Source organism: Artemia franciscana, chromosome 3 (assembly GCF_032884065.1).
Source record: "Artemia franciscana chromosome 3, ASM3288406v1, whole genome shotgun sequence".
Classification (NCBI taxonomy): domain Eukaryota; kingdom Metazoa; phylum Arthropoda; class Branchiopoda; order Anostraca; family Artemiidae; genus Artemia; species Artemia franciscana.
The window spans coordinates 22,713,975-22,786,063 of record NC_088865.1 but is presented as its reverse complement, the minus strand read 5'-3'; the positions used below and the strand labels follow the sequence as shown (position 1 = coordinate 22,786,063).

Below are 72,089 nucleotides of genomic sequence, written 5' to 3'. Positions count from 1 at the left end.
GTCCTGTGACATGACTGGTTTGACATCCCAGGTTAGCCTACACTCTGCATCAGCCTAGTCCAACTCCTTTCTTGAATGTATCTATGGTTTGAGACTGGATGGTGGTTTCAGAGATGCTGTTCCAGTGAGAGATAGCACATAAAGAGAAGAAGTGCTGGCAGTCACATTGATGGCAATGGGGGGGCTTACAGCTTCTTTGTGTGACCTCTTGTAGTACTTGAAAGGGATGAGATGAAAACATGACTTGAGAGGTTGTTTTCTAGCAGTTTGTAAGTAGAATTGCATCTCGTCTCTTCCTTTCATAGACTAGGATGGGGAGTTTGAGGGACATGAGGTATTCCTTGTACAACTTGTCTTGGAAAGCTGGTATGAACTTTGTTGCTTGCCTTTGAATAGTCTCAAGTGCTTTAATGTCCATTTTATAATGGGGAGATGCTAGGGTTATTCCAAATTCCAGGTGTAGATGTACAATAGTTTTGTACAGCTTCTTGGCCACACATGGCTTCCTGATAATAAAGGTTTGTCTTATGAGCCCTAGGGTTCAGTTTGCTTTAGCAACTTGAGCTTGTGTGTGGATGTGGACTTAAGTCTATCATCAACAACAAACCCCAGGTCCTTCTTCTCACTTACAACTTCAAGTATTTCCTCTCCAATATGGAAAGGTTGCTTAGGGTTGTTGTATCCAAGATGCAGAACTTTATATTTTGACAGGTTGAACTGCAAACCCTATTCAGGTTGAACTGCAAACCCTATTCAGATACCATCTAGATAGTTCATCTAAATTTTCTTGCATTGTTGAGTGATTGGGGATAATTTGGACATTTCCTAAGAGCTTGCAATTGTCAGCATATAGCATCAGTGGATTTACCACTGTCAACCACACTCTCCCATTTTACCTTTGACAGTTCCTGCTGTATCAAAACATAACCTGTAGAGGATTTTTTTTTACTTTATTTTCCTTCTTGAAGTTCTCCTGTAGCTCAGTCAAAATACAAATATGGTAACTGCCTTCAATTGCAGGGTGATAGGAAGTAAAAATGATTTGTTCAAGGTCATTTGTCACTACTAAGTCTAGAAGAGAAGTTTGTTGTTGGTGCCTGAATTCTGTTGGTTGGTCAATAATCTGTGTCAGTAGGCTGTTAGTGAGTGATTTAGTAGAGACACAAGGAGACTACTTTCAGGAGGAATCCTATACCTTAACCCCACTCAACATTAGGCATACTAAAATTTCTAAACAAAAAGATTGTTGAATACTCATAGGCATTCATCTTAGATATGAGATTAGATAGAGCTAGGTGTGAAATAAATTGATCATTGGCAGACAGACTATGGTAAGCAATACCTTTTATAAATGATTCAGATCCAACATGGAGTTTAAAACAGACATACTCAACAAAACTACTATCAGAATAAATAAGAGTAAAGGAGGTTTGTTACTGGTGCCTAAATTCTGTTGGTTGGTCAAGAATCTGTGTTAGTAGGTTGTTAGTGAGGGATTTTGTAGTGACCCAGGGAGGCTACTTTCAGGGGGAATTCTATACCTTAAACCCACTTAGCATTAGGCATACTAAAATTTCTAAGCAAAAATATTGTTGAATACTCATAGGCATTCAACTTAGATATCAGATTAGATAGAGCTAAGTGTGAAATAAATTAATCAGGGGCAGACAGACTATGGGAAGCAACACTTTTATAAATGATTCAGATCCAAAATAGAGTTTTAAACAGACATACTCAACCAAACTACTATCAGAATAAATGAGAATAACTCACAGTTTAGTTCTCAGTCTAGTTCTTCAACATATTGGATTGAATTTATTTATAACATGTTATAATACACATGAAAAACAGATTAAAATGTGAATAAGAGAAAAGAGGAAAAAGAAAATGACCTAAAAAAACTACACAGAAAACTTTGCAACACTTCACCTTAATTAAAAACAATTAAAACATACAAAAGCAAAACATTCATTGAATCAAAATAGCACTCCATGGATGCTGACCAATTCTACTATTATAAGCTTCTATGCTTTTTCTGATAGAAGCATTTGGGTCTATGATACCATATCTTTTAATGACCCAGGGGTTGCTTGACCATGGTGGAAGGGCAAGCAGGTATTTGGCATACCAGAAATAAATTTGCCAAAGCTCCTTTGTCTTGGTTATCATAAATGTATGCCAAAAAGGTGCAAGGTATAGGAAATTTGGGAGTGCAGAAGCATTGTAAAGTTTTGCTAGCAGTTTGTGGTTGAGATGAAGTTTCTTTGCTACCAAGCTTCCATATGTAGTTGTTGTTCAATGTTGGAAATGAAGGATCAAGAGCCTTCTAGTTGCTTTAAGAGTGTCACCAATAGGAAGCCCTAAATATTTCATTTGTGATTTTGGGGAAACTGGTGTGTCATTGACTTTCTAGGTTTTATTTATTTCTGTTTATTACCTTAGTAGTATTGCCACTATTACAAAAGTGATTGATCTTAATTTCACCTTCCTTGCCACTCTCACTAGGTACCAGTTTTGTCATGCTTGCTCTCACTGCCTGAACAGGCAGTTTTAAAACTTTTTCTATGAGACCAGTGACACAGTGCAAGCCAAGTTTGAGTTTAATTTGCTGCAAATGACCTTTTGCCCCCTATTCACACTATTTACATTACTTTGTGTCACATCTAGTGCTCTATCTGTCTTGGGACTGAGGTCCCAAGGGTAGCCTGTTTTTTTGCCTTAATGACACCATTTCTTGTTCCTAGATTCTGCTACTTATTATTCTTTCTTTCCAGATTCTGTAACTTACAATTTCTGCCTACCTATTGGCTAGGACAGGAATCAGGTAGGAAAAGATTTCTGGGCCAGGAATCCAATCAAAGGCCAACCATTGAATTTCCTGTTTGATAGTCCTTTCTAAATTTAAGACCATTGCTACCACAGCTGCATCTCAACCCCCCAGCCCTTGATGCTTCTATTTATGGCACTAGGTGGGGCTCTTAGCCAAGCTAGGCTACACAGGCTAGGCTACAAGTTTACTGGTTTTTCTTCAACTTAGCTTTAGGCCAAGGCTAGGCTATTTAGAAAAAACTATTGATCAGAAAAAGGCATAGAATAATAATGGCAAATCCATAAAATCAGCCAACTTTTTGCACAGAGCTATAAGCCAAGCCTTTTTTAATAGGATGGCTTATAACTGGCTCTCTTGGGATGGGGGGCTGGAATGCAATTATTAGGTCTAGCAAAAAACACTGAATGGTAAATATTGTGGTATTCCTAATCTATATTGTTTTTTACCTATCTGACTTCTGTCCTATAAGTAGGCTAGCCCATAGACAAAGGCCTAGGCTATGCTATTTATTGTAAAATAATAAATACATTCAAAATAAAGAACCAATCAATAAATCTGAGCCCCTATAGGATTAAAGTAGGCTATAAAAAGATTAAACATTTATTAAGGCAAAGCTTACCCTTGTAAATAACAGAAAAGTAAATTAATATATGTCAAATAAAGATGATTTGATACCTTTTTCGTCTTTTCTTAGAAATTAGTCATAAGCTCTGGTCATACTGGTCCATTTCCCATCATGACGCTCAAAATGGAACATTTCCACTTACGTTAAAAAGCTAATGTTAGGAAAAATATTAATTGGTACATAGCATGGTCCTTTTTCCATTAGGAGTACTGCATTCAGGACAAATAATAGAACTAATATCCTGAGACTTATTATGTACGGTATGATAAAAAAATAAAGCTATAGTTACACTAGCGCATGGGAGGCAATCATTATCTATAGATCTGAGACCAGGTGGACACAGATGAAGTAATCAGATTCATTTACCTGTTCAAATTGGGCTATCTATATTTTCCTTATTTATTTAGTTGTATCAATATGGTACTAAACACTGGTGAATTTAGAACCGAATGTTGGGGAGGCAATGTGACAAAGGCGCTAATAATTACTGCTTTTGTTTTGTTCCTTCCAAATTTCCGATCGGTCAGTTTAAAAAGTATGAAAAATACGACGCCCAACCACGGAAAATCCAACATTTTTCCGACACCACAATGGTCTAATATCCAACTCCGACAAAAAATCTGACAATATTCTGTTCCATAGGAATCTTTTTCTTTTCACAGGACTGCCCTACAGCGCCTCCTTCCTCAATGGCAACATTTATATCATTACCTTTCCAAAAAAATATACATATATATACCTTATTTACACTCACTTTTGCTCTTTTTCGCCTCGTGTATTTTAAAAAACGCATATAAAATCCTTTTTTTCCTCAAATACAAAACAAACTTTCATCATTTTTTTTTTAGTTTCACTTTCTTAATTACACTGACACACTCCTTAACCGTCGCGTTGGCTTTTACACTTTTGAGTCGTTTTAAGAGGGGGGCATCTTCGTTTAGATGATGGGAGTCGTGTCTGTTTCTGTTCATGCCGAAATTGGCCTGCATAATTGAGGTAATGGGTCACACTTTTTAGCAAGTTTCTATGATCTTCTTTAGCATGTTTCGAAGTTGGAAAGAACCGCTCAACGTTCGAAAATGGCAAGGTGAGGAGGTATTGGACAATGCTGATTATGCTTAGAAAATCTCTGAACACCATTTGGTGTTTTTGTAGTTGCCATGTAACACCAAAAATCACAGATATCTGTTACATTTGGAAGATCGAAAAGCAGTAAATTTTCACTACTCCTCTACTATATTTTCCCGTCCCACAACGGCGAACTATATCTGTATAGAATCTTTCGCAGAAGACCACTTGCACCTATGCCCAAAGCTTTCATAGTGTCAGAGATCTCACACAACGTAAACAGTTCGTCCTCTAACGAGAATCACTGCTTGATTTGCTTCACTGCTTCCACATATAACTTACGAGCTCATTCATAGATGACTTTCACTTCATGTTCACTTGCTTTGTACTCAAATTTGACTGCAAGGTTTGAAGAAACTCGTGATCTGCCATCCCCAAGCACACATCTTCAGCTGGAAGGTATTTACTTGCTTTGCCAGGGTCGAGATTCAGTGGCGATGTTGACCAAATGTAACTATTCTTCATGAAATTCCTGGTCAGATTTTTTGGAAGTATATCCATCACTAATTTTATTTTGTGAGACAAAGGCTTTTCACATTGGAAAAGAAAATTAAAATCTGTAAACAACTCCAGCACATAAAGCTGGGACTCAAGTTGAATCCGAATCAATGGATTTTTTAGAGCTTGCGATGCTCTGTCGTTCGCGTGAGCCGGATCCTCAGCTGCTATTCCCTGGAAGTAGCTTATTAAGCTCATCCCAATTATTCAGTAGTCGCTCAACACACATCCAAAGAGACAGGCAACGTGTCAGATCTGGGGCAGGCACATTCAGGACTGGGCTGTCTATAAACTTCTGGTGCAATTTGAACTCAGAGTGGCATTTGGTACTCATGCTGAAGTATTAATAAATGTGCGACACAGATCTTATAATTGCGTTGGCAATGCTCGCAAGCAAAATAAACAATTAAATAAAATGAATGACTGGTATACTTGGTACATATCACAGATGGGAATTTGTCCTTGATTCTCTTCAAAATCGAGTTATCACCCCCAAATATAATATTGCACGTGTCCGCGCGAAATACAACCCCATTCTATGTAGGTAAATTTTCATCTTGAAGAGCATCACAAATAAGGTTGAAAATGGTTTTCGCTATCCCATCAGAACACCCAATCATATCAAGGAGGTCAATTTGTATTTCAAACTCCTTATTGCAGAACAAAACTATAACAAATTTTCAAAAATTTCGCCTTTCTTAAACTAGTGATAGGGTTTTTTTTAATCACCAAGAGAACGGTCCACCCATTTCGCTAATTTGAAAATCCTTCTCCAATAATAAAAAGAAATTCTAGAACCATTTTTTACAAAAAAATCCGACAAAATTCAGACGTCTGACCCAATTCTTTTTTTTTGCTTAACAAGAGGGCCAAAAATCCAACAATATCGGAAAATACGACATAGTGGAAGCACTGGTAATAATTGACGAAATTGATAATTTTACATAGAAAAGAGTTAATAAAAATGAATGAGGGCTCCGGAAAAATCGTGGATGTATGTGGGGAGGGAGGAGAGCAGAGTCCCTTCTTAAGCCCTTGGATCAGCCCCTGGTACTAAAGTGCTGTAAATATGGTGAGAACAACATCTCGTAGTCTTAAATTTAGGATGGAAACGGCTTAGCCGGGATGGCAGATCAAAATACTCAAGTTCTGCGTTAAAATATAACAATTACCGATAGATCTATTGCTCACAGTAGCACATGAGGAGTTTCTCAATCCAAAATCGAAACAATCGTGGCATTGTCAAGTCAAATCAATGATCGTTTCTGTTCGCCTCTTCTATGTAAGAATAAATTCTGGAATAATTGTAGTTTGCTTAAAATGGTAAAAAATATCATTAAGAAAAATATGGTACGTAAAACACTTTTGTAAAATAGTATATTCTATTTTGTAGATTAAATAAAAAAACTAGTTTTTTAACTGAAAGTAAGGAGCGACATTAAAACTTAAAACGAACAGAAATTACTCCGTATATGAAATGGGTTGTCCCCTCCGCAATCCCTCGCTCTTTACGCTAAAGCTTTTAATTGTTTTAAAAAGCAGAATTGTGCTTACTTTCAGTTAAAAAACTGGTTTTTCATTTAATTTCTGAACGTTTTTGAATTAATGCATGTTTAATTTTGGCTCTCCATACATAAATTATTAAAATGAAATTTGCATATTAATTCCTTTTTTGGCTAAATGGCTTTCTCTTAGTTTTGATCAGATGATTTTGAGAAATAAGGGGTGGGGAAGAAGGCCTAGTTGCCCTGCAATTTTTCGGTTACATAAAAAGGCAACTATAAATTTAATTTTTAACGAATGTTTTTATTAGTAAAAAATATACGTAGCTTAAAAATTAGCTTACGTAACAAACTTTTGTATTCTTAAATTTTTGTTATGTATATGAGGGGGTTTGTACCCTCGTTAGTACCTCAATCTTTACACTAAATCGTAAGTTTTGTCGCAATTCTTTAAGAATAACCCCTGAATCAGAAAGGCTGAAGAATAAATAGTTAAAATTACTAAAATACTATAGCATAAAGAGCGAGGTATTTATCTCCTTCTAAATATCTCGCTCTTTATGCTAAAGTATTTTTAGCACCCCTCATATGCGTAATAATCTCTGTTCGTTTTAAGTTTCAATGCTACTCCTTACTTTCAATTGAAAAAAAAAAATTTCCATGTTTATTTTTTTTATTGTTTTTTATAGTAATTTTAGAAAATCCTGCGCCCTTTTGATTGAATTTCTGTTCCCCATGACATATTTCTCCAAGGAAAGATCCTCCCACATAGTCCCCTTCCCTCGACCCCACGCCCAAAACAAAAAAAATCCCCTGAAAACGTCTCTACATTTCCCAATAACCATTATTATATGTAAACACTGGTCGAAGTTTGTAACTTGCAGCCCCTCCCCCAGGGACTGTGGGGGAGTAAGTCATTCCCAAAGACATAGTCATTATGGTTTTTGACAATGCGGAACAAAATGGCTATCTCAAAATTTTGAACCGTTGACTTTGGAGAAAAAATGAGCGTGGGAGGGGGCCTAGGTGCCCTCCAAATTTTTTGGTCACTTAAAAAGGGCACTAGAACTTTTCATTTACGTTAGAATGAGCCCTCTTGCGAGATTCTAGGACCAATTGGTCGATACGATGACCCCTGGAAAAAAAAAAAAACAAATAACACGCACCCGTGATTTGTCTTCTGGCAAAAAATACGAAATTCCACATTTTTGTAGATAGGAGCTTGAAATTTTTTCCCTAGGGTTCTCTGATAATCACCTGGTAAATCACCTGGTGAGATCAATACATCACCTCACAAATACGTCATTTATTTTGATAGCCTTTTTCATGTCTTCGCAGCTACTAAAATGATATTTTTTTTTATTTTTAGCTTGAGTTCTTAAGAGAATTTTTATCTCTGCATAATATTATGGACATTATGGCTGAAAATGACTATTGAGATGTTTGCAAACTGGTTTGTTATTTTCTACATGCAGCTTTATGCCTTTGTGGCTCTTGAAAACGATTCTAATCAATTATGATTGGGCTTGAGTTTGTGTTTTCAATAAAAGTGTAAGTCTGTCGTACTACTGCCTCTCCCGCAAACTCTCCTAATGTAACTGCCTTTGCTATTAATTTCTTTGTTGCCACTACCGCTAGTACCATACGGCTACTAATACCAATAGTGATACTACTGTGACCAGAACTACTACTGCAATTCCTGTTGCAAAAATAATCTTACCACACAACTGCTTCAACCATGATCACTTCTACACCGACCAAATACTACAATAATAATTCATACCACGACTGCTCCAGCCACGAATACTGCTGCTACTACTGTTTCAACTGTCACTACTGCTACCATACACACTCAGACTTTCATTACTTCTACTACTGCTTCTACTTCTACCATGACCACTCCCATAATAACTACTTCCACACAGAGAGCTCCCACCGTAGCTTCTCCGCACACTCCTCCTTTTACAACAACTAATCCTGCCACAATTCATCCTAACTTGACTTCTCCTTCCATAACGAATCGTTTCAAGATCAGTCCTACCAGGACTGATCCTGCCACAACTGCTTTTGGTCTTGCTATTAGCTTTTAAAATTCAAAAATGAAATAAATCGTGAAAACTCACGAAAATTCGGTCTCTAGTTTCTACCTATGTAATATTAGACTATTCATTTATTCTGAAGGATAAAGTGTCAGTTAAAAATCACTGTAAGTATTTTTTTTTTTACTTTTAGCAATTTTTTAGTTACATATTTTTATTTGGGATAATCCTTTTAAAAAATATACTCGAACTGTACATGAATGCTATACTCTTAAAGCGTGCTAATCGTACTAAAATGTACTGTTACATCTTTGACGATGTAAATCTTCCCCATTACCTAAATTATAGTTCGTTTTAATTGTATAATAGTGTACTAATTTGGTCCGGCATATGCATGAATTCAGTTGGACATTTTCTGGAACTTTGACTCAAAAATCAAATATAGCTGAAAACCCTTCCGGAATTACTTATTTAAGTCTAATCTATTTTTGTTGAATGTGTCAGGAACTCTGTTTTCGAAATTGCTTGAATCAGAACTCAGTAGATTGTTATACCTCCAGAAAAAAAGCATTGTGATGCTGTGGAGATAAATTTATTATGAAGAAAAAATTTGTCTGTATAAATGTTTCTGTTCTATGAGCTGATCACCCATGCACCTTACACAGATATATAATATCATATGTTCTCAAGTCACTTTGCAGAAAAACGCAAAATGAAGATGTACCTTCAGCATAGTCACACCTCGTCATTTTTGGAAGAAATAATTCAATGAACGCTATCATACTTACGAAAAATTTTCTGTCATAATTTATAAATGTCGAATTTGCAAAGGTTTGGAGTGACTCTGCTGAATCCTGCTAAAAATAGTGTATTCAGAAGGTTTGTAAAAAAAATACTGCTGTCTTTAAATATTTATTGGAAGCTGTGTTAGATAACACTTTTGGGTAGGCTACTGCTATTACGAGGTTACTTCTGCTTTTACATTTAAATAAATGAAAAAAAGTATAAGTGTCCAGGTTGTCAAATAGCATAGATAGAATCTTCTGGTAATGATATTAAGTTTTATCTTTCATGTCAACTTCAGAAGCTATAAAATTAAATTTTAAAAATACTGTTTTTGCCAGGATTAAAAATGCTAAAATTGTAGTTTAGTGACTTCTTGCTATTTTAAAAATATATGTGTTGTAAAATATAATATGTTGACTAGAAACCTATATACACTTTGTGACATATTCATATTAATAAAGTAGGTTTGTTTCAACTGAATGACTGGTTCTACAGTCATGTTGACATGATGAAAATATATTATTGGTTGTCAAGTGTTTTAGTATTGCTGTTCTAACAATCTCTTTAAGTAGCTTTCCAACTGCAGAAGTAGTGCTGATTGGTCAGTATTCTTTAGAAGAGTCTTTTAACTCTACCCTACTAACTGTAATTAAGGACATAGGAGCTGTAATATTATATGCAAGGGGGTGTAGAAAGGATGCTTCATCAGGTGAGTAAATACAGAGGTAAACTGCTTATATAGGGCATCAGCAGTGTTGTTTGTTCATCTACCAATCAGTCATTCTCTTTAATTTGTGTGACAGAGTGTGAAATAGGTTTACAAGACAAGGCTTGATTCTAATAGTGTTTTGTGTTTGACTTGCTTTATGCTGCAACTGCATCCTCATAGTGTTCAAATAGCTTCCTGGATAGATCCCTGGCTTGATTTTGTGCCTTAGTATATATTTGTAATCATCCTGCTATCTGTGTTTCTCAAAATACTGTTCAGAACAATTATTATCTTAAATTACTTAGGTAAATCATGTGATGTTGGCTGGTGAGTGATGGCAATGATTCCAATTGGAAGCATCCCATTCTGTTTTCTATGGTTGATTCAGCCATTCATGATCAACTCCAGATTTGAATGTATTGGTGGTAGGGACTGTACCATCTCACCAGTTAAAGAATTCCAGAATGACACAATTCTATTAGAGAAGAAGTGATTTTCTGTATATGTCTAGGCTCTCTTCTTGAACAATTTCAACCAGTCGCCTCTAGTCCTCTGCAGGGTGTCATGTTTGAGGTAAGAAGGAGGTTTGTTGCTGGCTAATACTTTCTTAGTCATAATCATGTCTCCCCTTCATCTTCTACAAACTAGTGAAGGTAACTTAAGTTTCTGTAATTTTGCCAAATAGTCCAGACCTTTGCACCCTTCTATACATTTAGTGGCCTTCTGTTGAATTGATTCAAGGGCAGCTATGTCATCATTATTGATTGGGAGAGAACAGTCATTCCATGTTCTATGGCAGGCCAAACTTGGGCTTTGTACAACTTTAGTATGGTCTGTTGAGCTCTGGACAAGATTGTCTGTTTTATTAATCCTAGTCTTTGTGATGCTTTACCAACAATCATTCCTGTATGGGATGTAAATTTCAACTTGTTATCAATAATCAGCCCAAGATCTCTACCTTCAGTTGCAGCTGAAATGGGTTGGGGTTGTGAATTATTTGAACCTACATTTTACAAATGATTAGGGTGCCACTAAGATGGTGAGTGGACTGCATGAGCTCCCTTACCCTACAAGGTTATGCAAGCTGAAACTTTCAACTCTGGTTTATAGAAGAAGACAGGGTGATGCCATTCTGGTTCATAAACTTATTAATTCAAAGGCAGTTCCTGATCTTCTTCCTCTGGCGTCTCAGGACTCTTGTACAAGGGGACATAACTGAAGTTATCCAGGCATTTCTCCTCAAAGCAGCAACGCACCCATTTTCCTACCAACTGTGTTGCCAACCTCTGGAACAAATTACTGCCAGATACCATTGCTGCTTAAACCACAGACAGCTTTAAGAACCATCTTGACAACAAATGGTCAAAAAAGAATGGAAGTATAACTGGGAAGCACTTGAATCAGCAACATCAAACCACTAGTCAAGTGTATGTATTCAACTATGTGTCATGTGTTATCAACTCTGGAGTTTCTACAAGGAAAAATCCTTAGATTGCTCCAACCTGCAATTTAAGGTGAGTTTTCCCAAAAATGGATAGCTCTGCACATTTTAATATTTAGTTATAGGCATGAAATCTCTGACCATTTAGAGAAAGAGTCAATATCAGCTTGTAAGGTCGTGTTTGCATTTACTGGGCCAATTATTTTAGAATCATCAGCATATAGGCTCTGCTTGTTTAAAAGAAAAGTATATGTAGGGCAACATTAATATAGATATTGAACAACATTTGCCCAAGCAAATTACCTTTTGGAACTCCACTGGTGACTCTTGTAGTTTCTGAAAAGAAAGATTATCCTCTATTACCATGGACCTTTACCACTTGCTTCCTGTTTGTCAAGAAGGCCATTATCCAGCTGGTTCCAACTGAGCTAATTCCAATAGCATACAGCTTTATTTTCAGTCTTTAGTGACATACTTTATCAATTGCCTTGGCAAAGTCAAGAAGCACAACATCTACATTCACTCCTTGATCAATAAGTTCAATTATATATTTGTAGGTATCTGGGAAGTTAGTTTCAGTTGATTTTCCTTGTCTAAAGTCATTCTGTTTTGGGATGAGCAGCTCATTTGAAACTAGGGGCTTAGTTACAGCTGAATCCATAAGAATTTCCAATACCCTCCTACAGCTGATGTTGTACTAATAGGTCTATAGTTCTCAGCCACATCCCTATTGCCCCTTTGAGAATAGGTGTGATATGTGCCAGTCTCTAGATGTCTGGTGTTTATTGGAATAGCTTTGTTAGTGGCACAGCTAAAACTGAATGTGCTTCCTTGAAAAGGGGGATATTCCATCTAGACCTGTTGACTTATTTTGATCCAGCTGTTTAAACTGCTTATAGACTAACCTAGAATCAAGACTAATGGGTGGCATAGGGTTATCAATTTGGTAATTGGGCTCTTCTGGTAGAGTTGTATCATCTGGGGTTTTGAATATTTACTTGAACTGTTCACTTAGCAGATTTTCTATGTTCTTAGGACTGGTAATCATTTGACCTTGATATGCTAATTGGGTTGCTGAGTGTCTACCCGGCTTTTTCTCTGCTGACCATTTTTAAATTTTTTTGGATTCTCTTTTGTCTCTGTTACCAAAAAATCTTTTTATTCTGCAGTCATTTTTTGTCAAATATCTGAGGTGATTTCTAGCTTGTTTGAACTTTTCTAGTTTATCTGGGGATAAAGATTTTTTGTAAATTGTCCATGTTCTCTTTTTTTGTTGATAGCTTTGAATACATCTTGGGAGATAAATGGAAGTGTTCTTGTTTTTTTTTTCACAAATCTCACTGTTTTATGTTTTTCAACTATTTCTAGCAATAGAGTTCTCATTTCACTCCATGCACTTACAATATCTTGTTTTTCAATGAAAGACCAGTCAGAGTTTGTTAATTCATTAGTTGCTTTGAGATAGGCCACAAACACATGTCTTTTAAAATTATGTTTTCTAGGTAGAAGCAAACAATGTGTACTAAGGATGCACACATGATTATTGTGCCCAAGTTGTGGTAAATCTTTTACTGATAAAACATCATCTTTATCATCCACTATAAGCAAATCTAAGAAGCATGGTTCCAGGTTTGCTCAGTATTGTATATTTAAGTTAACCAGCTGACACAAATCATTTTCATATCAACACCTCAGGAGAGAATTATCTCTAAGAAATTCTGTTCTGGAGTTAGGGAAGCCTCCACCATCAAGCTGCTTCATATCTGGTAAATTGAAGTCTCATGTTACTATCATATACTTTGAAAAATTGACTAGTTGGTTTATTAATCTTGTAATACCAAACAAGGATTCATCTCTACTAGGTGAACTGGGGCTGCAGTAAACATATCCCAAATTCTCAGAGTTGCCTGGGACGTAAACTTTTAACCATATTTGTTCAATCCAAGGTTGAAAATTGTAATTCAGTTTGGTTAACTTACAAACAGTCTTTCACAAATATTATAATACCTCTACCTTCATCATCACTAAGGCTGCTGAAAGCCTTGTACCCATTCAGCCCAATCTGATCATCAGTTATGAATGTTTAAGTTTAACTTCACAAAGTAGAATAACGTCTACTGTTTTAGTTACAAAATTACACAATTCTGTCATTTTATTTGGGAGCGAATTACCATTAGTACACAAGACATAGAGACAGCTACCAGGCTCTACAGGACATGCAGTGAACTACATGTTGTCAATACAGAGTTTGTGCTGCAAAACCTTTTGTCATTTGAGCAATCAGTTACATTAAGTTCAGGGCTTACAGGATTAAATGAGTCAAGAGTACTCGACAAACAAGAAGCTGCTGAGAAGTAAGAAGTTGGTGTAGACTTTCTAGAGTAACCTAATGACAATATAGCATTTAAACAATTAACAAAGGTAGAAGGAGGCACAGACATTAGTGAACATTGCAGCAGTCAGGGGGATTGCTCCAACTGTCAAGTTTTTTTTAATGATGGTACCCTTGTGAATTGTCAAATCTGCCTCTCCCTTAGCTTTTCTGCATTTCAGCTCCTCAACCAGAGCTTTGTGCTTTATTTGGTCTTCCTTAGGACTATCACCTTAGAAACTGATTGATCCTTTTGTTTTGAAAGATTCCTGTATTATTTGCTTTCTAAATTCAGTTGATGGCACAGAGAAAAGGAGAGAAGGGGCAGTTACCAGACAGTTAATGGCTATTTGAAAGTCTTTACTTTGGCTGAGGGTACACCAATGTCAACTCCATAAATGCATAATAGATAATTATACAGCAAAACTGCATCACCAGTCAGGGTGAGGATTCCATGTGCAACAATATTAAAATATCTTTCAAGATGCTGGTGCTCTGAACATGCTATCTGACAAACATCAGTTTCATTTAATTGGGCTACATGAAGTTGAGACAATTTAGAAGATACTGTACACACCACTAAGTCCTGAACAGTTGAAATAGAGCACACTGACTGTTGTGAATTGTCAATGTGTGATACCCTATTGGCAATATCATGAACCTGAGCAGAAATGTCACATTTAATGTGAGTTCTCAGCTGAGAAAGTGTTTGGGTCAACTGACTAGTGATGACAATCTCCATCTTGAGATCTTCCCTGAAAGATTTCAAGGAATTACCCATAAATAATAAATAAATAATGTCCCTTACCAGGATCGCCTAGGATCTCTGAGACTTCCAACCCTCACCTATCGAAGATATAGAGGAGATGTGATCATGGCATGCAAAATTTTCAAATCCGGTCACCTGAACCAGATCTTCACCCCCTCTTTGGCTAACAATTCAAGAGGTCACAGTCTTAAGCTTCACCTGCCTGGATGTCGGAGAAGGGAACGACGTGGTTTCTTTTCCATTCGGGTGGTCCCCCTCTGGAATAGCCTATCCGAGTCTACCATCCAAGCTGAGACTCCCCACTCCTTCAAGGCTGGAGTCGACAGGGACTGGGAGAGGGCCGAGTGGAGGCTGGACTGGGAAGCTAAGCCAACATAATTACATCACTCACCACCAGCGAGAACTACAGGAGGATCTACCACCTTATCTCGCTGGCAAATGCGATTTAAGGTAATTTTAAGGTTAAGGATAACAAAAACTAGCTTTGCTATCATAGCTTGCTCACTAAAGGGGACAAGGTTAACTTTGCTGGCTGGACATGATCAGGAACAAGTATTTGATTGCATCATCTTGCTTAATAGTTTATATTCTCCAGGGGACAGGTCCAGACAATCACCACAAACCCACTTCTCACAAATATCACACTCTATGGCAGAGGACCCCTCATCCAATTCTGTAGAACAGGCAGCACACCTATCATGGTCTTTAACTGGGCTTATGTGTTTTTGTTTAACCTTGCTGGACATAGTTTATTCAACTAATATATTATAATATATATTATAATATATATTATGATGAAATTATTCTATTCTTTTTTTTATAACTGGATCATGTAAGACTTTATTCTTTTTGTGAGGAGGTGAACAAGAATGATCAAGTCAAATGCACTATCTCTGACTTGTATATGGTAGGGCTTTATTTATCAATGGCCTTTTAAATTAAAAAGGAAGTATCTAAGGTTTTTTTGGCCTGGAGGGGGTCTTTCCAAAGTTTGAGTGGGTGAAGTCATGTTTCCAGACTCTCATCTGAGTTGATGGCTTTTTCTTTTGTGTGATTTTGTATATTTTGTTTTCTAGGAATGTCATTGCACAGGAATCACTTCGTTTGAATTCAGATGAGGCAACACAAAAAACTGTTAGCAAAGAAGATCTGTCAGAAGCTGAAAAGAGGCTTACAGAGGAGGTGGAAACACTGGCCAAAGAAGCCAATGCTATAAAAGAAAGGACATTGGAGTTGGAGGTAGTTGTCTTTACTCATATGCACTTTTGTGCCTGTCATTTATGTTAAGGCTTGCTTGTCAAAGCTTGTATCCATGGCTTGTTACAAATGTGTTATAATTAATTCTTTTCTTAAGTAACCATATCTAAAAGTTTCTAATATTTTTAATTTTGTTTTTATAAAGGTAGATATTGTTTGGATTAATATTGTGGGAGTTTGCACTAGATGTGATGCTATTTAAAGTAGGTCAAATTCTTTTCCTACCCTTGGTATGGCCACACTCATTTGATAAATTTGGCTTTTTATTTCACAGAAACCGAGTGGCTATACTGTCTAAAGTCTGCCTGGCTATTCAGTTTTATAAAATAAGCATTCAAGCTCAATGTAGTTATAGATACTTAAACTTTTATATGGTTATATTTATGATAATTTTTGCGGATTCTGCATCACATCATTCCCAGGCTTGTTCAGGTGTTTGAATATGCTTACAATATGCAGGTTATCTACTATTTTTGGCTCTGTTTATTGCTGGCGTTAGATTGTTGTGTTTTACCTTCCTGGTGGACAAAATCTAAACAAGCCTTAGGCTGATGTGGGTCAGCTCATGGGAAATTATTACTTGTTTAACCATCTGAATGCATGAATATTTGTAGCTAAGGTGAGTTCTCATGCCATTTTTGTGATGCATAGATGCAAAAAGCCACATCTTTAGAAGAATAAGCTGATATTAGAGGATTTTTCAGAGGAAGGATGATTATGGAAAATTGATGTAGATCTGTTGCCTTGGGGAGGATGTTTCCAAGAGGATGTATTAAAAGCTTTCTAATCAAATTACGTACAACTATGTCTGGAAACGCCATATAATGTTTTTTAAGCCCAAGCTTTGGTTCAGATTTTATTTTTTTTTTTTAGCTTAGTTGAATTATATGGTATATGATTATCTAAAATGTTCAGCTTCCTAATGAATTAATGCTCTAAAATTCTTCTGTCAAAGACTCTTATGTTAACACATGTGACAGTACCAAAATTTGACACATAGCTTCTTTTTTTTTATCTCAAATTTAATTTAAATTAAAATTCTTAACCCTAAGAAGCAAAATTAAAAAAAGAACCCTTGAAGGTAAAATTTAAGCGCAACTTCTAGATTCTAATTGACAATGGCAAGCATGTGCTTATGCCCTATCAAAATATAATGCAAGAAAAACTTGTGTGAACCCCTGTACATGTTCAGAATTATGCTTGAACCTAATTGAGATTAAATAAAAAAACAAGTTTTTTTAAATGAAAGTAAGGGGCGACATTAAAACTTAAAACGAACAGAAATTACTCCGTATATGAAAGGGGCTTTTCCTCCTCGACACCCCGCTCCTTACGCTAAAGTTTTTTATTGTTTTAAAAAGTAGAGCTGCGAGAAAGAATCAAACTTTAGCGCAAGGAGCGGGGTGTCGAGGAGGAAAAGCCCCTTTCATATACGGAGTAATTTCTGTTCGTTTTAAGTTTTAATGTCGCTCCTTACTTTCATTTAAAAAAAACTTGTTTTTTTATTTATTTTCTGAAAGTTTTTGAATTAATGCATGTCTGATTTTGGCTCTCCATACATAAATTATAAAAATGAAATTTGCATATTAATTTTTTTTTTTTTGGCTAAATGGCTTTCTCTTAGTTTTGATCAGACGATTTTGAGAAATAAGGGGTGGGGAAGGAGGTCTAGTTGCCGTCCAATTTTTCGGTTACTTAAAAAGGCAACTAGATCTTTTATTTTTAACGAACGTTTTTATTAGTAAAAAAATACGTAACTTAAGAATTAACTTACGTAACAAACTTTTATATTCTTATATTTTTGATTATATATATGAGGGGGTTGGTCCCCTCGTTAATACCTCGCTCTTCACACTAAATCTTGTTTTATCCCAATTCTTTAAGAATGACCCCTGAATCAGAAAGGCCATAGAATAAATAGTTGAAATTATTTAAAAAAAATTTAGCATAAAGAGCAAAGTATTTATCTCCTCCTAAATACCTCGCTCTTTATGCTAGAGTATTTTTAGAACCCCTCATATGCGTAATAATCTCTGTTCGTTTTAAGTTTTAATGCTTCTCCTTACTTTCAATTGAAAAAACTTTTTCATGTTTAGATTTTCATTGTTTTTTTTTTTATAGTAATGCTAGAAAGTCCTGCGCCCTTTTCATTGAATTTCTCTTCCCCCATGAAATATTCCTCCAATGAAAGATCCTCCCATATAGCCCCCTCCCCTGAACCCCACATCCAAATCAAAAAAATCCCCCTGATAACGTCGGTACACTTCCCAGTAACCATTACTGTATGTAAACATTGGTCAAAGTTTGTAACTTGCAGCCCCTCCCCCAGGGACTGTGGGGGAGTAAGTCATCCCCAAAGACATAGTTATTATTGTTTTCGACTATGCGGAACAAAATGGCTATCTCAAAATTTTGATCCGTTGACTTTGGGGAAAAAATGAGCGTGGGAGGGGGCCTAGGTGCCCTCCAATTTTTAGGTCACTTAAAAAGGGCACTAGAACTTTTCATTTCCGTTAAAATGAGCCCTTTTGCAAGACTCTAGGACCACTTGGTCGATACGATGACCCCTGGGAAAAAAGAAACAAAAAAAAAAAAAAAAAAAACAAATAAACACGCACCCGTGATTTGTCTTCTGGCAAAAAATACAAAATTCCACATTTTTGTAGATTGGACCTTGAAATTTTTTCTATAGGGTTCTCTGATACGCTGAATGCGATGGTGTAATTTTCGTTAAGATCCTATGACTTTTAGAGGGTGTTACCCCCTATTTTCCAAAATAAGGCAAATTTTCTCAGGCTCGTAACTTTTGATGACAAAGACTAAATTTTATGAAACTTATATATTTAAAATCAGCATAAAAATCCGATTCTTTTGATATATCTTTTAGCATCAAAATTCCGTTTTTTAGAGTTTCGTTTACTATTGAGCCTGGTCGCTCCTTACCACAGTTCGTTACCACGAACTGTTTGAAAAGGTAAAATCTTTTCATCAAAAGCAGGACAAATTATTTTTCTTTATTTATAGAAGTTATGAAAAAACCTTTTAAAAAGAAGGTTCAACCAAACAAACAGCCTTAGAGTCATAGTTACAACACAGTTTTATTTTTAATCTTAATGGGTTTTTCAATTCTTATTGCAGGATAAGTATAAGAGAGCCCTAGCTGAAAGTGAAAACATGCGACGGAGATTAACAAAACAAATTGAAGATGCCAAAATATTTGGGATTCAGAGTTTCTGCAAAGATCTTTTGGAGGTAATTTTGCTCTATTTCTATGCTTGGTAAAATGGTTCTATTCAAAAGTGATTTCAATGCAGTAGAATTATAAAAGTTATTATTATTTTTTTTAATAGGGCTTATGTTAGTAGGGTTAAATAGAGCTTAGAAAACTTTAGAGCTTAGAAGAAAGAGGGAGAAAAAAGGTACAAGAACTATTGTAAATAATGCTTGGTATCTTTGCATCAAATGTATTTGATTTTGCCTACCAAGACATTTGATTGAATATTCTGAACTATTATGGAGTACCTGATAAACTAGTCAAAATGATAAACACAATCTATAAAGGCAGTGAATACTGCCAACATTCAGAAATGGAGACATGCATTTAGTTACAACAATTACTTGCCTTGATAGGGATGTGTCCTATCCCTGTTCCTGTCTATCATTGTACTGGATTATATTCTGCGGCAGTCTTCAGACTTTGGAGTGAAAATTATCAACAGATAGATCTCTGATATGGACTTTGCAAATGTGGTGTTCTTTTTGAAGATATGAAACAGCAAATACAGCTGCAACTCGATGCCAAAAGCGAAAAGGCTTGGTAAAGTAGGACTAGGAGTGAATGTCAGCAGGACTCAGAACATAGCTACATCTGACTCCCTGATGTTGTTAAAATGAAAGCACAAAACAGTTGAGTAGATCAAGAAATTTATATATCTCAGGAATTGGGTTGAACATGATAATAAAATAGTCAATGAAATCAAAAAGATAATCGAACAAGTGACATTGGCTTTTAAATATTTGAAACTGGCCTGGCACAACATTAAATACTCTATGCACTTGAATCTTTGCATCCTGAGTAGCAACATGGTGACATTCCTCCTCTATGCTGGTGAATGCTGGAATTCACATGTCCAAGTAGCAAAACCTGTCCTAGCCTTTGAAAAAATGTGCCTTAGAAGAGTCCTGAACATGTTGCAGCAGGGAAAGGTCACCAGTGTAGAATCTCACCAGTAAACTGGTCAGCCATTGATTACCGATATTCTGAAACGTAGAACGTGTACACACTTTGGCCATGTTTTTCGTATCCAAGAGAATCGACTCCCAAATCCATTGTATGAGTGGTGCCCTGTGGGGAGACGCGAAAGAGGTCAACAAAGGTACACCTTACGACAGCTGTATGACCAGGCCTGAAAAGTGCAGAGCTGTCTCTTTAACCACAGTGGGAGAACGTCACAGCTGCTGCTCAGCTGTGAGATAATTGGTAAGGTCTTGTAGACACCATGTGCGTCATATCTGACTCCAAAGGATCAAACGTCTAAGATAAGTCATTAGCAGGAATATGCCTGTTACCATAAATCTTGCCAATGGAGAATTGCAGGAGAGATTGACATTGCAGGAGAGATTGACATATGATGTGTCCTCTTGTTTAGAATATCCCTAGTAATATGTGCACACAGTTCTGATCCTCTGGTGAAGAGGAAGGGAGCAGAGAATTATGCAGGTGACAGGGAAAGGAGGACAAAATACAAAGCAGTGATCATTCAGGCCACTATTTTTCAATTACTGGTATGGCTGAAGTCATGTTTACCATACTGGAAAAAGGGAGGAAGTTAACCCCAATCGGGGTTGCAGCAGTAGCTACAACGTAGTAAAAGACGATAACGTCCAATGCTAAGAAATGTAATAGCCAATAATTCCTAAAAATAGAGTAAGGTAGAAAAAAATTACATTATTAGAACCGCCTTGTCTAAAAACCCTATACAGGGAACTTACCATTCTTTTGCTTGAACAACAAGGGTTCAAGCAAAAGGGTTCTATAACAAGGGTTCTATTCCTCTGGTAGCCTGACACTGGAATATCGTAGAAAGCTGTTTAATGGCTCATTTTAAATGAAATTGCCACAATTAGTTCCTTTTATAATGAAGAAAGAGGAATTTTAAAATAGAACCAATTTTTCCACTAAAAACTGCATTTTCCCACAACACTGTAGTACCTGTTTATATTATATAATTATTACACTCGATATATTATATTACAGTCGATATATATATTATGCACTATTACATTCGATATAGTTCATTATAAATAGGGACTGCCAGATTCTTTGAAGCCTGTCTCTTACTATTCCAAAGAAGAAAAAGCCATAGGCCTTTTCCTGTTTGTAATTATAAATAGGAATTATGTAAGTTTAATCGGTATCATGGCTGTAAAGATGGCTGAAATCTAGTAAAGAATAAAGTATGGCATATGTTAGAATTAGTTAGCTGCCTGATTTTTTGAAGTTTTCATGGTAAAGAACGAACTCTAAATCATATTTGTAGTAGTTGTTGCAACCTTGGAAGAGGAAAAACAAAGCTACCTGAAATGATATTTGCAACTTTTTTTTATAATAAAGAATGAACTCTAACGTATATTAACATTACATTAAAGAATGAGCTGTAGCTCATAGTTTCTGGGCAGCAGTGCTCGCTAGCAGCCTAGTTAGAGACAATCACGTCCCATAGTAAAAAACTAAACTAGGAGTCAGATCAAAAAATTATAGTAAAGAACGAACTCTTGCTTATACTAACATGTTTAGGCAATTTAACTATACTTAATAATTAAGAACGAATTCTAGCCCATAGCAAAATAAATCATCATATGCTTTATTTAGGCTCAAACTCATGACACTATGATTATGAAACCTATGCTCTACCGACTGAGCCACCGAGGCTTTTACATTATGAAAGATTATTCATTTTGAGACAATATTGAAAAAGAGGGTGAAATTCCATAATTATTTTAAAGAACAAACTATAGAAAATAGTTATATAAACAATAGAGATAGTTCATTATAAATGTGAATTATGTAAGTTTCACCTGTGTCATGATTGCAGAGATAGCTGAAACTTTGTTATAAAGGATCAGAACAGCTTCATAGGCAGCGCAATAGCGATGCCTAAGTAAAAAGCAATGTAGGCACAATTTATTACTTATTTATTCTGTCGTTGTTGTTTTTTTTTTTTTTTTTTTTTTTTTTTTTTTTTTTTTTTTTTTTTTTTTTTTTTTTTTTTTTTTTTTTTTTTTTTTTGGTTTGGACCAGGGCACTTCGTATTTAAGGAGGTGTCGTAGAAACTTCGAAAAGGGCTCACCATTGGAAATTTAAAGGGCTAGTGCCCTTTTTAATAGTTGAAAGCGATTGGAGGGCAACTAACCCCCCTTTGACGCCTACCATTTCCCCAAATACAGCCAATCAAAATTTTGAGATAACCATTTTGTTAAACGCAGTTGAAATGTCTAGAAATTATGTATTTAAGGCTGACAAGCCCCCTACAGCCCTCAGGGCAAGGGTTGTAAGTTATACCCTGGGGGTGTATGAGGTTTGTATAAAAAGGGTGACCGTATAAACGTCAGAGGGAGCTCATAGGATTGCTAATCAGAAGTTTTAGTGCTCTTTTTGAGATTCAGTGTGATGAGAGTGTGGATATCCCCCCCCCCCTCCCACACCTCGTATTATCCCGAAATGCATCTGATAAAATTTTGAGATGGCTATTTGTTGTCATGAAAACTTCAAAAAAGGCTCATTCGATTTGAAATTGAAAGGGCTAGTGCCCTTTTTAATAGTCAAAAGTGATCGAAGGACAACCAACCCCCTCCCACGCCCACCATTTTCCCAAACACATCCAATCAAAATTTTGAGATAACTATTTTGTTTATTGTAATTTAAATTATTATGGTCTTTTTCATTGTTTATGGTCTGGAAATTATGTCTTTCAGGATGGCAACCCCCCTGAGCCCTCATGGCAAGGGTTTTAAGTTATGCCCTGGGGACATATAAGGTATATATAGAAAGGGTGATTGTATAAACTTCGAAGAAAGCTTATTAGATTTGTAATCAGAAGTCTTAGTGCCCTTTTCAAGATCTAGAGTAATCAGAGGGTGGATACCCCCCCCCCCTTACGCCTCGTATTTTCCCGAAATGCATCTGATAGAAATTTTGAGATGCTCATTTGTTGTCGTAGAAACTTTGAAAAGAGCTCATTCGATTGGAAATAGAAAGGGCTAGTGCCCTTTTTAATATTTAAAAGTGATTGGAGGGCAACTAATCCCTCCTCCCCTTCAGTTTGACTGGTAATACTCCATGAATTTGACTTTGAACGAGTAACAGCATAATCCGGGTACCTACGTAAAAGTGTGATGAAATGAATTATAATATTCAAGATTAGTAACTTCCCTGTGTTGCACGATTTGCAAGGAAAGGTGAAGTAGGGAAAAAGTAACTGAATGAAGAAGGGAAAATAGAAAAGGATCAACAGCCCATTTAGGCTCGTTTCTTGTGAGATTCTACCTCTAATTTATCAAAACGCCTAATGTCCCTTAAATATAGATCTAATTATAGCAACCTCATTGTATGGAATGTTCCGTGTGAAAGTCAAAATGAAGCTAAAGTCATTTTTGAAAAAAAATTGTGAGGACGGTCTGCCGATGTCTGAAATACCGGTGTTCTCTATTGTGATGGGAAAGAAGGAGAAAAAATTCTTTAAGGTTAATGCTCGGTCATCTGATGCTAAGGTGGATATATTAAAAAGAGGTTTAAAGGCTGGAAGGCAAGTCTGTAGCTAATCACATTAACATTCACGTTAGTGATGATGCACCTATCTGTTTTTGTGTTGCTCGAAAAAAATTATTTGCAATGAAAGATAAATTGACTGCACTGGGTATATCGTCCTGTGTTTCCAGTTCTGTTCCGCCAGTTATTCTTGCCGAAAGATCAAATGGAGTGAAAGCTGTTTATCAATGTGATCAATTAATTCCTGAATTAAGCCAGCTAACGTGTTTAAGACGATGTTCTAGAATGAAATTATAATTATGTTGTTCGTCCATGCAAATGTTTTTTTCTTTTTTTTTCTCCCTTTGCTTATATTTGCTCCCTTTCCCTTTGTATGTTTGTATATGTTGTTTGTTATGAAGATTAATTTATGGTAAAAAGAAAAGTACATAATTTCTCTTTTTTCCCTTTTAGTGTGAATATGTGGTGTGTTTGTGTCTGTGTATTGTTTAGGTATCCCGTAAATAAATTTGGGAATTATGCTAGTTTACGATTCATTACTTTCTTGGCCGATATTGCAGAGGAAAAGTTCAGCTTGTATTTTTTTTTGTATATTTTCTTACTTTATTTTCTTTTAATTCGCTTATTCTTTGTGAATAAGACTCGGTACAAAACGTTTTAAAGACGTTATTTTCATACACTCGGTTTTAAAGACTCGGTACAAAAAAGGTATATAGATTACAAAATCTTGCTTTTAGCAGGACTTATTACTTTTTATCGAAGCCTGTTTATTTATAAATATTTTCAAAATTGTTTATTAATATGTTTTAAAAGTATGTTCGAATTAGGAAGTGATATTCAGGTACATTTTTCGAGACAGTCCAATATAATTCATCGTCCGCTTGTTATTACCCATAGATCTCAATTTTCTATTCGACATGAATAGAATGAATTGTTTACCTACGACTTTGAGAAACATGGATAATTTGTGTGAATTCAGGCGGAAATCAAAGCTATTTTGTCTTAATATTTATGGTTTTGATAGTTGAGTGGACCTCAGGTGGAGCCAAGATGTTGGTTCTGTTTTAGCTGATACTGGTCAAGTGGTTTTAGTTTCTTTACAATTTAGCGCTTTACTGAAGACAAAATACGTTTGGAATGTTTTCGTCTTTTCACTTTCATAAATATAAATTATCGAAACCTTAACGAAGAAATGTCAGTATATGTCAATTTAACTGACAGTCCACGGCCATTTGTTTTTTTTTTTTCGGTAAAACGCAAATTGTATTCTGGTCTTGAGAAGGCATAAGGGTTATCAGCCCTACTCATGTTAATTTTTGCTCGTTTTGAGTTTGACTTGGGTATTTATTGTGATATTATAATATTGAATATTGTACTTCTCATACCGTACTCATATTATTACAGGGTCTGATTTATTTTCATTTTCATTAGATATTATCTTTTGATTAGCCAGCTTAGCTTTTATTTATCTTAGCTTGGGCAGTCTTCTTTTTTCAGTATTAATATATTTCTTTGCAGAAATCAGCGACCTCAAGGGTTTATTATGCTTTCTCTGAATGACGTTTGATTCATGCCTCTGGCATTTTCTCTATTGATAGATTCAATTGTATTTACTAGTTGGTTAATTTCCCCGCTTGGATCTTTAGGAGGCTGAATACTTGGCAGTGTATTTAAGAGGGCAGCCGTATTTTTGTTTTCGTTTGTGTTTTGCAGTAGATTGAAGGGCTCTTTTGGGTGGCTTTTTTTAGACTGCTAGAGCTTGCGGAGAAGCGACTGAAGCTGAGCCGAAATCATTAGATGTTTTCCATTGAAATTTGTTCCTAGTGTTTAAACTTTGCTTGCTACTGATGATTTCCGTCACTTTTAAACATGTATTTATTGAGCTATCATTGCTGAACAGTCGCGTGGAGGCGCCCAGTTGAATTTCCTCCGCCATTATTTCTTTAATTGATGTAATTCCTTTGCTAAACAATGTGATTTACTAAATTCTTTGGTTAATTTAATAGTTTTGCTCTTGGCAAATTAAATTTTCGAATTAATGTTTACTGGCTGCCTTGAAGGTTTTAGTTCGCTTACTTTGCAAGCTTATGATCCTTGTTGTTTTGTTGTTTTTACTCTTGTTGTTTTTACCTGTAATTATACTAAAATTTATTTCTTTTCTTTCTTTTCTAAGGTAGCTGACATTTTGGCAAAAGCGACTGAGGTAGTCCCAGAAAGTGAACTAGTCAGTAATCTTCCTCTAAAAAACCTCTATCAAGGATTAAAAATGACTGAAAAACAACTACAAGCTGTAAGTTGCAAATTCTTGAAAATTTCCAGTATATTTTGATTTTGTATTGGATTCTTCTCTGTGCTTTAAGGAACAGTTATTGATAAGCCATGTCTTGCAAGGCAAGAAAGGCCCAAGTACTAGAATCACCAGACAGAAGCTTTTTTTCTCTTCTTTTTTTTTAATGGCTCTGTTCAATTTCTCTTTCCACTGCTAATGTAAGAAATAAAATAAAAATGATGTAAAATATTATTTAAGAAACCTCTCCATTGAAAAATATATCTTGCCTTGAAAATCAAAATGGCTGTAGCAAGTTTCTCTTTCCACTGCCGACGTCGATTCGCTTTCCATTTTTTTTGCCAAATGTCAAATGTAATTTCAGCTTTTCTGCTGAGTGTGAGAATTGATGTCAACTATCCAAATCACAAAGGGTGTCCTTTAGTTTAATTCCACCTCAATCTTCATTAAAAATAGCTTGCTGTGAAGCTAAATCATTTTTTATGGCTTGAATATGTCTTTAACAAACACATTCAAATTTGAATCCTCAGATTGAAATCTCAAGAATCCTCAGATTTCAAAATTCAATGTCTTTTAAAACTAGAATCTATAAGTTTGAAGTGGTATCTTGGAATAACTAAACATAAATGTGTTATAAATTGTAATTTCCAGTCATTTTGAGCTTCAAGCTCAAGCTCAAATGGTCTCAGACCAATTGCCCCAGAGCATATAATTGGCATTGATTAATTTTTTAATAATTTAATCTATTTTAAGTGTTTGACATTCAATAACTTGGGACACTACTTAAATGATCCATAATAGTAGCTAAATGTAAGCATTCAGGGTTCTAAATAATGATGAACCAATTGAAGTGTAATAGGTCCACATGTGCAAGATTGGACTGGGAGGGGGGAATCTAGACCATATGGCCTTCTTTTGCGATTCCCAATTACCCTGACTTAAAATCTTTGCATGATTCTGACTTCAATAAGGGCATAGTTTTAATAAGATGTGAATCTGTGCATAGGTTTAGATCGAGCATACTTTAAGATACAATTAGAGATGAAGAAGTTGCCATTCCAATGATATAGAATCCCCCAAACACCAAAGTATTGCGGTTTTGGCTTGTTGGACGGTTAGTTAAATCTTTGGGGGTACTAAGCATATTCCAAAAAATACAAAATTAATCTTTTGCATTAAGAGCCATGCAAATTTTCCCGAAGGAAGTTTCTTGATCATTAACCAAAGAACTTTTATCCCACTTAAGAATCCCAAGGGTTATTATAAAATACTTACTGATATGAAGGAGGGACGGAATCTGAGGCCTGAAAATGTGTTTCTGACCAATATGACCGGATCCATCCGGGGAGATTGCTTGACTAAACCTGGGGCAATTTTACCACTTACCCTTCCCGAGAATACAAGTTCCCATCTTTAATGTTAAGAGCGATGCCAATTTTATTCACAAGTATTTCGAGTGACATCTTGAATTTTCTGCAAGGCAAAAGTGATGTTCAGTTTCAAGAGTGGGCTGCAGTCTGTCTTTTGTTGAGGTTAATTTATGTCTGTTCAAGTTAACATTGCTCCTATTCTCATTTGGAAAAGTTCTTTTTTTTGTTTAATAACGGCTTTGAACATGCTTGACCAGCTTTTGCCTTTTAAGGGTGCTGTAATATCTTTGATATGCATCCAAGACGGTACCATGTCTTGGCGGTACCATGTGCCGCCAAGGTACCAAAGGCGGTACCATGTGCTCATCGTAGAGTTGAGACAACCATCCAACATGCATGTTTTAACCAATTGCCGTGCTTTATTTTTGATGTCTAAAGTTAAGGTGATTTTTTTCCTCTTCATTGTTTCTTGTATCACGGTCTTCGTGAATCACTAACGAATAATTTTTTCTAGATCTGTTTTTACAGATCAGAATTCGTTAGTAGATCGCTGTATTTTCATGATGTAACTACTAATTGTTGCAACATTCGTCGGTACTTGTCAACTTTTTCTGCTCCGGTATGCTTAGATGAAGAGGATCTATATATTTTAAGCCGGCATTTTTAAAGTTTAATTGTCTTCTTTTTTGCATCATCCATAAAACTTTTCCAGCAAATGATACGAGTACAAATGAAATTGCAATGATTTATCGTCCAAAATAATAGATCTGTAATTGAACTGAGAACGTAAAATTGTTTGCAAGCATTCAGACGTGCGATTAATTGTTCGTATCAGTGGTTTGAATCTTCAAAAAGTGTTCTTTTGGCCTAAATCGGCTGCTTTTGTTAGGAAGTCGTTTAGGTCAATTTTCTATGCAGCTGTGTACCCATCGAGGGACATGAAACGCGTGTAAGTCGTAATTCACACAATTTTACCCATAAATCGTATGTAATTCATCCACCTTTCAGAGAAACGGAAATGCAAAACAAACTAGAATTTACGCATAAAACAGCAATCTTATTACGCTAAGTAATGTGCGATGTTGTAAGCTAAAATGAAAACAAATTAGCATGTATGCAAACGAGATGTATGCCTTCATCGTCAATCTCCCCTTCTTTACAGTAAAGTTTAACTTGAGGCTTGCTAAGAAAAAGAAACAACTTCTTAGAACACAATAAACAGAATCAGTTGGTGTTTACTTTATTTATTTGCTTTCCATTTCATTTGTCCCTCATCCATAGTACTTGAAAAAAAGGAAGGAAAATAAGTCTGTATGTTAAAGCTAGTAAAGTAAAAGTTACACTTTGTAATAAAGAAAAGTGGCTGAGAGTTATTTAAGCCCCTATTGTTAATAAAATAATTTCCGTTTATTGCACAGATTCTTCTTCAGATTTTGTACATTCCTTCATCGTGCTTAATTTTGTCATTTGAAAAAGGGGTAGGATATACTAACATAGAATTTACGTCTTTTTTTCTAAACTTGTAAATTTTTGTCTTTTTAGGTTTTCAGAAGAAACGGACTCACACAAATCAATCCCGTAGGAGAAATGTTTGACCCGAATCAGCACGAGGCACTGTTTCAACAGCCTAATACTGGGAAAAAATCAGGAACTGTTGTTGTAGTTTCCAAAATTGGATACAAACTAAAGGATAGGACTGTCCGACCTGCTTGTGTAGGTGTTGCACAATAAGAGAGTTTTTTATTGTTAGCGTTACTTTTATAATTAAAACAAAAAGTTTTTCCAGTGTAGTTAAAAGCACATAGAGCAGTGATCTCTCACCTTTTCTTAATAGCGACTCTTTTTAAATTTTTGAAGGGGTGCTCGCGATCCTTCGATCTTATCCGCAATATTTGATAAATGAAGTAAAAATAAATGGTTGGTAATATATTGCTGAATGAGCTAGCATTTATCCAGCAAACGCTTTAGCTTGAGGTTTTGTCAAGGCCAATCTTGTGTCATCTTGAACATCTAGCTTATTTCTGGCGTTTGTCTTGGTCTGCAGAAGAGTTGAAAATCCAACTTTGCAGCGTAAATAGAGATACATAGCTTCTATATTCGAAAAGAAAGCAAGAAAACTCTAGAATACAAATGTCACATTTTGTATCAAAATTCAAATACACTGGATGACAGGATGATCGAGATTTGACTGGATTATTCATTTTGATTTCCGTTCATTTTTAGGATTCACAGCAGTATCTGTTATCTTTCTGTTTGATGTGATCATTCATCGTAATGTTTATTCAAATGGTTTTCATTTATTCTCTGATGGTAATTCACTTTCGTTTTAAATTTCAATTATTATAGGACTTAATTTTCGCTCGTCATAGATCGGCCCTGCGGCATAGAATTTTAAATTTTTAAATAAATTTTTAAGTACTTTAAATTTTTTTTAAGTACTTTAAATTTTTTGGTACTTTAGAAATTTTTTACTTAAGTAGAGTACAAGTACTCCAATTTTTACTTAAGTGTTTCCCAACACTGTTCGGAACATACTAGGTAAATACTTCATAATTGATTAGATACGTTGCAGTTTTTTGAAAGTCCTACAAAGAATTATGGTTTGTAGAATTTTATGGTTTAAACTGAGGCCCCCAGCTCCTTAGCTGTCCAGCCATCCCCCGTTCCCTGCTTTGTCCAAATTGATATGTTGTACCTCTTTTGACACATGATCGTTCAGGGATTTTTTTTTAGAAAGGTCCTAAGCAATTAATCATTGAGGCCCATAGAATCACATTTCGACTGTCCTAAATCAATGCATAAACAATTATTTCGTAAATGATGTTAGATTTCTACCAAAGAAGGTAGTTAAGGTTTAACATTAATTTTCACCACAGCTGGTATTAATGATTACTTTTCTGTAGGTGGAGCTAATATTACACTACAGAAGTCTAATATCAGGCCAAATGAAACACATTTTCCCTAAACATTGTTTGATTTCGACCTAAATTGGTAGTTGAGAATTTCCAAGTTTATTGCACACGAATCTGGTTTCTCTATTGCAATAGAGAAGCTAATGATAATCGTACCCCTTCTATAACTACTTCTCCCACTAAAACTGCTGCAATATTTCTAATGTTTACTAACATCTAAGAATGTTATTGATGAAGATTACTAGCCATTATTATTACTATTAAGAGGAATTTCCTCCATTTTCATTTAATGCTATTTTCCTATCTTAAACAATGCTCAATATCTTTCTCAGGACTTTGTATTTTTTTTAATGATAAATTCCATGCTTTTACTCCTAAACATGGCCAAAAATATGTATGAAGTATTTCTTCCAAAAAATATCATCGGTAATTAAATAAAAAATAAACCATCACGCCTTCTAATTTCTAAAAGACCCTATTTCAAGATGAGAAATCGATGAAAATATAAATTAAACGAACGAACCGGATTTTATTTATGTCATCTGATTCTTCAAAAACTTGCGTTTTATTTATTTTTTTTTCAAAACAGCCACTGTTGACGCCACAAACTTTATTTTTATGGCACTTGGTATTTACCATGTGACATATAGCGATCGCAATTTCTGTCGGTCCTGGTTTTGCTAGTTCAGGCAATTAACACCCAGACCCAAAGCGAAAAATACCCCTGAAAACGTCTGTACACTTCATAATAACCATTACTGTATGTAAACAATTGTCAAAGTTTGTAACTTGCAGCCCCTCCCCCGGGGACTGTGGGGGATGAAGTCGTCCTCAAATACATAGTTGTTAGGTTTTCGACTAAGCTGAACAAAATGGCTATCTCAAAATTTTGATCCGGTGACTTTGGGTAAAAAATGATCGTGGGAGGGGGTCTAGGTGCCCTCCAATTATTTTGGTCACTTAAAATGGGCACTAGAAATTTTAATTTTCGATAGAATGAGCCCACTCGCGACATTCTAGGACCACTGGGTCGATACTATCACCCCTGGGAAAAAAAATAAACACGCATCCGTGATCTGCCTTCTGGAAAAAAAAATACAAAACTCCACATTTGATGTAACTATTGGTATCAAAATTATGTTTTTTAGAGTTTCAGTTACTATTGAGCCGGGTCGATCCTTACTACAGTTCGTTACCACGAACAGTTTGAAAAGCATTTAGTCCATCCTTTCGCAATAGCTTCTTGAACATTTATATATGTAAATCTTTTCTTTTTTCGCTGGTAAATCTGTCCTAAATATATAGGAAAATGCCCAAGATCTTTTGATGACAGAAAAGGCGGGGCTGTTCCTAGAAAACTTCTTCCCCGGAACTGTTCCAAGTCAACAGGAATGAGTTCTACCGTCTCGACGATAAATGTTCGAGAAAAAAAAATTTAAGAACAAGTTTTTATTTTGACAATATTAGCATCACAAAAAACTAAATTTGAACGAACTACATTCATCTAAATGGAACGGCATCGTTACATCTGGGCAGTGTTGTCAATGGAATATCTATTCAAGTTCTAACCAATTGCTTGATTCTGTTTTGGCATCCTCCTAGAAGAGAAACATTTGTAGAGTTAACATTAGGTAACACAAGAAACTTTAAACGGCTCTTTTTTCCATGTATGGATCAAGTTGCCATGGCCATTTTTATGTGACTTCCCCGATTATCTAATTTATAATGATTATCTATTTTCTTCCTGAGACCATTTTCCCGCGAAATTTTATAATTTTTTTTAGGAAACTCTAGCCGACTCTATTAATTTTTCTTTTAAAAAACTCTTTTAGGAAGGCAAAAAACGGAGCAAATGTACCCTGATAGCCCCCTCCCCCTATATACAATTTGTCTCTATATTTGTAATTTATTTGCAATTTGTCTATTAATTTGTATTAAAGTTTTAAATTTTACCCAGTTCAACAGTAAAGTGAGTTTTTTCGATTATGTTTTGATACCCGACAATGAGCATAAATAAAATATTCTTGTAATAACAGAGTTTTGAATCACAAAATAAATAGCCAAACCTTAAAAATACTAAACCATAAAATGCATCACCGTATTTTCATATATTACCAAAATCATACCGTAACTATAAATTAGATCACCATATTTTCATATATTCCAATCTTGGAACTAGGCCCATTGTTGTGACTTGCACCTAACCTGACCTCTATGGATAGGGAGAAGGGTGAACTCGACACAGTGGCGAAAAAGGGATTTGTTAAGGAAGTTTTACCTACGTCCCCCAAGTATTCCAGCATGCATTGTATGACATTATGCATACAATTTTTGTTACAGAAAAAATTAACATTTGTTTAGCAACTCAGGAGCATTTTATGCTCAACTTGCATATCATGCATATCACGTTAGTAACTTGCATATCATGTACGTGATATCGATGGTTAATGTATAGTTACAAAATAAGTTTCTGCTGATGGTAGTTACTGGCTATAATTGTTTTTGAATATTCGTCTTGCTATGAATTTATATAATGAATTTTATTTGACTGATTATGAATACATTTCATAACTCTTATTAAACTCTGATCAAATACTTACGAGTGAGCTTTCCATTTCAATAAGCGCACCAAGGGGTATGGTAACATCATCACTCTTTCCGAAATCGTCAATTTCCTCTGCAACTTTTACTAGAGCATCAGGGGCAGAGTCGACAAGCGATACTTTGTCGATTGTGTCGTCCACTGTAGTTCCTACAAAAACGGCGGGAATTTCAAAGCCTCCTGTGCTGCTGAGGTGTGGTTCTAAGGCTTTCAGGTGAGACTTGGTCATTTGAATTGCTCTAGAGCCATCAGAGGTAACAAATTTGGCATCAATGCTTACGGTGCCTTTTCCATCGTTTTCTACTTTTCCTATCATGGTGCCTGCTTGAGTTTGCAGTGGAATCTTAAATTTTCTTCCGTCAATCTGAGTCCTGTAAGTAAAATTTATGATAAATAGCCAAATTGTGTTTTTGCCTTTGTTCTTCTTACTTCTACTGATTGTCTACAAATATAAATTGCAACATGTATACATTATTATTAATAAAGTTTGTTGTAATTGCAATAGCTAAAATTGAATATTAAATAAATGAATATTAGAACAATAGCCAAAATTGATAGTCGGTATTATCTAATCAAAACCAGAGACGGAATTTCGGCTTTTGAAGGGAACGTTTGATGTCTATAGGGGAGAAAGAAGAATGATCATAATCTATTTTGGTCAAGACATCTTTTAAGGAGGGGAGAACGTGCTGGGGAGCTGGTAAGTAGAAATTAAGCACCAGTGTAGCTGTATCTTCAGCAGTCCATGCTTGTTACGACCTCCGTAAATCTCTAAGTGGCCATAATCACATTGGTAACTGGTAACACAATCAAATTGGTAACACAATCAAACTTGGTGGCAAGGCTAAATTGTCTTTCTAGGGTCTATACCTTACCCAACATTTGTAAGGAGGGGGGCCTATCGTCGTGATTAACCTCACCTCTGTTGCAATTAAATGCACCAATTGCAATTAACCTCACCTCTGTGGATAGGGAGAAGGGCGAACTCGATGTGATGGCAAAAAAGGTATTTATTAAGGGAGGTTTACCTTAGTTTTCCAGTATGCACAATATATGACATTATGCATACAATTAATTTAACACTTATCCAAACATTGTTAGTTTTGGGATGAGTTAGGAATTACTAAAAGAATTAATTAGTTAATTACTGCAAAAGAGCAAATATTTAAAGCAGCTATTGGTTCCATTTTTTTTCAACATGTTTTAAGGCATGTTTTGATGAGTGTATCTAAGCTGAACTTGACACAGTGAGATACTTTTATGTATAGAAGCTGCGAAGTAGTGCCTTGTATATAGTATATATACAAGGTATATAATATGTATATAGGTAGTTCTGCAAGGTAGTGTGCTTGCATAAGCTTCTATCGAAAACAACTAGAACAAAATAGCTAAACAGCTATTATTTTAAGCTATTCAATTTTTCACCATATCTCATGGGCCCCTGCTTCTTATATAACATTAAATACAAATATTAATTACTTTCATAAATTACTTATTATATTACTTAACATAATATATTAAAATATAAATATATTAAAATAAACTAGATATTTTAATATTTTAAAATTTATAGATGATTAGACTAAAACTAATTAGAATTTTCATTTGCGCCTCATTACGCCTAGTGCAACATTGAAATGAAGGAAACTGCATTTCAAATCAAGTTACTCAAATATCAGTTTTAACTAGACTATAGTTATTCTTTCATATCTCACAGAAATCACATTCGTACATGGAAGTTGCAAGGTCTGCCATTCCTGGTATGTTTGCAAGTAATCTGATATGTTTTGTAGTAATCTGGGTGAATTCACTAAACACTCAGAATAAAATTTCTTTCAGCTCTCTAGTTCAAGATTATATATTTAAATTGTAAAAGAGTTCAATAGAAGTTATAATAACAGCTATTCTGTTTCTGTCGGATGATTTAAGTAATCGTACTTTCAGTTACTTACATATCATTCTTAACTATCGCCATATCTTTCATGGGGTCTAGGATTCCTCCACTTAGTAATCTCAAAGCTGTGCCAAGAAGTTTTGTGAGCGTACCAACAACGCCCCCTAAGATTCGTGACTCTTCTGAATCTAGGTGCTCGGTATCTTGTTTTGTTCCAGTTAGCTTTGAGAGATCAAGCATTTTTAATGCCTCGCCAAGAATTTTTGTAATTTGGCCAACTAAACCACTTCCCAAGAGTCCTGCTAGGTCGTTATCTGGCTGACCAGCGTAAAAAATCTTTATATTTTCAGGATTGATTGAGCCTTTTCCGTCATTTGCTACTTCTAACATAACAGTACCCATCTCAGTGTTCAGTGGAATCTGATACTTTCCTCCATGTTTCTGAATCCTGCAAGTAAAATTTACCTTTAAAATTATTCGTGCATTTTATTATCCGTGACTTGTAACGCCAGAAGAGGAAGCAGGGTAATACTGCACTGAGATTTTCACACCAAAATTTTCAGTAAGGAGTGACCCAGCTCAGTAGTAACCGTGTCGATACTTTTGACATTAGTTTCGTCATACTTATAGTTTCGTCAAGTTTATTCCTACCATTCAAAAGTTACGAGCCTGAGAAAATTTCCCTTATTTTCAAAAAAAGGAGAAACATCCCTTAAAAGGCATAGGATCTTAATGAAAATCACACCATCAGATTCAGCGTAGAGAACCCTACTGTAGAATTTTCAAGCTCCTATCTACAAAAACGTAGAATTTCGCATTTTTTGCCAGAAGGCAGATCACGATGCTTTTTGCCATCGACCCAGTGAACCTAGAATCTTACGAGGGCTCATTAGAATGGAAATTAGAAGTTCTATTACCCTTTTTAAGTGACCAAATAAATTGGAGGGCATCTAGGCCCCCTCCCACACTCATTTTTTCCCAAAGTCAATGGATCAAAATTCTGAGATAGCCATTTTGTTCAATATAGTCGAAAAACATAATAACTGTCTTTGGGGCCCCCTCCCATGCTCATTTTTTTCCAACAGTCATCGGATCAAAATTTTAAGATAGCCATTTTGTTCAACATAGTTGAAATTTAGAAATTAAATAAAAAAAGCTTTTTCAACTGAAAATAAGGACTTAAAAACTAGACTTAAAACGAACAGGAATTATTACGGATGCTAGGGGGTTCGTCCCCCCGTCAATGCCTCGCTCTTGACGCTAAAGTATTTTTAGTAGTTTCAAAAGAGCTATTTATTCTAATTAAACGGCCTTTGTGATTCAGGGGTCAAAATTATGACATAAATTATTCGTATAATAAAACATAAATTATTACGTATCTATTATCATTCATTTCAGTCATTTGTAAATTGCTCTACTTGTTGACTTTCATTTTCGTAAAAATATTTCGACCTCTTGGTTCCGCAAATATTAAAATTGGTTCCGCAAATAATTAAAATCGCTAATTTAAGTTACGTGGGAGAATCTTTCCATGGAGAAAATCCCCATGGGGCTGCTGGATTTCCCAGCATTATTTAAAAATTGCAATTAAATAAAAAATGAAGTTTTTTCAACTGAAAGTAAGAAGCAACATTAAACTTAAAACGAACAGAAAATATTACGTATGAGATGGGTTGCCTCTACTTAATTTAATTTAATTTTAATTTTTTAGCTTTTAAAAAAAGGTTACTATTCTAATTAAACAGCCTTTGCGCTTCAAGAGTCGTTCTTAAACAATTCAAACTATAGTGTAAAGAGTGAGACATTGACGAGGGGGCAAACCTCATATACGTAATAAAAATATACGTAGTTAATATATAAGTTGATTATACAAGTTGATTTGTAAGTATATATATTACTAATGAAAAATGTTCGTAAATAAAATTAACTATTATAATTAATAGCTATTATAAGGTTATTATTAAATTAAGTTGTTAAATTAAGGTTATTATTAGTTAAAACAGTAAAATTAATATGCAAATTCCGTTTGAATTAATCATGTACGGTTAGCCAAATTCAAAGCCTTCATTAAGTCAAAAAGTTCAGAAATTAATTTTTTTTTTTAACTGATAGTAAGGAGCGACATAAAACTAAGAGAAATATTCTGTGTATTAAAGGGGCTGTCCCTCCTCTATTCTAAAGTCTTTACTCTTTACGCTTTTAAAAAGTAAAAATGAGACAAAAGTCAAACTTTAGCATAAAAAGTAGGGCGTTGAGGAGGGGAGAGGAGGAGGGGAGAGGAGGAGGGGAGAATAATTTCTGTTCTTTTTTTAAGTTTTTAATGTCGCTCCTTATTAACATGGTTATTCTAAGGTTATTATAAGTAGAAAAAAAGAATTAACATGCAAATTTAGTTTTAGTTATTCATGTTCAGTGATTCAATCTTTGCGCCAAAGTCTTTATTGTTTTACAACGTAGAGCTGTAAGGAAGAGTCAAACTTTAGCGTAAATTGCGGGGTGTTGAGGGGACAGCCCCTTTCATATACCGAATAATTTCTGTTAGTTTTAAGTTTTAATGTCGCTCCTTACTTTCAGCTGAAGAAAACTTAGTTTTTTTTATCTAATATGAACTTGAATTTCTTCAAGTATTCAAATTGAATTCAAGTATAATATGAACTTGAATTTCTTGAGTTTTTTTTTTTTTGTTTTTGTTTTTATGAACTAGAATCTCTTTTTTTTGTTTACGTTTACTAGAATTCTTTTTTGTTTACGTTTCGTTTTTACCATAGTTTTTTTTTATCTTAATAGTAAGACGATTTTTTTAGGCTCTTATAAGTCCTTGCACATATAGAAACAAAGTAAACTTTAAATTATGTTGCTTACATATCATTCTTAACTATCACCATGTCTTTCATTGGGTCTCGCGTTCCTCCACTTAGTAATTTCAAAGCTGAGCCAAGAAGTTTCGTGAGCGTGCCAAGAACACCACCTAATATGCGTGATTCTTCTGAGTCCTGCTGATCAGTATCTTGTTTTGGTCCAGTAAGCTTTGACATATCAAGCATTTTCAATGCCTCTCCAAGAATTTTTGTAATTTGGTTAATTAAACCACTTCCTAGGAGTCCTGCTAGGTCGTTATCTGGCTGACCAGCGTAGAAAATTTTTATATTTTCAGGGTTGATGGAACCTTTCCCGTCATTTGCTACTTCTAACATGACAGTACCCATCTCAGTGTTCAGTGGAATCTGATACTTTCCTCCGTGTTTTTGAATCCTGCAAGTAAAATTGTTCGTGCATTTTATCATCAGTGACATCACAAGAGGAAGCACAGTAATACCGTGCTGAGATAACAGCAAAATTTTCGTTTCAATTGCTCATATTTAGTGTTAATGTTCAAAATTTTATGTTAGCAGATGCGGTGGACAAAATTCACATTATCGGGTCACCCGTGGGACAAAATTTTATCAGGCATATATTTTACTCTACGTTTTTTTATCCTGCAAGTAAGATTCACATTAAAATTACTCTCGTATTTTATCAGTCATGAATCATTACATTATAATAGGGAGCAGAGTGTAAAATCGAACTGCATTGCTCCCGAATTTTCGTCTCCTCTGCCCTGAAATCTAGCGCTAAAATTCTATATTAGGTTGTGCGGATACCGAGATCCCAATTATTTTAATGTTTTATGAATGCAATCTTTCACATGCAGTCACAGAAAAATTAAAAGACAGATTAAATATTCTCAGCCAAGGGAGCAATTAGGAATTTCTAAAAAGATTTAGATCAGCTATTTTGTAGCTTCGAATGTTTCTAAAGAACATGAACGTCAAGCTTTAATACTTGTAAGCTTTAATACTTAAGCTTTAATAACAATTGTTATAATTCAAAAAAAAAATTCTAACTATAGCGTTAATAAGGGAGCAGGAATTAATTTGGCAGGAATTAAATTTGACAGCAAGCCCTTGCTTAACAAGGAGTTTGGATCCTTACTAACTTTTGTATTTAATGAAGAATAAGACCTTGAATTGTTTGATTTGAACTTGATTACATATGAATTAGTTAAATAATCTATGATTTATATTTTGTTAAGAATAAACATGATTTTTTTTATGATTCACGCAATCCTCTTGCTACAGATACAGGTCTACACATACATACTTCGGTACAGATAAATAACCACAGATAACACACATATAACTAAATACAGAATATATACAGAATAAGAATATAAGAGTAACAGATACAGATACAGACAGCAGACAAAAAAAAAAAAAAAAATTATGTTTATATGCACATACTTTTAGCACATACTTTTTCGCAGAAATGTTGTATACATGGCGGTGGGTTCTAGATTACCATTTACTCTGAATGAAAATAGGAATTCAAATATAAATAGAAAAAAATAGGAAGTTTTCGTGTCTCCGCTAGACATTTTCTTTCCCGAGAATAGCCTTCGCCAATTTTTCAATGGATTAGTTGAAACACTTCATCCGTGTGTAATTTTTTTGTGTATTTTTTTTTTTTAATCCGATTGGTGGTTTGAATGCTAGGGAAGGAGCTGTTTGGGAAACAAGTAATAATTATAGTTGTAAATATAAATACACTAAAATATATATTGCCGATTCTCTTCGGGGAACACTCGTGTTTTATTATTTATCAAATGTTCTTTAAATGTTCAGTTTATTATTTATTAAATATACCGATTCGAAAAAAAACAAAATCATGTCTTTCCTTTTTGGTATGTAAATAATGTATACCGAATGACTTTCCCACTTTCCGCTTTTTAAATATTGTTTAGAAGTGATATTCTAAAAACAATGTAAGTAAAAACGGTTAGATGTCAAAGAATGCAATCAATGATTACCGTAACTATTTTCTGCCGTGATTATTTTTCTTCTATCTTTCTTAAGTTTTTTTTTCAACACGTCTTACACGTTTTACGTGTCACGTGCTGCGGTGAGTTGTTACTAGCAGTACTTGCTATTACCGATAGTTTTTTTGTGATAGTATAGAAAAGATCTCTTCATATTGAACATCAGTGAACATCAGGTCTCTTAGTGAACATTAGATTTCAAATAATTTTGGAAAAATTAAAAGCAATACGAAGGGATGTAAATTAGCTAAATACGAGAGGAATTACCAAGATTAAATGAGATTAAAGATGAAGAAATGAACATGCTTTATCATGTGTTTTTTATTTCAAAGCGTATTTTTGCCATTGTATTGTTTTTTATCAAAGTGTTTTTATTTCAGTGTATTCAGAGCTCATAATTATATAGAGCTCACATTTATTTCAGTATATTTCGTGTTGGTGATACGTATGTATCACCATCACCTCCAGAGCTCTTAAAAAATTAATCAGTCAGATCAACTTCAAATGAAGTTACTCACACATCATTCTTAATTATAGTCATATCTTTCACAGGGTCTCGAATTCCTCCACTTAGTAATCTCAAAGCTCTGTCAAGAACTTGCTTGAGCGTACCAGCAACACCACCTAATATGCGTGATATTATGCGTAAGTCTGACTGATCAATATCCTGTGTAGCCCCGGTTAGTTTAGAGAGATCAAGTATTTTTAGTGCTTTACCAATAATCTTCATGGTCTGGCCAATTAGGCCACTTCTTAACAGTCCTGCTAGATCGTTATCTGGCTGATCTGCGTAGGAAATTTTTATATTGTCAGGGCTGATAGAGCCCTTCCTGTCATTTTTTACTTCTAACATTACCGTACCCATCCCAGTGTTTAACGGGATTCGATATTTTCCACCATGGTTTTGTATCCTAAAATAGAAATGTGTTTGTTATGATTGATATTTGCACATATTGGTCTACAAAAAAAAACAAAACAAAATATAATTCTAACTATTGAAATATTTTAAACTCAATAGCCGCTTAGTAACAATCAAAAATCTATGCTAAATAAACATAAACTTACATATCATTCTTTACTATGTCCATATCTTTTGTTGGTTCTCCTTTTACTCCAGGTAGCTTTTGAACATCAATCACTTTCAGAGCTTCAGCAAGAATTTTCATAAGTTCAGAAGCTACACCACCACCCAAGACACTGGCGGGATCAAGGTCTGGCTGATCAGCATAGAAGAGTGTCGGCCTGGAAAATAAGCACCACCGAAGACAAATCCTAAAAGAAATGGTCCACTCAGTCTTTTGATTGAAATAGTCAAACACCCCGGAGGTGTTTGAGAGAAGGTGATTTTCTTTTTTCTTTTTTTCCTTTATTATTATTTTAATTAGTGTAGGATGCTTCTAGGAACATTCTAGGAACAGGAACATAGGTAGTTTTTTTTATTATTATTTTTAATTTAGGATTTCTTTAGGAATCTTTATGTAGTTAATCGCTACGTGAATATTTCTTATCAATGAGTACTCATTGATGTAAACGGATGAAAATTCAGTTTTTTTGTAAAAAAAACATGATATAAACGTGCCGAGTAGCCACTTCTGATGCAGTATCAGCCGATGTGCCGAGTATTTCGGCTGTAAAAAAAAATCTAAAAAATGTAGCACATTTGGATATATTTTATTTTGGACATATTTTATAGCGCATTTATTGCACATATTGGTCTACAAAAAAAATAACAAAATATAATTCTAACTATTAAAATATTTTAAACTCAATAGCCACTTAGTAACAATCAAAAATCTATGCTAAATAAACATAAACTTACATATCATTCTTTACTATGTCCATATCTTTTGTTGGTTCTTTTGCTGAGTGTACCATAACACAGCTTCGATTCACTGGCTAAGATTATACGGTAATTTTTACCTTGTCCCTAGCTTTTAATTTGGCCATCTCCCATAAAATCATCAAATGTACTGGGATGCAAAAACAAACCCTTACGTTCTAGTTTTTCATTATTTTAAAAGTAGGGTTGTGACGAAGTCACAAGGGTATAGCGTAAATACAGAACTCTAGTGTAAAGAGGGAGGTGTTTGAGGAGAGGACAGGCCCTTTCATATAAAGAATAATTTCTGTCGTTCCTGGTTACCCTGTTCTCTTTCAGGGTTACCCTACATATCATAATCAGGTTATCTTAAGCAATATCCTACTAAAATACTACCTTTGTATCAAATGAAAATGAGACCACACTACGAACTGACTAAATAATTAATGCTAAAATGCTAAAATGAAGATCTACTTCATAATAAAAAACTACTAAAATGACTAAAATGACATATTTAAAGGACGATTTTACAAGACAAGCCCTTCCACACAATCCCTTCCAATTCATAAATTTTAAACAAATTATGATTTTTTCCCTCCTGTACCCACCACAGGTTTTCCATACCTGAAAATCCGAATTTTATGTTTGATATTACAACCCTTTTCGCCTGAAAGTTCAGAAATTATCCTTCTGCTGTACATCTTCATACTTTTAGCTTAATCTTTTACTGAATTTTCATCCACATGAATTTCTATTTTAATTTCGTACCTATATCTACCAAAAATTTTACAATTGCATATATATTTTCATCAAAATTTTCTAATTTATCCTGGTTAATTAAGATAGATATTGCTGTATTCCATTTAAGTTTTCATTTAACCATTTCAAACAAGCACTGTCCTTGGTACTTTTAGTTTAATTTGTCATTTAATTTAATTTGTCATTTAATTGTGTCATTTAATTTGGGGTGTTGAGATATTGGGATGTTTAGACGAACATATACTCTCTATAGATCCCTTCTAAAAGATAAATCTGAACTTCTTTTGTTTGGCAAGAAGGCGCTGTAAATTTGAGATGTGAAGTGAATTTCAGCACAATTTATTCTCTGTGTATTTGGGTTTATTTTTTCGAGTTGTAAAATAATGATTACCTTCTGCCGTTCAGTCGGACACATGCAACTCCGCAGGGCCTTAAAGCTCTCGGTTCAGGAGACTCTACTTCGATTCCCATTGGGAAATCAAAAATAGGCATCATTGGGTGGAAGAGATCCATCGGCGGTTGATCAATCAGCATGGACTGTATCATCTTGCCACAACGCTCACCATTAGTACAAGCTACAACAAAGAAATTTTGTTGAACAACATGTCATGTTAACACAATAGCACGGTTACAGATCCAGTTCTAACTAGCTTGCTGGATAAAAATCCATACATAAGCCCAATATCAAAATATGTCGAGCACATGGTTCAAATGATGAATGTGTCACCTTCATCATTGAATGATGGTTGATCATCAGGTTCAATGAGTTCAACCTGAATGAAAGTGCCTAAGCAGGGTCCTTGGATCTGTGTTCACTCTATAAGCCCTCTCCACTTCTTATAGAGGGGAGAAGATCCCCTCTAAACCCCGGTTCTTACAAAGGTATATAAATGAACGTCTTGAATCACAGTTGACACACAATACCGTTGAGCTATGTCAACGATATTATGCAAAAAGATATTCGTTAGAAAAATGCGTGGGAGGGCTTATTTGGTAACATATTGGTCCTTAGATAAAATTGAATAGAAATTTTACCAAATAATTTTAATCAAAATCCAGCATGAAAGCACCGTATTGGAAATTCTAATTCCGTATTGGAAAAGTCTAATAAGGAATTTGGAGATTTTTAAATTTTAGATTAAAGTGTTTAGAGAAATTCTTGAGCCCATTTCCTCCAAGATCCTTCTTGGACACAGGCGCACGAAAATTTTTATCACCCAACCCAAATGCAAGGATCCCCCTTTTATCTAACAAAGTCGGTATCTAAGCTTTTCTGAGCTTGGCTACAAGTCTGAGGCTAATGTGTCCGTGTTTTTGACATGAATGTCAATTCTCAAAATTAATTCCGCAATAATTTGTTGTCCATGAAACCTAGAACTAGAATCAGGTAAAAAGTTTGACATAAATCTGGTTTGGAGATTTGAGCCCTAATCACGATATTTTGTTCTCGTTACTGCACGTATTTGGACATGTTGAATCTTTTTATGAATTGTTTACTAGAAATCATGAGTTTGCTTATTATAATATGAGTTTACGGCTAGTATACTCCTAATAGCTTATTATAGCATGACTTGTATTGAAATGTGGCTAGTATTGAAATGTAGACGTTCGAAATCGTAGCATGCCCTGCATTTATTTCATGTATATAATTCAAACTTCGATCTGCGAATGATCTGTGAAGACTGATATTTTAGGGCGTCTGAGATATATTGAAGGTAATTGATTACAAAATTGATGCTTATTGGTTGTAGATTAATGCTAATATTTCAGTAAAAGTAAATAAATTAAAAACATTAAGCAAAGAAATATATCAAGTACACCTTTCACATGAAAGTCTTATGTAACTTTCTTTCATTATACCATTAATAAATCTATACTAATATACTATATAATATAATATACTAATATACTATTCATATAATATACTATTCAATCAGAATATTTGTAATAGTCAATTTGCAAAGCCCAAATGACATTCTGGCATTGTCACCCGTTTTCAATTCTAAGTTTTAATTTATATTTTCTTAGTTTATTTTGTCTTAATTATAGTAATCCTAAGTTTGGTTTCGTTGTATTCGCTCTTCCTTGTAATAGCACTGTTACATGTACAGCGCTTATGCAATATCAAATACGTAGTACTAGTGAACAAGGTTAAATTTGAGATATTTTTAGAATCTTTTAGAGCCGAAAATCTAAGTTTCAGTACTTTAGAAACACGCTAGACAAAAAATGAAAGAGTTTGACCAAAGTTTCTAACCTCTATCCTCCACTATATCCTCCAGTGCTCCATCAAGTAGTTCATGTCCTACATCAACAGGTTCTACATTGATTCCCTCAAAATCCAGTTCATCAGAATCTGGTCCTTCTCGGAGATCTTCTGTCAGGTGGCGACAACAACAACTTTCTTCCCTGCAGACCATCTTCTTTGCCCAAGATCCGCCACATTCAGTATGGCTTCTGATTTTGCATCTCCATTTCTCGACAACTTTGGTTTCAACTTTTTTGATAATATCTTTTTCATAGCTTTTGCTTTCGTAAGCAGAGCTGCAGCAAACACGTTTTCCCAAATATGATTTGGCAATAAAACCAAATTTACAGAAAGCTTGTCTTGGGCGGCGATAGCACTGACGAACTTTATGAACTGGACGCTGGTGGCCACAACGTTCTTCATCAGTACAACCTAAGGAAATAAGAACAGGTCAAGATGAGAACAAGGTCAAGAACAGGTTTCCAAATTGAAATTTCCAAATTGGACTTATTTTGCAAGTTCAAAACCACGGCTTGTAATTTTTGTGATCAGATATGAAAATTTCTTTGTTCATGTATGTACAAAACTCGTTAAAACATAAACATTTTTAAATATTTTTGAGATTTGATAAAATCATAAGAAATCTTTATATAAAAGAAAATATTCGTTATTACAAGACATCAATTTCCTTTTTTCCCTTTTTTTCATTGCACTACATCACAATTTTGCCTTTTCTTTCATTGCATTACATTTTTGTACAATTATGTAAAAAGAATACTTGCCAATAATTTAAAGATCAACCATGAAAATTTAAAAATATGTGTTTTCATAATACTTCAAATATTATAAATCAAATATCATAACATAAAAAAATAAGGATGTTAGGGAATTCCTAATTTTTCAGATAGATTTTGTTTCGTATCTGTCTTTTAGTTTTAAGACTAAACAATTGGTTCTAGAGGCTGAATCATTAGTAATACAGTCTCAGTAATGAATATCCAGCATATTGAACAATTTATTTTTCTATTATTTACTTACTATTATTTACATTTTATATAATAGTTTTCTATTTCTATTAATATTTCCAATATATTAATAATATTACTATTAATATTACTAATGTAATATTACTATTACTAATATAATATTGTTAACAGTTTTTATATTGATGTTAATTAGTATTATTAAATAATTAATAATTAGTGGTTAATTAATATTATTTAATATAATATTTTGTATTAGTATATATTTAAGTTGTTTCCAAAGATATCATAGTTACAATTTGTAACTACAATTCAGCATTTCAACAATAAAAACAATAAGCCGTATTCGTAACAATCTGGTCACTATTGAGCGAATGCGTTGATACATTCAAGGTTTAAGCCCAGCGGTTTACAGGTGGTATTTTGCATAATATAGTATTCGTATTTGGTATATATTTTTGGAGCTCAGCATAGGTTTTTTATTGTTTTTCCAGCATTCAGCAAATCTCGCAAGATCGATTATCCAAATCCGGTACCATTAAAATTTTCGGTTCTACTTAATAACAATATTAAGCTCTACTTAATAACAATACTCTACATAATAACAATATTTATCAATATATTTATCAATATAAATTAGAATGTAATTACCATCTATCAAATCTCTATCTTCTAAACCAGCTATCTCATCATCAGATACTTCAAGTTCTTCAGCTGGCTCAACTTCTGTGTCTTCCAATATTTCTTCATCTGTGATTCCACTTCTCAAATCATCTGTTAGTTCCCGACAGCAACAGCTTTCGCCCTTGCAAAACTTTTCAATGTGTACAGACGAGCAAGTACGTTCCTGTTTCAATTTGCATGCCCATTTTTGAACAACTTTAACTTCAGATTTCTTAAAAACTTCCTTTTCATAGCTACTGCTTTGATAGGTTGCACTGCAACACACTGCCTTGGAATAAGAGTATTTTGCAACGTAGTTTGGACGGCAAGTTGGACGCTTTCGCATATAGCAGCGACGAACTCTATGTGGTTTGTAGCATCGTTCTCCCTCTTCACAATCTGTGTGGATTTCAAGAAGTTAATTTTAAATAAATAACTTTTTTTGTTCTAATGAATTCTAAACTAATTTCCAAGATTTTTTAAAAGTTGAATAACAGGACTAACAGGACACCAACGGCACGACTGATGGTTGATGGACAATTTATGGTTTTTTATGCCTCTAAGGCTTTTCTTGGTCAATTTTTTTGGACAATAACTATATTTATTATAAAATAATGTATGCAAACCACTGTACTGGCCTATCAGTATTAAAATTGAAATTTTTATTTTAATACTGGCCTACCAGTAATGCAGATAAACACTATGGATTCCAAATTGTTGATTCTGAAGCTTATTCTGAAACTAGCTGATTCTAACTTAATATTTGAAATTAAAAAGGGAGCTCCTCTGAAAAAACCATACTATGTACCAGAAAACCATACCAGTGCACTACTTCATGAGGTATAACCGCATATCCGATTTATAGAACTTTATTTGTAGGATTTTAGAAAATACATAGTGTTATTTTCCATAGCCATCTACAATTGTGGTGGTGTATTTTTTCATGATGCAAAGAGCATGAACGGTGTTTGTGGGTATCTTAAAATGCCACAGAGCGGATAGACTAAATAAAAATTATCTTGAAATACTTGTAAAAATAAAGAGAGAAACATCGGGCACAAAGAGATAATATCAAAACGGAACTTCAAGCATCAAAGGGCCCCTCTCCCCACGAAAAAATCCACCCGGTTGAAGGACCCTCGAGGACCCACTTGTAGAAGGTGGAATTTGAGAATTTGAGGTGGAATTTGTACCTAGAAGCAATCGGTTAGCCATCAGACACCCCCCCCCCCTTTCTTAACGACCTATTACCTCATTGTTAACAGGACGCTTTGTTTCACGAAGTTATTGGCAAGGGCCAATAGGCACATTTTACCTTTTTTTAGAAGAATAAAACACATTAAACTTACCATTTGAGCTCCTGTTTTCCTTAGCATCAATCTCATCATCTGATAGCTCATACTCTTCTGCTGGCTCAACTTCATTGTCGTCCAAAATCTCTTCGTCCGCAATTCCGCTTCTCAGGTCCGCAGTTAGCTCACGACAACAGCAACTGCCACCTTTGCAAATTTTCTCTGCATGTGTAAATGAACAAGAGTGTTGTTGTTTCAGTTTGCAGGCCCATTTTTGTATAATTTTTACTTCTGATTTTTTGAATACATCTTTCTCGTAGCTATTACTTTGATAAGTTGCACTGCAACAAACAGCCTTGGAATGGTAGTACTTGGCAATATAGGTAGGACGGCAGGCAGGGTGCTTCCGGATATAGCAACGACGAACTCGGTATGGTTTGTAGCAGCGATCTTCCTCTTCACAATCTGAAATGAAGTAAAATGAAGATTAAGGTAATATTAGGATAACAATTTCTGATTTAAAAAGTTAAATGTATAGCAGAATCAATCATTTAGCTAGTTTTCAAAGCTTCAAAATTAAAATTTTAATATTTTTGTAAATTTTCTTGTATAATTTTTATTTTTATATAAGACAAAAATTTGAGGCCTGTAAGATAAGCTGCCTTTTTGTCGCTTCCATCTGAGGTAGTTGCTCTTCTAGAATTAGCAATAAATTCAACTCAGCATTTGAGTGACTACGTGCATGTATTGATCAAGCCTTTTTAACTAAAAATGCAACAGTTTCTAACAAAATTTTTTTTTCTGACAAAATAGTTCACAATTGCTCTCACGCATCAAAAGTATAAAAAAAACGAATCGAAATAAAGTAATCCTATGAGAATAATAAAGAATAATTAATCCTATTCTTGCTATTGCTATTTTTTTCTTAGTTTGAACAATGTTATGTGCCTATTATGAATATGCCAGGTATTTGAACGTAAAATGTTATGAATGCTTACATGATCTAATTTGACTGGCTAGTCTTAAGAATTAATTACATCTTACCTTCACCAATCGCTCTTTCTTCCTCTGTATCTTCCAAATCTTCAACAGGTATTTGATCTCCATCAGTAACTTCCCCAAAAGGTTCCTCAACATCATCAAATACCTGTTCGTCCCAGATATTATCTCTTGATTGACCATCATACCAAGTTCGGCAACAGCAGGACGTATCTTTGCAAACTTTCTTGAAGTATCCAGAAGAACAGACCGAAAGACCCACTTTACAGCTCCACTTTTCTTGGACTGGGCGCTTAAATGGAGCCCCACAACATACAGATTTTGTTTTGTAGTACTTTTTAGTATAACCAAAATGACAAGGTGCTGGTACTCGCTTCACGTAGCATTTGCGTACCATGTGGACTTTCTTCTTTCGAACTGGTGCCTCAACGATTCTATTATCGGCTCCACAGCAAATGGATTCACCTTCCAAAGTCATGGGTTTATATCTGCCAGAGCATTGATTATCATATAGCTTGTAGCAATGCGATTCTTCCTTGTGCTTAACGGTTGCTGGGCAACAGATTGAAGCATGACCTTCAAATGGTACGGCTACCATTCCTGTTCTGCAAGAGCTCTCTTTTCCTGTTTTGTCGACTGCTCTCTGACATACGGACTTGCGCTTAGGTGCAGAAGAATATCCTGGTTTAATGCAACATCTAATGCGTCTTGCGAAGAAAGTAGTAGCTTCTAACTCCTGATCACATGGGTTGCGAGGTGAAAAGATCCGACATCGCTGGAATCCAATGCTGCGTTCTTCATCTTGTGAGCTTCTCTCCTCACCTAAGGATAAAAAGGCTAATATGAAAAATTACAAAAAATATAAAGGCTCCATTATTTAATAGAAATCCAAAATTGGTCAACCTACTTCCTGAAAAGCCTTCCTGAGGTGATTTTGCCACTTCATAGCTATGACAAAGTGCGTTGGGCCTAAGAATATCGGGCTGCATAGCTATTGCCCAATGCGTTGGGCTAAAGGTGGGTAAACGAAACTTGTTTCGTTAGACTCGTTAGATTTGCTACTATTTCATTGGAATACAAGATCCAACCTTCATTGATGAGATTATTGATATCTCATAAGACTATGTTGTTATAGATTATTATCTTCTAGTTCTTGTCTCGTATCTTTTCTGGCAAACTTATCCTGTTATAGAAATTCATTGTTTTTCCTAGAAATCTCATTTTCAGAGATATAATAGATTAACTTCTATCTTGTTTGTTGTATTCATAACTTGAATTATATTCAAAACTTGTCATGAAATATCAGTATGTACGATAAAGTTATGGTCAATTAAAATTTAAAATCGTGAAATGATATTTAGAAATTAATGCTACTTTAGAAATTAAGAATTAATACATACTTTAAGATGCGAATTGCATGTGTTGCTTCATGCTGCTTCTTGAAACCAAAAGTATAAATAAAACGGAAGAAAAAAGAAAATCAGTGCATAATAATTAAATAGACAAGTTTATTTCAAGAACAAAAGGTTTACTTCAAGAACAAAAACATCTGATAATTATATAAATTATTTTATACTGAATCAATGCAAACATCTGATGAATTTTGATAGATTTATATTTCTCGTATAATAGAATTTGATTGAATTAAAACTAGGTCAGTTAAAACTAGAATTGTTTGAACTCATAGTTTACAGTTTAAACTAACATAAATATAAACAGAGAAGTACCTTCAATCCAAGGAACGAATGTAGCACTCTTGTACCACGGCTCATTGTTTCTCTTACTAGCACCGTCCCTCCCGAGAACAAATGATGAATGTGGAGCCAGCTTAGGATAACTACAAATTCTTAGCGTTGTGCATAGCAACGATGCCCCTTCGCCCCAAGATGGATTGGTAACAGGTGGTCTCTGTTCTTCTGCAATTGGTCCTTGAGTAATTGGACGTCGACCTGCTTGTATATCTTGGGACTGTTGGAACTGGCTGAAAAATCCGGTAGCCTGAGCAGAAGCCTGTGCAGATGCTTGAGATGACAGTGTTGGGAATGTGGGTCTAGCTGCTTGTACCTCTTCAGATGGTTGACCCTGGTTGAAAAACCCTGATGCCTCAGCTGAACCTTGTGCAGACGCCTGAGCTGATGCAGATGCACCTTGGACAATGGATGGCCTAGATCCTGCTGAAAAGAAAAAATCAAAAAAATAAAATAATGAAAACATTCAATAATGACGTTTCTTTGTAGCTGTATATATATAAAATCCCCATAATGTTTATTTTGATCCGGTTCTCTTCATTGGATTTATCTGTATCTTTAAATGCGGTTTTTTCAATTGCGTAGGACTATCTCAAGCTTGCTTCTGCTATATCTAATTAGAGTTATTTCTATACAGGTTAAGACATCGAGAACATGTTTCTTATGCGTCACAATTGGCTTCTGATGGGGTGAAGGTTCTACGGAAGAAATTGGACTTTTTAAGTAACCAATTAACCGTTTTAAAGAATTCAAGGAATATAAATTATTGAATTACATACCTCAATCTGTACATATCAGATCTCTGAAGATCTGACACTTTCTGACGATTATTCAAAGCGTGAGGAACGGAACTCATTTGTATCGCAATCCCGAATATAATATTGAGTACTTTTGCTACTGATGCTATGGTTGAAGGCGTATGATATAAGGGTCATACTTATAAGAATGTCTTAATAAGTGCTAGCATTAGTTACTACTATTACTACTACATATTATACCCCCGAATCACCTATAAAAGCTTCCAATTCCTTTTAAACCCTTTCTGATGATCTTTTTCCCACCTCATGTAGGGGTGACGTTCCTATTTTAAGTTATTGTGGCTTCCAATATCTTTTTTAACCCGCATTTTTTACACCTACAAATCTTTCACACCCTGAACTCTCAAAAATTTCATATATTCATTCATTTCGATAAAATTTTTATGTAAAATTTTTATTCCCTGCGTAAACTCCTTGATTAACTCCATCCATTAATGCTTCAGTTTTCCAAAAAGAATTATTATGATCTAGTATGATTCTTTCAAAGTATCACATCCTTTTGCTTATAAAGAGACAGGGACAACAAGAAGTCCATAACACCTGCAAAAGCGATTTAGGGCATGCTACCCCTGACTAATTATGAAAACATGCCTGTAAATAGCACACCCCAACAGTGAGCCAGCCAACAATAAAGTGTATTTTTTAAGGGGATATAGATGGAGAAGTTTATATGAAATCCTTTACCTTCAGTTTCGCCAACATCACCACTGACAAAACCTGCTGGTCGCCTGGCCACAGAAGCTTCTAAAGAACCAGCACCGCTAACGGTACCACTTACAAAAGCAGACGGCGTTTTTTGATCAACTTGAACATCAATGTTCTGGTGCTTCTCAACGATGTTTGGCCGTTCAATAGTAACTGGTGCTTCAACTGTTAGGGTTTGGACAACTGGGCGAACGTTCTCGAGTATGACATCGACCTAAAATTAGTGCCGCGATTAGTCGTGCTACAGTTAAAAGAACGTCCTTCCCTACTTATCAGAATGGGGAATCTTTCTCAAAATAAACTGAAAACTGAAATAAAGGAGAAGTTCAGACACAATTTTGAGGATTCCCATCTGCTGGTTGTTTCTAACCTGTTCTACCCAGGTTTTAACCTGGAACCACATCGATGTACTCCAGATTGACTCTAGTTCAGCATTGTGGAGTGACATGAGAGGTGTAGCATAAGTGGGAGCTGGTAACGTCGACAATGAACGGGGGGAAGTTAATGTCAGGTTTTTCTTCTCGCTCAATTGGACTATCTGTCATAGCTTTTTCTACAATTAGCCATGACAACTATTCCAATTAGCTATGCCCCACAATATTCAAAATATGTTTGTACGTCGATCGTACATCGTTTGTAAAGTTTTATCTTAGTTTGTCTTTTTGTTGAAATTGATTAATTTGTTGAAATTTTTGTGGAAATTAATTATTTTTTTTTATTTTTGGACATCTTGAATTTTTGGATATCTTGGACATCAGTGCTCCTATCTGATCAGAGCATTTTGGAAAATGCTCCTAATAATGAATGTCTCTCGTAATTATACCATTCGTTGTAATATTTGAGTGTCTCTCGTAATTTCTATGCAATTTTCATCAAAATTTCTTAAACATTGAAATTATTTCATCTTTTTGACATTTGTTTGTCATTTTGCTTTTATCTTTTGTGCTTATTTTATCATTTTATGTTTCATTTTTTAATTCTTTTACCTCATATTATTGCGGACATAAAAAATTGCGAATTATGGCTTACTTATAATTCTCCTTTTGTCATTGGTCGTGTATTAGCTAGGTTGGTTTGAAATTTTTTTCCCTCACAAGTTTCAGCAATTGAAAATAATAATTAAAAAGGAGGCAAACTTTACCTGTTTCTTCTTATCAACAAAGATGGTGTTAATGATTGGTACAGGTCTGTTGATTGTAACCTTGCCAACAACTGGACGTTTGTATTCAATATCTATGTCCACGAAGTTTGGTCGAGCTACTGTCCTGGTAACAGTGACGTGTCTTGTCCTATCAACAACAATTGTATTTAGGTATGGTTGGATACGTTCAACAAATACGTCAATTCTATGTGGTCGATCAACTGTGACAATTTCTGGGGCTTTTGTTGTAAATGTTGGAGGAGTGCCAGCCATTTGGTGAGTCATGGTGAGCGGTGGTGTAGGAGCAGCAGGTTGCCAGAAAAGGGGTGTATACGCACTAGCACTTGCAGAGGCAGCAGCAGTTGCAGAAACTGGAAAAAGTAGTTATTATAGTATTGCTAAAGCTATTAAAGTAGTGCTATTATTATAATTGCTAAATTTTACTAAATCTTGCTGAATTCCTATTTGTAATTTATTAATGGGTTCAGCATTCTAAAAATAATCCTGAGTAACGACAAAATACTAGTCTCAGTATCAGATAAATAGCTTGTTCAAGAGTACCCAGCCACGAAACTGGTGTGTAGGTCAGGTATAAGTTTTCAAGGTTCTCTCAATTGATATCTATATATATATAAATAAGTTGTCTGTCTGTGTGTCTGTCTGTCAGGTGACGTCATGTTTCTGTGTCGACTGACGTCACGAAGTTAGTTGTCGTCATTTTTGCTATGACGGTGACGTCATTAACGGTATTTAAGACATTTGTTCACGGAAAAATGTTTAATTGTAAAATGACTGAAGAACCTACAATGGCAACAGCCGAGGAAGCTGCTCAGAGTTTATGCCAAAAAACTTGAAGCTGCTGATAGAGAAAGTAAGGAAAGAAAGCGTTCCGAGGAATCACAAGAACAGCAAGAAAACAGGCTTGCAGCTGATAGAGAAAGTAAGAAAAGAAAGCGTGCTGGGGAATCACAAGAACAGTAAGAAAACAGGCTTGCGGCTAAAGAACGCAAAACCGCGCAGTTAGATGAAAATCCACCTGGACAGCGAGAGTCCAAACATATCAAAACTGAAAATGATAGCGATGATGATTGGGTTTGGGATTTTGACTTGGATAAGGTCATCAATGCCTACCAGATTTAAGTTAAAAAAACAAAGGTTCGTCGATATGTACTTCATAGTGACGCTGAAAAATAAAAGAAAAAGAAAACTGAAAGAAAAAAGGTAAAAAACTAAAAAAAAACTAAAAAGAAAAAACACTCAAAGAGAAATTACAGACCGGGACACAAATGACGACCGAGACAGAGGAAATATAAGTGACGACCGGGAACCTCAAAGAGAAATTACAGACTGGGACACCCCGACACAATTCACGACCGGGACACAGGGAATATAAATGACGACCGGGACACAGGGACACAACTGCAACGGGGACGCCAGGGGCACAGGCGGGATATATAAATGACGACCGGGACACAGGGATTGTTCGAATAGAAATTACAGACCGGGACACCGGGACACAAATGACGACCAGGACACAGGGAATATAAATGACGACCGGGACACAGGGACACATCATTAGAATAATGAGGTATAGATCTGAATACGGATTGTTTTTCCCATGGACAATTATATGTTGCATGTTCAAGAGTCAGTAAACCTGACAATCTATTTATATGCACAGACAATGGGACAGCGAAGAATGTTGTATATTCGCATGTTTTAAGTAGTTAAAAACATATATTTATATCTATCTCTATTCACAGGTGGGACACAGGGACACAACTACAATGGCGCGTAACTAATATGGCGCGTAACGACTTACGCGCGCGGGGGGGCTTGGGGGGGCGCGAAGCGCCACCCCAACAGCTAGTATTGTTATATCAATATGCTGATATATGCTAATAATATGTGTCGCATATGCTGATTGTATTCTCAACCTAAGTTTTATTTAATTCATCTTTAGTCATGTCGATTTGTTTTCTTTTGACGAATTTCGATGTCGTATTAGGCTGATCGTTCTTTTTTATTATCTTCATTATTTTCTTTATAGAAATTTTCAGCAATAGTAAAAATATTAAAAATATGGATAATTCCCCCATTCGTTAACAGAAATAGGTTAAACTCGCAATATTTTACTACTCGACGGACTTCCCTCTTACAAGAATCACCGAGAAACATTAGCCAATCCGCATTAAAAATTTCAAAGATTGATTCTAAATTTACCTTCTGGTCTGAAAGTGGCAATATGTTCTGGTCCGTGTGCCATATCTGGAGCAGCAGCAATTGTAGGTCTCCCGCCACAATATACAGTTTCATGCCTCCGACAAGTTTTCAGAATTTCATCATAAGAATAACCAGGTGGACATGTCTTCAACTTGAAGGCCCCCTTCACACAGATATAATAGGTATCACAACGCAAAGGATATGAACCAACAGCTACAGCGTCGCCAGGACAAGTAACCTTCCATTGTTGACCTATAAAAGATAGTAACTTTTTATTTAAGATATACAAATTATTTCATATTAAGAGTATCAAACAGTTCGTGATAAATAAACAGTTCGTGGTAATTAAGCAGTTCGTGGTAACGAACAGTAATTTATGAGAGACGCAGCTCAATAGTAATCAAAACTCTAAAAAACAGAATTTTGATAAAAATTGATACATCAAAAGAATTGATTTCTTGTGGTGATTTCTAATTCAATATTTTTATGTAACCTATCAAAAGCTACGAGCCTGCTGCCTGGTTTTCGTAAAAAAAGGGGAGAAACACCCACAAAAAGTCAAGTGATCTTACCGAAAATCACTTTTAAGCTCCTATCTACAAAAATGTGGAATGTTTTTTATTTTTTTACCAGAAGATAAATCACGGATACGTATTTATTATTTTCTGTTCCTGGATATAGTTGTATTGAACTAGTAATCCTAGAAGACGGAGAAAGGACTCGTTCGAACAGAAATCAAAAGTACGAGTGCCCTTTTTAGTGACCAAAAATATGGGAGGGGGGTAATTATCCCCACCCCTCATGCTCCTTTCCCCCCAAAGACTTGTCGAAATTTTTAGACGACGATTTGAATCAGCATATTTGAAAGGTGCAATAACTATTGATCCCCAAACCCCCGCTGAGTGCTGTAGGTTGCTGTAACGGCTGTAAGCTGTGCAATTTTCCCTTTACATATATAATTTGTTATTGAGAAACTTCTTTTGAATTTCTGAGAATTTCTTTTGGAGGGTGGGGGGGTAATTTCCGCAAGAAGAGTTATTCACCGGGAAATTTTCCGTATCTCCTTGGAGAGGGAAGTTTCTAGGAGAAATTTTCAGAGGAAAATTTTACACGGGGGGGGGGAGGATGTGTCCTTGCTTCATTCGAAAAACGGTAAACAAAAACATTTTTTTTTCAAATGCAAGTAAGGAGCAATATTAAAATTTATTGCGAACGGAAATTATTCAGTATGAGGAGGGAGGGGGGATGTCCCTTCCTCATCCCACTCTTTACGCTAAAGTTTGACGCAATTATTTAAAAAGGACTGCTCAAACACAACGGCCGCTGAATTTGAATGAATTCAAACAGGATTTTTTTTGAAGAACTTTCAAGACTATTGCGTAAAGAACGGGGTTTGAAGAACCCCTCTCATGCACGGAATAATTTTTTTCGTTTTATCAATTAATGTTGCTCCTTATTTTCAGTTAAAAATACTTGTCAGTTAAAAAGACGCATCTTTATGTTTTGTTCGCTTTTTTTTAATTTAAAAGCTAAAATCAAGAAATTCAGTAAAACTGCACAAACTTTACAAAAAGTAAAGTAAAAATAGTTTAGCTACTTTTGGTTAGGGGTTAGGTTAGGAAAACAAATCTTTCAGGGATGAATCTACAGAGTAAAGAATGTCCTGGGAAGGTATTTTGAAGTACCTACCTCCACTGATTCTCCGTCTAGAAAGCACTGACCTTCCATGACCTTTAAAAATCTTTGTGTTATAAAATTGAAACCTGGCAAATCTTCTGCTTAAATGAAGCATAAGAAAACTATTTTTAGCTTCACAACTTTACTCAATCTCAAACTTTATGCAGTTATAAAGATCTGCAAGTGCATTTCCTAAAATTAAAAAAAAGCCCATTGGCATGGCTTAAATTTCTAGTTAAATAGCCGGGATTCGATTATCAAAACTAAACCTAGAGAGTTAAAAAAAAAGCCCATTGGCATGGCTTAAATTTCTAGTTAAATAGCCGGGATTCGATTATCAAAACTAAACCTAGAGAGTTAAAAAAAAGCCCATTGGCATGGCTTAAATTTCTAGTTAAATAGCCGGGATTCGATTATCAAAACTAAACCTAGAGAGAAAGAAACTGAAAAATTAAATTTTAGGCATAATGTTGTCTTATGAAAATTCCAATAGGTAATATACCTGTCAAGTAGGCAAATTTCTGAGACTTAAAAATCAAGAGAGGGCTTATAAAATAGCTTGGCAATACCCTCCCAGCATTTTTGGCCCTGAATTCATTGTTGAAACTTTCATTTTTCTAATCTAACCCCTTTCCAAGATAGCCAAAAGTAGCTAAAGTAAAATTTTGCCTAGCTCAAACCCCAAATATGAAATGTTTTAAAATGGAAGTTAGCCATTCTAAAAAAATAACAGAGTGGCTGGGAAAATGAGTGAATAGACATTTTAAATGGTTCAATAATTGGCTTCCGTAAAACTAGTACTGCCCATCGCAGCTGCAAAACTGAAGTTTTGTGAAAGTAGTTGGAACATGAAAAAAAAAGAACAAAATACAGTAAAATTCTGGTTAATTGACTTCTTGCTATCTTCCCGAATCTTCCCGAGAAGGAGTGGAGGTAGTTGTTTTAAAATACCTTCCCGGGACATTCTTATTCATCCCTGAAAGTTTCATTTTCCTAACCTAAGCCCTTTCTGAGATGGCAAGAAGACAATTAACTAGAATTTTACCCAAAATACAGGCCTGTCGACTTTTAAAATTATTTATGCCAGGTGGCACAAGTAATGCGTGGTTGAAGCATTCCATGAATGGCGCTAATTGTACAATGCACGGCGCAGTGGTGCGGCATGATTTAATTTACCATGTGTAGTGCACATTTAAAGAATATTTTTATGAAAGAATGAAAATGAAACTTAGCTAGGAAATGGCCGATTAAGCCTATTTATATAACTCAATTATCGCCTTTCTTATATGTAAAGATCTGAATTTCAAAAGTTATTTCAAAACGTATGCTTACACCACATACTTAAATGTTCTCTCTGAAAGAATACTAATGGCAAAAACCCGTCAGATTTCAGGTAGGGGACCACATCACTAGCTCTAGTTAAGTCTTTCCCATTAGATATGTCTAAGAAATTACACAATTAAGTGATGGGAAGGCTTTATTAGCTAAATTATTTTGTATTGTTGAATTTAATAAAATATAAATATAAAATTCAGGAACATTCGCGTTTTCTATATTTTTTTCCTTTTTAGATATATTAAGGTATATATATATATATATATATATATATATATATATATATATATATATATATATATATATATATATATATATATATATATATATATATATGTATATATGTTTTCTATTATTATTTTTTTCTTTCTCCATAGAATTCAGGAAGGTCTGGATCCCTTTAACTCCATACTCCGTATTGCTAGTGGTACTACTAAGAATAGCTATGTAAGTTTAGAACTTATAGTTTCCACATTATTATCGATAACTTACGAAAGCATGACTGTTGAATTACTTATTACACAAATGCGTATGAAAAATGGTATAAAATCAGGTCATTCTTCATAGAAAGACGTAAAATTAAAAGGCTTATTGGTAGTACTTAGAAATCCAGTATTTAAATATGCTTAGATTCTCGCCAATTTCGCATATACAATTTTTTTTAAACAGAGGGAGAGCAAAACCCCTAAGTTGACATTCCTGTGTATCAATGTCAGTGGTATATTCATTAATTAACATTTCGTCAAAATAATGGAAAATTCACTGCATGGATACTATTTAGGGTATATATTTCCACGTTAAGGAGGTGGGAGTAAATTTATTTTCCGATGAAAGTTAATATTATATTCCGAATCAGAATGACAATCTGATTCTGAAGGTATGCCGATTTCTTAGCTATATCATTACTGAGTTAATATAGAAAATTACCATATTGACTACAAAAAAATATTTAGGTAAAATTCTAGTTAATTAACTTCTTGCTATCTTGGAAAGGGTTTAGGTTAGGAAAATGAAACTCTCAGGGATGGGTCTACAGGCTAAAGTACGTCCCGGGAAGTTATTTTGAAGTACCCACCTCCACTCCTTCTCCCTCTAGAGGGCAATGAAATGTGCCTACATGACAGGTCTATACCTATTGAAATTTTGACAAAACAACATTTTATCTTAATTTTCAGTTACTAGTTGTTTTTTCTCTGCCTTTAGTTCTGAAAATGCAATTCCTGTTATTTGAGTAGAATTTTGAGCCATAGCATTTTTTTTTCAAAATTTAGGAAATGTATTTGCATATCTTTAAAACCTTATAAAATGGAATTGGGCAAAGTTATGAAGCTGAAAACAATTTTGTTGTACTTCAATTAAGCAGATCTATTTTGCAAGGTTTCACTTTTATAACATACATATTTTTAAAGGTCATCAAAGGTCAGGGCCCATTAGAGGGAGAAGGAGTTGAGGTAGTTGCTTTAAAATGCCTTCCCGGGACATTCTTTAGTCTGTAGATTCATCCCTGAAAGTTTCGTTTTCCTAACCAAAACCCTTTCTGAGATAGCAAGAAGTCAATTAACTAGAATTTTACCAATATTTACCCTGAAAAAATTGTATTCTGTATTTGAGAAATTTTCTATTTATCTTATATGATAAAAATACTGTTGTATTCTGGATGTTTGTAAAAACTAGATTAACCGCAAGGCCAAAAAAGTTCTGAATTTCAAAGTTTCGAAACTATGTGCTTTTCTCCAAGTCCCATAACTTGATTCATAAGAAAAATATTAGTTTAGAATTTACCTGACGAAGGACGAAGCAGACAAGCTGCAAAGATAAAACTAAGGCAGAGTAACATTTCTGTTGAGAGTCGCCACTCAACTGATTAAAAATTTTACGGCCAGCTCTTTTAAAGCTGCTAAGAAAGGATATTTCCAACAGGTTAACTGAGGGTATGTATCTCCCGTGGGAATTTTGTCATCTTTTTAAGGTAAACTAAAAGTGAAAGTGTCATTCTGCTATACCTATGCCCTACTGAATAGCTGTATTGGGTTTAGATATTTCACTGATTTTTTACTTTAAGAAGGAGGAACATTGAATTTTTTTTGGAAGAAGGGGGTAGACATTTTTCTATAAGGAGCTTTGTGTCTGAAAGATCTTATGGGAAACAGTTCATCCTTTTTTTCTACGCTTTTTAAATATTTTTGGCTTTCCAGACTTAGGTAAGAGCGACGGAGTGATCTGTTTCCCTACCCTGAAGAACTTGCATGAACTAAAAACCAACGGTTTTCAATTGAAATAAAAACGCATCATTTAAAATATACTAAGTTTTAAATCAAAATTTTGAATTTAAACTAAATTAGACCAAACACCTTTTGAGATCAAATTGAATTCAAAAGCTTTTTATTATCGACTGCGATATTTTTTTTAAAGGACCTAATTTAGTTCAAAATATATGCAAAAATAAATTCCCGCTCAGGCACGCACAAAACAGCATCAAACCTGCCCTTCCCCAACAATATCTCGAGATTGTTATGACTTGGCGTGCCAACCCTGCATATATTTTCATTTTTTTTGTAAGATCATCCCAAAGCCCAGAAAGAAGTTTTTAGGGGCATGCCTATTTATATGTTTCTTTGCGAAACATGCAATAGGTAGCCTCACCCATCTTCAAGTAACTAGTGGGGATCGCTGAGGAAGTTCGGAAGGTCATGCACGCGTGAAGTTTAAAAATTGATTAAGCGAGGACTGAAAAGGGAAAAGTCTCTGGATAAAGAGGCATAAAGATCCCTCAACAGCAACACGACTCATTAGAATATTTTTAAACTGTGCCTGTAATATGGGCGCAATTGGGTGATAGAACCCCTTTTATCGCAGACATTTCTTTCCTTTGTAATATATCAAATTACATTCAGAAGCTTACTGGCACAGTAAGCGTAGAGGCAAGGGCATCATGAGTACCAACAGAAAATTTCCTGGGGGGGGGGGAGGAGGAGGCGAGGGCTACCAGGAGCTTTGTTTTCAGCTAGATTTAAATAGTAAAACTTCTGATTTTCCTATTTATAGATATAGTTTAATATCTTTCCATTTCCCGGGGCACTACCCCACAGCTTCCTGCCACCCTCTATGGGAAACATCCCTATAAAATATTTATTCGAATGAGTCGCCTTGAAAACTGAGAAGGTGATGATTCTACAATTAATGTTTTATATTCCAGCCTCTTCTAAATTGGTTCCTTCCTAGTTTGTAGAGATGCATTACATCATTCTGTGACTTGAATTCTTGAAGCATTGTTGTGCGAATATTAAATTTAGATGAAAAAAACCAAGGTTGCTTCGTAAAGTTTAAAAAGAGCCTAAAGTTCAGAGAGTATTGAGTTAAGAGTCTTGAGTAAAGAGAGCCTCCTTATAATTTAAGAAACCCTTGGGTCTAACAGTTCGAAAAAGTTGGAGTTGGGGTTCACCCCCCCCCCCTGCGAAAAACATCAGAAAATGCCCCCGGAAAATAACCCCACTGGAAAATACCCCTCGTGGCTGGTTGGTCTTCAATAACTTTCGACTTATACAAAGAAAGACTAAAACTCTCAAGTCCTGATACAGTGAGCACCCTCCGAAGTTTTTGAGACCATGAGGTGGAATTGTGGATGAGGAAGGGGCAGTCCCCCTCCTATACAGAATATATTTTGCTCATTTTTGGGTTTAATGTTACTCTATACTTTCATAATAACAGTGTAGACCAGAAATATTCTCAGAAACCAATAGAAAGTAAATTTCGATTTCACACTTTTAATTTGTTTTTTAAAGATTTTTGGAACCCCCTCCAAAATTATCCCCATAAAAAGTTCTGATTACACTCCAGGGAATTATTCATCTATTTTTACCTCCACCCTCCCCTCGTCTCTCCCTTAGAACTCATTTATTTATTAATGGTGATTTGTGGTAGTTTTACGCTTGGAAGATAAGCAAAACTAGCTCGTAGAATTTGACAACGCTTTCGTCCGTAAAAAACTTATTTGTTCCCAAAGCTAACTATGCTTTCGAGATAAAGTTAAACTGTTAAACTTCTTAAACTGTTTTGTACCATATGTTTTAGCTTTATTTTGATGATTTTTTCCCCACATTTCTTCTTTCTTGTTTTGCCTTGTTTTCTTTTTTCTTTTTTTTTTAATTTGGCAACTCTACTGCCAAACATTGTAGAATCTCGTATGGAAGTCTGTTCAACAAAAATTTAATTATGGATTTTGTTTTTAAATTTTAAAGATAACTATGGTGCGTAGTTTCGTCTTTTCCACTTTCTTTAGCACTTCTCAACTAAAAAAAAAGAAAGCAAAACTCAAATAAAATTCTCAAATTTGAAAAACCATATTTTTCGCAGGGAGGGGGATATTTTCCCCGAGGAAATTTTCCAAAGGGGTATTTTCTAAATAGGGGAATATACGGAAAACCATATCTACCTCGGGGGGGGGGGGGGGTTGAACGGGGTTGGCATTTTTCACGGGTGGTGTTTCACGGGGGTACTTTCTGGGGGGGTGTTTTCCGTTTGGGCACATTTTCCCAGGAGGGGGAGGGAAACACCTAGACCACGAAAAACAAACTGTAAGCATGAACCGACCTTTGTTAAAAGGTAGAGAAACTTTTCACTTTTTATGATGTGTTGCAACAATTGAATCTAATATTCATGCTGATTAAAAAATGCACAATGTTGTTTATTTTAAAGCTGCTCATCTGCTAGCAGTACGTGAAAAGTTTGCCTAATTTTAGAAACACGAATTAGACTCCTCTAAAAAGGGTGCGATGACTCCCTATCAGAAACGATTATTTGTCTTGGATAGATAGTTTTGCTTTACTTTGAAAAGCAAAAACACCAAAGAGCTCTTTTTTCGAAGGATCCCTGCGAATAAACGAATCCTGTCTTTAATGAGTTGGGTTTGAGTGGTAGGGGGTAGCTCTTCTTTCAATTATGCTAAAATTGGGGGTGCTACTAAACCCGGGCAGAATTTAAATTAAAAACAAGTGTTTATCAAAATGTGAAAGGTTGATCTGAAAAGTTGGGTTTGTGTTGGGAGGGAATAGCCCTTCTTGCATATATGCTGACCCTGGATATACTATTAAAAGCGAACGGAAAACGAAACGAATATGGTTTTTCTCCAAATAATGGTTGTAGCAGTAGCTGCAATCTAGTAAAAAGTGAACTGCAGCGCATAGTAACCAAAAGTTGAAAAACCCGTTTTAATAAACTGTCTAGCGAAAAAAAGCCATCTGACACTGAGTCAGGAATGGTAACTAATGGTAGGTATCGGTTAATGACATTTATGGTAATTTCAAAAAAGTGTCTGAAACCCCTTGAAAATGGCGTCAGATTGAAAAACAAAGTGCTCCATTGGAATCAGCATTGTCAAAAACTTTTAATCGGACAATTGCAGCCCTTCACCTTGAACACAAGAAAATTCACTTTTTTTGCATGGGTAGGACTGATGTGTCTTCTTTTTTTTTCACCAGGGCTAGCAAATGACCAGAACATCATAGAGAGATGTTTAATGGCTCTTTTGGACGAAAATTAAATTTTCTAGTACCTTTTTTAAATGACCAAAAAGATTAGAGGGCAACTAGCCCCCCTCCCTAAGGGCCCCCTCCCCCAAACTTGTTCGATCCCAGTTTCGAGACAGCCATTTTGTTCAACATAGTCCAAATGTCAACTATCTATGGCTTTGGTGATGATATAGACCTACTGACTCCCTGCGGAAAGGACTGTACACTGTATCTGCATTGAACCTATTAATATCACGCGTATCGGTATGGGCGTATTTTTATTGGGCGTACTGGTATCGCAGGCATCTTAGACAGACTGTTAAAAGGTCATAAAAAGAAAATGATAACATTTACGCCATTCCTATAAATTCCACCATCAGCAAGTTCTAAATGGCACTAAAAACGTCACTTTGGTGCCATGTCAGTAGTATAGAGTCAATTGGTACTAGCAGACTCCTATTCCTTCGATTGCTGGTACCGGCCCTTTTTTATACGACAAAACAGAATGGGGGTTCCGTTAACGCTGCCATCTATAAAACAGAAGTCATAGAAGGCGTTATTGTTAACTGCAGTTATAGATGGTGATATTTTTTCTTTTCCAATAACACATTTTTTAGCTTCTAAGCACATTTCCATTAATTTTATGAAATTTATGTCTGATGTATGAATTGAACGTGAGACCCATGATTTTCTGTTGTAAAAGAATGACTAATTCTTTTACTTGATTGTTAAAGAATGTTGCAAAATGAGCCAACAAGTCATTGATGATATTATGTTCTTAGAAATACATTCTAGACAATCAATGTATTGTTTCTGGGCACTAGCCAACTGATGTTAAGTGTCATAATATCGTAACAAGTTAATTGCGCAATCGGTTTCTCAATTGGAGTTGAGTATATGGTAAATGCTATCAGTTATACCCCAGTGACAGACATATTCATTTGATGGTTATTGAAACTTGTTTCGACCCCAAAAATTATAGTAACTACAAACGGCCAGTTAACGTTTTTGTAATTTAATGGTCCTGAGCACATCAGTTTTCCATTACTAGAATTGCGCATGAGTTTGGGTCCCTGAGTTCCCATTCAGGGCCCTAATGTTACCTCCCACATTTCCCCCCCACCCACCCATTTTTTAGCTTCATTTCTTAAACTTCGAAAATTTTCAGTTTTTTTAATGTCTTAAAATCACATTAAATATGCTTTTAACAAGAAAGGAATTTACTTGTGATATTTTAAAAATACAAAATGAAGATGATATAAACATGATTCGTGATTTTTTCATTTAGAAAAATTATGTTTGTAGTGATGGTTTTTACTCGATGTCAAATTTTATTTACTGATTTAAGTTTTAATGTTGCTCCTTACTTTCAGTTGAAAAACCTGTTTTTTAAAATTTAATTTTTGATCTATTTTTAATATCTACCGGGAAATCAGGCTCCCCCTCCATGAAAAATTCCTTTCCTTCGCGGAAAATTACTCCGTGGAAAGGTCTTTTCGCGTAAAACAGCCCCCCCCTCTTCCGGGGAAATCCCACAGATAATTCCGTTCTAGCTGAAAATTTCGCCCGGAACGTTCTTGCGGGTGAACTCGGGAGGAAAATTCTTCTAAGCCCACTTTCATTTTTGAAAAAGATTTAAACTTCTGATTGTTTTTAAAATCATGACGGTAATCCCCTTCTCCGTGGAAAATTTTTCCATCGAAAAGCTTGCAAAAGGGTATTTTCCAGCAAAGGCTCTTTTTCGGGGGGGGGGGTGGGCACAAAAGAAACTTTAAAAGACGCATCAAAACTGTGAAATAGATATCTACTCCCTTGTGATTTCTGGGAATATTTCTGGTGTAGGCTTTTTTTATGAAAGTAAAGACTAAAAAGTAACATTAAAGCCAAAACGAGCAGAATTTTTTCCACATAGTAGGGGGATTGCCCCTTCCTCATCTATACCTTCACCTTATGGTCGCAGAAACTTCGGAATGTTCTCGTTAGAACAGATATTGAGAGTTCTAGTCCTTTTTTAAGGTCCAAACAGATTGAAGACCAACCACTTACGTGGGGATGATATTTTCCGGGGGATTATTTTCCAAAGAGGGATTTTCTTGGGTTAATTTTACTGGGGCATTTTTCACGGGGGGTATATTTCTGGGGGGTATTATCCGCGGAGGGGGGTATTTGCCGTATTTTGCGGGATAATCTCAGCAGGGGGTACATTCGGGAAGGGTATTATTCGGGGTGTTTTCCCGGGGGGGGGGGCGAACACCGGCCACCGGTCAACCAATGGCTCCTGGTTTTGATGAAACACGCGGATCCGTCATTTGCAGGCAAGAAAAGGGCACTACCTCCCTGAAAATTCGAAGTTTTCTTGTTTAACCTTGTATTCTTCATAATAATACTATTTAATAATCAAAAGATTGTAATAAAGATTGCAATAAAACAAAAACTGTTGTATTGTCCTTCAGATTTCTAAAATCATTATGTATTTTATGCAGGCTAGAATTTGACAAATAATTGAACTTTTATCTGCAACTCCTCAAAGATTCTTAGGATAATATGGCCTTAAACTCTTTTTGTGACAAAATTGTTGATTTTTTAAGGGAAAGTTTAAGATACATATGTGCAAAGCTAGACCTATATATAATGCCCTAATTTAACAAAAACGCGTATTGACTTTCCCTTAGTTTCTTCGCCAGAGTTATGCAATGATTTCCTATTAAGTTAATTGGGCATGTTTTTTTTTCTTTTTTTTGTTTTTTTTTTTATTATTTTTTATCTAAAGACGAACAGAAATTAATTTAAGACACCAAAGCTTTTTTTTTCCGATAAAAGTAAAGGGCGATATTCACATTTTATGCAACACATATCAGTAAAACTGGTTCATATGAACTGCCTCGTGATATTTTCCTATATTTTAGAATTCTTAAAAACAAGTGTTTAACTGAAAATTGAGCTTGCTTGAGTTGTCTAAGGCTTTGTAATTATACACTGGAACTTATCGTTTTCATGGACGGTGAAAGACTATTGAGAGCCTTATCAATTAGTCTTTATTCTTTGTATGCTTCTTAATCCTGTTCCAGTGTATGCTCATAATCCTGTTTTGTTGCGTCAGATTTGCGTTCTCAGTAAAGTGCTAATTTTTTAGAATTCTACAAATATAGGGAAATATCAAGAGTCATTTTATATGAAAGATATTTGCAGATATATCTAATTATTTATTTATTTGAAAACACGTCTACAAAAACTTGAAAATAACTGAGCATAAGATGGAAAAATTAATAAATATACGAACATGAAAATTATAGCTTAGCATGAGAAAAATATCCATAAATCAAATAAGAATGTCAAAATATAAATAAATCAAGGACAAAATAAAAATTGAATTGAAACGAAGAAAATCAAGGACAAAATAAGAACAAAATCAAACTAAGTAAAATTGGATATAAACATACAACATCAACATACTCGTACTTAAATAAGTAACAAAAAACACCCCCGCAATGAACAAACGCATTAAACACAAATCACTTAATTATTTTAATGAAATAAATGCTAAAATATTTGAAAGCCCATCAAAATCACTTTTCTAGTGCTTGCTCCCATTCTTTTTGACGAAATGCAACTTTTCGATTATGCTTTCCAATCCGTCTAGCAACTGAAATTTCAGGGTCTCTTACACTGAATTTAGCAACAATTTGTGAATTTGCTTTGCCATGGAGGCAGGTGGAATAAATATCTAGAAAATTGGAAAAAAATCTGGCTATATGCTGATCGGTTTTGTTAGCACATACGTACAGTATGTGAGGAAGTGCCGTGGCACAATAAAATCTAGCTAGAAGCATCCGGTTGAACCGAAGTTTGCATGAAACAATAGAAGCATAACGTCAGTCGGGTATCCATACAAGATGAAAGGACGTATCTCCATATTTGTAAATTTTCAGAAGAACAAAAAAATCTCACAACTTTTTTCCCCCTCCAACAACTGTAAAACGAAAACTAAATGGTACTTATTGATTTTACCTATCAATCCGTTTTTGTTTTACGATTATCGGTGGGGAAATAAAAAAGTTGTGAGGTTTTTCTTGCTCTCCTGAAAATTTGCAATTATGGAGATGCGTGTTTTTGGTACCGATTGACGAAAGCTGGTGTTCTGGTATTCAGCTTGAAAAATTATGAAAATTTCTGTGATTAGTTAGAGGGTTCGGCTAGTATTCAAAATGTCGTCAGCATAGAATCAAAAAGCATGTTGATTGAGGACAACATCAACGACAAAGGGAAGTGATCTTAAGCTTCAATAAGAGAGTTATTGAAAAGACCGGTGAACATGACTACTCCTTGGCGGACCCCCTTCACGCCTAAGATCTGAAACAAATCTACTGCAAGGACGGTTGGCATGCCCTTATTTGGCGGCAGGTTTAGGTGGATGTGTAGTCTAGAATACAAATTCTAAAGAGCATAGCAGGATTTACTATGCTTTAAGCAACAAATATGCCATTACATAAACTACGAAGCAATGATTTTTGTTCGTTTTAAGTTTCAACTTTGCTCTTTACTTCCATCAGAAAAAGACTTCTCTTTTTTTTTTTTAATTAATACTACACACGTACCGTGTATAAGCCGCAATCGCATATAATGGAATGTCAATGTCAATAAGGAAAAGTCAACCTGAGATTCCACAGCAAATGTTCAAGGGGGAATTTCAGCGGAATCATTGAGCGAGAACTTTAACTGTGTGTCGGAAACAACTTTCACTTCTCTATAAATAGATACCCAAAAATGACTTCATAAGCGTTAAGCAGTACAGTGTATCGGCTCTTGACAACAAGATTCTTTTGCAACCTTTTCAAACAGTTCGTGGTAGCGAACTGTAATAAGGAGCGACCCAGTTCAATAGTAAACGAAACTCTAAAAATCGGAATTTCGATGCTAAAAGATACATCAAAAGAATCGGATTTTCATGCTGATTTTGAATATACAAGTTTCATCAAATTTAGTCTTTGTCATCAAAAGTTAAGAACCTGATAAAATTTACCTTATTTTGGAAAATAGGGGGAAACACCCCCTAAAAGTCATAGAATCTTAACGAAAATCACACCATCATATTCAGCGTATTAGAGAACCCTATAGCAAATTTCAAGCTCCTATCTACAAAAATGTGGAACTTCGTATTTTTTGCCAGAAGACAGATCACGGGTGCGTGTTTCTTTTTTTTTCTTTTTCCCAGGGGTCATCGTATCGACCAAGTGGTCCTAGAATGTCGCAAGGGGGCTCATTCTAATGGAAATGAAAAGTTCAAGTGCCCTTTTTAAGTGACCAAAAAATTGGAGGGCACCTAGGCCCCCTCCCACGCTCATTTTTCCCAAAGTCAACGGATCAAAATTTTGAGATAGCCATTTTGTTCCGCATAGTCGACACCATAATAAGTATGTCTTTGGGGATGACTTACTCCTCCACAGTCCCTGGGGGAGGGGCTGCAATTTACAAACTTTGACTAGTGTTTATATACAGTAATGGTTATTGGGAAGTGTACAGACGTTTTCAGGGAGATTCTTTTGGTTTGGGGGGGGGGGGGTTGGATTGAGGGGAGGGGGCTAAGTGGGAGGATCTTTCGTTGGAGGAATATGTCATGGGGGAAGAGAAACTCAATAAAAAGGGCGCAGGATTTTCTAGCATTACTGTAAAAAAAACAATGAAAAAATAAACATGAAAAAGTTTTTTTCTATTGAAAGTAAGGAGTAGCATTAAAACTTAAGACGAACAGAGATTATTAAGCATATGAGGGGTTCTAAAAATACTTTAGCATAAAGAGCGAGGTATTTAGGAGGAGATAAATATATCGCTCTTTATGCTAAAGTATTTCTAGTAATTTCAACTACTTATTCTACGGCCTTTCTGATTCAGGGGTCATTCTTAAAGAATTGGGACAAAACTTAAGATTTAGTGTAAAGAGCAAGGTATTGACGAGGGGACAAACCTCCTCATATACATAATGAAAATATAAGAATATAAAAGTTTGTTACGTAAGCTAATTCTTAAGTTACGTATATTTTTTACTAATAAAAACGTTCGTTAAAAATTAAAAGTTCTAGTTGCCTTTTTAAGTATCCGAAAACTTGGAGGGCAACTACGCCTCCTTCCCCACCCCTTATTTCTCAAAATCGTCTGATCAATATTAAGAGAAAGCCATTTAGCCAAAAAAAGAATTAGTATGCAAATTTCATTTTAATAATTTATGTGCGGAGAGCCAAAATCAAACATGCATTAATTCAAAAACGTTCAGAAATTAAATAAAAAAACTAGTTCTTTTAACTGAAAGTAAGGAGCGACATTAAAACTTAAAACGAACAGAAATTACTCCGTATATGAAATGGGTTTTTCCCTCCGCGATCCCTCGCTCTTTACGCTAAAGTTTGACTCTTTGCCACAATTCTAATTTTTAAAACAATTGAAAACTTGAGCGAAAAGAGCGAGGGATTGCGGAGGGGAAAGCCCGTTTCATATACGGAGTAATTTCTGTTCGTTTTAAGTTTTAATGTCACTCATTAATTTCAGTTAAAAAACTAGTTTTTTTATATATTTAATTTCAATAGGAACAAAAAAGAGAAAAAAGCGTCAATGATAGTAATATGTGTGCTAATAAACAAGATGTCTGACATGGAGAGGACAGGTCAAAATATGAAAAGCCAGTCATTGGATAAAAACAAAGTTTATTATCAATGTTTACTATAAAAAAGCAAGTTTTGGCAAATTTTTTCTTTGCCGAATGTTTTTTTTCCAAATTATTAGTATTAATGCTTTAAAGCGATTGTAAGCTAAAATTGACAAAGCTTTAAAAGAAAAGCAAGTTTTACAAGAATGCTATCTATTACTCAAGTAAATTATCAAATGAAAACTCACTTTTATGGGAAAGTAAAGAGTGACATTAAATCTTAAAACAACAAAATTATTCAGTACACAAGGGGTGTTGCCGCCTCTTTAGCCCCCCACTCTTTATAGAAAGTGTTACAATGTTATGCTGAAAGCATTTATATATATCTATATATATATATATATATATATATATATATATATATATATATATATATATATATATATATATATATATATATATATATATACATAAATAAGTTGTTTGTCTGTGTGTCTGTCTACTGACGTCATGTTTGTGTGTCGACTGACATCATGTTTGTCAACTGACGTATCTATCTATATATACAAAAATAAGTTGTTTGTCTGTGTGTCTGTCTACTGACGTCATGTTTGTGTGTCGACTGACGTCATGTTTGTGAACTGACGTATCTATATCTATCTATCTATCTTCTATCTATTTATATAAAAATAAGTTGTCTGTCTGTGTGTCTGTCTGTGGATCAGGTGACGTCATGTTTCTGTGTCGGCTGACGTCATGACGTTAGTTGTCGTCATTTTTGCTATGACGGTGACGTCATTAAAGATATTTAAGACATATATGTTCACGTAGAAATCTATTAATGTTTAAGTTTAAAATGACTGATGAACTTACAATGGCAAAAGCCGATGAAGATGCTCAAAGAGTCTATGCCAAAAAACTTGCTGCTGATAGAGAAAGTCAGAAAAGAAAGCGTGCCGAGGAATCAAAAGAACAGCAAGGAAACAGGCTTGAGGCTAAAGAACGCAAAACCGCGCAGTTAGATGAAGATCCACCTGGACAGCGAGAGTCAAAACATATCAAAACTGAAAATGATAGCGATGATGATTGGGTTTGGGATTTTGACTCGGATAAGGTCATCAATGCCTACCAGATTTTAGTTAAAAAAACAAAGGTTCGGCGATATGTATTTCATAGTGAAGCTGAAAAATAAAGAAGAAAACTGAAAAAAGAAAAAATGTAAAAAACTAAAAAATACTAAAAAGAAAAAACACTCAAAGAGAAATTACAGACCGGGACACAAATGACGACCGGGACAGAGGGAATATAAATAACGACCGGGACACTCAAAGAGAAATTACAGACTGGGATACCGGGACACAAATGACGACCGGGACACAGGGAATATAAATGACGACCAGGACACAGGTATTTAAGAATATCGTTCAAAGACAAATTTTTAATTGTAAGAAGACCGTTGAAAGAGAAATTTCTAATTGTAAAATGACTGAAGAACCTACAATGGCAACGGTACCACCATCGAAGTAGATAACCAGTGGGTTGTTCCATATTCCCCATTAGTGCGAAACGTCAACCCCAAGTCAAATTCGTGCATTGTTTGGCATCATTTTAACAACTTGCTCTCCATCAGCTCCTACAGAGTTATGGGAAAAATATAAGTCAAAAATGTCCGAAGATATACTCCATCGAAAACAGTTAGAGACGTCAGATATGACTTTTGATTTTACATCAGAAATTTATAACTACACTTTAGTTATTATAGAAGATTTGTGCGTACGTATGGCAAACAAACCTCTTCAGGATTTGGGAATGCCTTCACCTAACCGTATCGCTGCTGTTTCGACATGTGTAGAATTGGATCGTGAAAAAAGTTACAGTACGAATGATCTATT

At 35.1% G+C, this 72,089-nt stretch overlaps 3 protein-coding genes and 1 long non-coding RNA gene across 7 annotated transcripts in view; 2 read left to right on the top strand and 2 right to left on the bottom strand.

Moving 5' to 3' along the window:
* The window catches only part of LOC136025037 (uncharacterized), a 97,826-nt gene extending 94,290 nt beyond the window's left edge, over nucleotides 1–3,536 (bottom strand). For 2 of the 3 annotated variants that reach the window (XM_065700693.1, XM_065700697.1), the window contains exon 1: nucleotides 3,450–3,536. The gene's annotated coding sequence lies outside the window, so the exon portion shown is untranslated. The remainder of the gene's footprint in view (nucleotides 1–3,449) is intronic. The other variant, XM_065700695.1, reaches the window with a different exon arrangement.
* Nucleotides 3,537–9,327: 5,791 nt separating this feature from the next.
* On the top strand, nucleotides 9,328–29,162 carry LOC136025030 (grpE protein homolog, mitochondrial-like). Its single transcript, XM_065700673.1, has 5 exons — nucleotides 9,328–9,501; nucleotides 15,775–15,937; nucleotides 19,094–19,207; nucleotides 25,897–26,013; nucleotides 28,923–29,162. Exons 1-5 carry the CDS (start codon nucleotides 9,437–9,439, stop codon nucleotides 29,109–29,111), a joined length of 648 nt encoding a protein of 215 aa, XP_065556745.1. The 5' UTR covers nucleotides 9,328–9,436; the 3' UTR covers nucleotides 29,112–29,162.
* A 2,564-nt stretch (nucleotides 29,163–31,726) lies between these two features.
* LOC136025028 (uncharacterized) lies at nucleotides 31,727–59,909 on the bottom strand. 2 transcript variants are annotated; one of them, XM_065700671.1, is made up of 15 exons: nucleotides 59,836–59,909; nucleotides 55,042–55,293; nucleotides 52,819–53,189; nucleotides 51,657–51,891; nucleotides 50,134–50,580; nucleotides 48,452–49,228; nucleotides 47,465–47,872; nucleotides 46,104–46,514; nucleotides 44,479–44,901; nucleotides 42,613–42,796; nucleotides 40,709–40,915; nucleotides 37,651–38,040; nucleotides 34,847–35,236; nucleotides 32,893–33,265; nucleotides 31,727–31,890 (listed from the first exon to the last, which is right to left on the bottom strand). In XM_065700671.1, the coding sequence occupies exons 1-15, from the start codon at nucleotides 59,888–59,890 to the stop codon at nucleotides 31,846–31,848; spliced, it is 4,968 nt and encodes a 1,655-aa protein (XP_065556743.1). In that variant the 5' UTR covers nucleotides 59,891–59,909; the 3' UTR covers nucleotides 31,727–31,845. The 2 variants fall into 2 exon arrangements, with proteins under 2 accessions (XP_065556743.1, XP_065556744.1); XM_065700672.1 differs by having other exon boundaries at nucleotides 50,134–50,577.
* Nucleotides 40,894–51,386, top strand: LOC136025031 (uncharacterized). Its single transcript, XR_010617000.1, has 3 exons — nucleotides 40,894–40,983; nucleotides 47,728–47,899; nucleotides 50,792–51,386. It is a non-coding gene; the product is annotated as an uncharacterized LOC136025031 (long non-coding RNA).
* Nucleotides 59,910–72,089: the final 12,180 nt, after the last annotated feature.

Bases quoted from the DNA above. Each gene is read 5' to 3' on its own strand.
- LOC136025030 (XM_065700673.1), top strand. From the start codon at position 9,437: ATGTCGAATTTGCAAAGGTTTGGAGTGACTCTGCTGAATCCTGCTAAA. The intron at 9,502-15,774 runs GTTTGTAAAAAA...TTTGTTTTCTAG, and splicing joins AAAAATAGTGTATTCAGAAG to GAATGTCATTGCACAGGAAT. The intron at 26,014-28,922 runs GTAAGTTGCAAA...TTGTCTTTTTAG, and splicing joins CTGAAAAACAACTACAAGCT to GTTTTCAGAAGAAACGGACT.
- LOC136025028 (XM_065700671.1), bottom strand. From the start codon at position 59,890: ATGTTACTCTGCCTTAGTTTTATCTTTGCAGCTTGTCTGCTTCGTCCT. The intron at 55,294-59,835 runs GTAAATTCTAAA...TATCTTTTATAG, and splicing joins TCTGCTTCGTCCTTCGTCAG to GTCAACAATGGAAGGTTACT. The intron at 49,229-50,133 runs GTACTTCTCTGT...TTTTATCCTTAG, and splicing joins ATTCGTTCCTTGGATTGAAG to GTGAGGAGAGAAGCTCACAA.